Source organism: Lissotriton vulgaris, chromosome 3_1 (genome assembly GCF_964263255.1).
Source record: "Lissotriton vulgaris chromosome 3_1, aLisVul1.2, whole genome shotgun sequence".
Lineage (NCBI taxonomy): Eukaryota > Metazoa > Chordata > Amphibia > Caudata > Salamandridae > Lissotriton > Lissotriton vulgaris.
This window is the reverse complement of record NC_141689.1, coordinates 1,867,761,361-1,867,833,449: the sequence shown is the minus strand read 5'-3', so window position 1 is coordinate 1,867,833,449 and position 72,089 is coordinate 1,867,761,361.

Below are 72,089 nucleotides of genomic sequence, written 5' to 3'. Positions count from 1 at the left end.
AGTAAATTAACCAAAGAATAGCTAAATAAAATATATATATTTGTAGAGGAGGAAACTCTGCCAGATTTATCCTGCAAAAGAGAAGCCTTCAACATATACAACCATGCATCCACTTCTTCAAGTAAATAACAATTATATACTTAACCTCATCCGTGCGGTGCAGATTTACCGCTGGTGCTGGGCCCTAATAAAAATGGGTGTGGTCATGACGGAACGTTTCCGTCATGAGCACAGCTCGACCGATGCTCATGACGGAACAGTTCCGTCATGAGCATCGAAGGGGTTAAAATAGGAAGTTAAACAATTATTAACACAGTTTTTAACATTTATCCTTTTCTACAGATTATTCACCCTTCAGTAAGTTTATCTTAAAAAACTGCTTTAAATGTACTAAAATAGCAACAGTCAAAACTTCAAATAGCCTAAGGTGTGGTCATGACGGAACGTTTCCGTCATGAGCACAGCTCGACCGATGCTCATGACGGAACAGTTCCGTCATGAGCATCGAAGGGGTTAAAATAGGAAGTTAAACAATTATTAACACAGTTTTTAACATTTATCCTTTTCTACAGATTATTCACCCTTCAGTAAGTTTATCTTAAAAAACTGCTTTAAATGTACTAAAATAGCAACAGTCAAAACTTCAAATAGCCTAAAGTCCTTAAACATCAAAAAAATAATGTAAGAATAATGTGTGCAATAAAGAAAACTTCTTCTCTTCCAGCAGAAAAAAACCACTTGTTTCAAGAAGAAGCTTTGAACGCAACAGTTTCCAAAAAGACAAAACTTTGCAAGTCAGTTTTTTAAAAAAATGAAAAATTCTATTTAACTGAATGTTAATGAAAAACATTTATTAATAACTATTTTTCTATATTCATGTTATTACAGTAAATAAAGAATAATAACAGAAGAAGGTGCAAACTTGATAACCTCACAGAAGAGGATACCTTTACTGGGCTTCATGGGATACATGTACGTAAATAAAATGCTTATGCAGAACATATTAATGGAAATGTACTAATATTATTCTAATTCACATTGTAGGAGGGCAATGCCAGAGAAACTGTAGTAATTAGTGTAAAAGAGCATAATCACTCGCCCAATGTAACAGAAATAGCAGTGAGAGAAGTATTAAAAGTTCCCAAGAACCCATAGCACAAACACTTAAATATATACTACTCCACATACTAGAACCTATAACAGGCCAGTCACCATCAATATCCACCTTAAAAATATTACCTGAATTAAAAGAGCCACCAGTGACACCCAAACTTCACCTAAAACATTCAGAGATATAGACATCCCACCACAGCTTACTATGACTCACAGAAAGGAACAATTCCTATTACATGGCAATACAAATCATGATAAACATATACTTATATTTGCTACCCCTAGAAGCGTATTGGAACTAGGCCAATGTCAAACATGGATGATGGATGGCATATTTAAAATATGTCCCAAACCATTCCATTAGATATACACCATTAATGGTGAATTTCAAAAAACGAATATATCTTTTGTGTATGCATTTCGCACAAACAAACAAGGCAGTCCCTACACGGAAATGCCAAACCACAATAAGCAGCAACCAACTACTATCCCCCCAAAATTCTTATTGACATTGTGCAAGCTATAATTTATTTATATTATTTATTTCAGATGTGTAATGCCCATGGCTACCTCAGCGACGAGGCGTTTCAGCACAACCAGAGACCAAAGACGCGAGCCTGAAGGTGCAGCAGAATGATTATACAGCAGAAGTAGGGAAAAGCCAGGTCTTTAAGGCTTTTCGAAATGCCAGATGGTTGGGAATAGCTCTAATAGGGACCGGGAGCGAGTTCTAAAGTTTTGCTGCCAGAGAGCGGAACGAACTCCCCCTGGCCTTAGCTCTCCAGACTCAAGGAGCGCAGACCAGCGCTAAGTCGGCATATCTCAATGGACGCCCAGGCACATAGGGCTCCAACAAGTGAGATAGCCCTAATGGAGCCTAGCGAGTCAAGATCTTATGAGATATGCACAGCACCTTGAACTGAATGGGCTGTGCGACAGGCAACCAGTGGAGTTGCGGAAGCACATGCGCCACTGTGCAACTAGAATCCGGGCTGCCGTGTTTTGGACCCTCTGCAGGCGCTTAATGCTGGCCTTATTGACGCCCAAGTAGAGGGAATTACCACAGTCCAATCTATAATAAAAAATATACCCCCATATATCCATTCAGGGTTCTTACTATCATTTTAGTCAAAGTACATGGCATCATCTACAGAAATTACCACCTAGGGACTGATTCTGAGAGCAACGGTCCCAAGACCTCTGCACCCTTGGTGGCAGTCTGAACGCTGCCTCCTCGTTGGTCTGATTACCAGATTATGACAATGGCAGTCGGACTGACAGAAGACTGCATCCACTGCCAGGATCCAAAATCTTGTGGCGGTGGCGGAAGAGGTGGGGAAGGGAGGCCATGCTGATTCCAATTTGCTTCTCTGCCAACCTTTTTATGGTGGGGACTCCGCCATGAAAAGGTCAGCGGAAAGGCAGGGACCAGTTGTTTTAGGCCATTGAGCATTGTGGCTGGGGACACATGTCGTGCCCACCTATGCCTGCACTATTGTGCCTGCACTGTGTACCATGTACCACATGGTGCATGGCAACAGTGTGTGCATGACAGTGCAGGAGTTGCAGTGTGGTGGCACTGCCTTCAGGCTCACTCTGTAAGCCGATGAATGCCACTGCCGGAAGACCGCCACAAGCCAGACACAGGGCTAGCAGTTAACTCAAAATGTGGCGGCCAGATTCCGCCGGCTTCACAGCTTTCTCCAGACCACCAATGCTGCGGCCTGGTGGTCTTGTTGTAAATTGGCAGAAATGGGTTAGCGTTGGCAGAAGCCATCTTGCATTTAGAACCTATCTTATCAGCTTTTTAGAAGCCATTTTAGTTTCTGGAGGCCATCTTGTCTACCATGTGCTCACTATGTACTTTGTCCTACCTTCCTTTTAGCTGCGCCTGAAGTCTGCCTAGTAACGGGATATATTTAGCCTCCTCCCCTTTCACGCATGCTCAGAAATGCCTGGTAGAGTCTGCAGCTGTTACTGATTAGTTTTACATAGGAATGTGTTCACTACGTTCTGAAACTGGTAGCTCCTCCCACTTGGCTGAACAAAGAGAACTTATATGTCCATATTAGGTATTTTTGTGTGCTCACAGGGGCCAGGACTGCCCCTTTCATTTATGCTTACTGTGTAAGTCTGAAATGTATTTAAGGCGCCAGCCTTCTGAATTCCTCGGACTGTCTCATTCATTTGCCATGGCTTTTGGGCGACGCAGCCTCACCTCATATGAGTGTAATAAACTGTCCTTTGATATTTCAGAGTTCTGTGTCAGCCTCTTACTGCTTTATAGACTACGTATCAGTGACACCCCTGAGAGGCAGGAATTTTAAATTACAACAGTTGGCGCCCACGAAGGGACTCATCAGAGAGGTGAATATCTGAAGGAGTGATCACCTTGCCAGGAGACAGAAAACTACTGAGCAGCATGGGACTGGTTTCTGCAAAGCAGGTATGCTGTGCACGGCACTTCTGGTGATTCCTTGTGTCTGCAGGTCGGTGTGTTTCTGTCCTTCCTGATTTTTGATCCTCCCCATGATGTTACCCGTGACTGAGAACACTTTTGGCGTGAGTATTAAAATGTAACATAAAAAGATAGACTGTTAGATCATTTAGAACTTGGCAGTTAGAATTTGGACAGCTTATGTTTGGTAAAAGTAATTTTGTGGCGCCTGTTCTAAGTTGTGGATGCCTTTGTATGGTAAGGTAGTCTTAGGAATGCATACTGTGGCATATTTGTATTTGAGATAGACTTGTCTACTTTGGATTTTGTTTGACCTTTGAAGAATATGATATGAATATGATTTGATATGATTTGATTTGATATGTATGTGTTGCAACTCATATAGGCAGGTCATGCGAGGATATTTCCTCAACTTTTGATAGTAGTGTATATTTTGCACTATTTTTGGCATGCCTGTTGTCTTTGGTTAAGCTCACATGTTAAAATGTGTTGCTTTTTTGAAAGGTACCATAATGTGATTTGAAGTAAAGGAGCCGGCTTCCCTTAGAAGGGATGCCTAAATAGGTTTAGGTGTGAAAACATATTTCTTCCTTGGTGATTTTGTATCCCTAGGGAATTAAAATATGGACATAATACATATAAGGATCCTTTTTTCTGTGCACTTTTATGAATAGGGAATGCAGAGCGATTTTTGGAGCTCTGCCAGTCAAAACTTGTGAATTGAAACACCATTGCCAAACGTTCCTTGTAAATATGACGTACAACTAGCATTTACAATTGGTTTGGTTTGAGTTCCGTTTGTGGGTGTCTTTTTTGCTTCAGTCCTATGTGTTGATCTGTGGGTTCAATGTGTGTTTAAATGTGGGGTTTTTTCCTGTTAGTGTAACTTCTGTTTGTGAATAGCGTTGGCGCGAATTTATGAAACACATGCCTTAAGCGCTGTATTGTGTGTCCTGCATGTTTGAAATGTTTCTGTTTCTGTGTGAAATGAGCTCAATGCGTGATTGTGGATTTCTTGATGTTTTCAGTCTGTTAAGAAAAATGTTGGATTAATTGATATTAGGTGGAAATTAAATAAGAATGCAGTAATTTGCCATGTTACCTGCTAAAATCGCTATATGTTGCTTTTTAATTTATAGACTAAGCAAAGGCACACATGTGCAAAATGTTAAATGCTTAAAATAGATAAAGTTAAAATTTGCATTCACTAGTACCATGAAAGGCCTCAAAAATAAATTGTGTGTTCTGTAGGGAAAACGAATTTGTAGCCGTTTTTACTTACATGGATTTTCATACATGTAAAATGCTAAAACTTCAGCTAAAGTGAATTTCGCTACGTTTAAATGCATCTTGTGGCACACACATTTCTGAAAATGTCTGTTTTCAGTAAGACTGAAAGTTCTGGGTTTCAGCTTTGTGCAGGCCCTTTCCTGCCTTGAGAACGGCAGATGTTGTTTTTGAAAGACCATAAATGACATTGGAATGTTTATTCAGCCAGAGCCTAGCCGTTAGTTCATCACGGTCTGAATTTAGCATTTCAGAATAAGTGTTTTAGAGGGTTACAAAAGTAAGGTTTATTATTTTGTATCACAGAAAGACATTTCAATTGGGGTTTTCCTCTCTTTTTAAACACAGTAAAAAGAAAAAGGGGTATATTTCTAGTTTTGTTGCTCAATGTCCTTTTAAAATTCTGGCGCGAAAATCTGTCTTGTTTTCAGTAAGGCTTTTGCGCATAGGCTCATACATGACTGCGTCTAAAAATAATAGGCAAAGGATGCAGTTTGTTTTTATATGGGGATTTCATATTTCAGATTGGGTTTAGACACAAAAAAAATTATTAATCATGGAAAAATTATTTGAAAAAAAAATAAGTGCTTTTTAAAATCGTTTTGAGATATTCACAAAGCTTAACACTCATACTATGACCTCCTAAAATTAAAATTTGATTTAAGTAATGTGTGACTGCATAATTAGGACATTTGCATGTTGGGTTTTTACTTGGCGCAGGCGTAACAGCTCATTTTTCTAAGGCATTACATGCCTATGCCTTATGTTCGCTCTTTGCAACAGGTAAAACACATTCTGAGGATGATTAATATGTAATACAATTGTAGGATTTTTATTTTTAAGTGCCTCAAAGTCAAAAGTCGAAATTGAGTAAAAGTGGACTTTTTAACACAGTATTTCTTGTCATTTACCATAGCTTTGCAGTGTTTCTGGCTTTCAGAAAATGCATATTTGTGTATATTACAAACTTGTGGGTTGTTATTAGTCGAGGTTGTTCTTCATAGCTCAGTGAACAACTGTGCCCGGTGCAGAGGTTTATGTTTAATATCAGAGTTGAAGATTCTACCTTTGGCAGGGCTCATTTTGTCTTTTATCTTTGTAGGGTTGATAAATGAGTACCATTGCATAGGGTGGTAGCAAACAATTCATTCACTGCTGGTATGCTATGTTATTATGTTCTGCAAATTGTTCACAGTAAATGTTTTATAATGTAGGACTAAATGGATGTTATCCCTAAAAGAAGTCATTTATATAATATGTGTTGTTTAACAGGGTTGATTTTTGTAGTTTAGAATGAGTGGGGAAGGGTTTCTGGCTTTGTCAGTTTGAGTGAGGGAATAGGAACTGGGGTCTGAAGGAGCGCACGGTTCGCCTGGCAGAGTTTGACCTTAAGGTCAGGGAGATGGGGGTTTAGCAGTAAGTGAAGACAGATGGAGCAATGACTGCTTGGTATAAGCTTCTCTGACTAGCAGAAACTCAAGCTTGCACATTAGATGGCTTGCGCGAGGCTTTTACGTCCACATCTGCAGCTCATTACATTAGGGCTTTGTCTCCGAGAAGTGCATTCCTGACCAGCCTTGGAGAGAGGAAGCAGAAGCAGGGCCTAAAGGCCCCCCAGGGCCTCGAGGGCCAAGGGTCTCAAAGGGTCTCAAGGATGGACTGGTGCACGGGACGCAGTGCATGTCTGTGAAAGTACTTTATATTTGGATAGTCAATATTAAAGTGGGTTAGCATGTTGTAAAAGAAAAATGGTTGGTTAACAGTTGAGATTTAATCTGTTATGTGCTGTGTCAGCAGTATGTTGAAAAGAGATGGGTTTTTATTAGGACTTTTTTGACAAGAAATGTTTGTGTGTTTTTTCATGATTTCACATTTTTTCCCTTATGAATGGTTCTTGCTGAGCCTATGTGTCACAAGCGACACTGTAAGTTGTATTTGCCAGTTTGATAACCAGCAACTGGTGATCACCTGTCAAAAGCGGGGTGTGAGTAAATGAAAGCGTAATTTTGGTGTAATTTTGATTTTGACAAATTAAGCAGGTCTGGATTTTGGGTTTTGGGTTGCATGAATGCATGCATCACTGCTTGGTTTCATGTGCCATTGTGATTTGTCCATGCTTTTTGTGCTTGCTATATTGCATGTATATCTGATGGTTTGATATGTTGTTTTGTTATATGTTGCTGCTTTTTGATATTATTACAAATTTGCCTGTGTTGTGAAGAGACATGTATGACGGTATGTGTCACCGAACACCACGAGTTTAATATTTGCGTTGATACTAAATTTCACAGACATAATGTTACATGAAAATACATCACCTCACCAGTGAATGTTAGAATTTGGCTATAATAGTATTGAAGTAAAATAAAAGAGATATACAGGAAGCCATAATACTGCCCTTCTCCCTTAAGGAACAGGCAGGCCTAGATTTATATACATATCCTTGATTGGACCTACGGATGAAATTATAGATTTGTGGCTCTTGTTAAAAGGTGACCTAATTTTTCATTTTTTTCCCTTGAAGAAGGAACTGGACCATTAGCTGAGATTACCGTATATGGTGTAGCGCTTCTCCCCAGATGTTGCATTGTGCCCAGACTGCAGAGATGTAATAGGAACAACCACATTATGCATAATTCCCTTTTGTATGACCTGACCAGACTGTTTCTTTCTCTTAAGACTTTTCTTTAGGCCTATATTTTGATGCTTTCCAGTCTGACTGTCAGCTTCGTAATAGACTGGTTAACTGACTTAATAGTATAGTAAGAAAAGTTTCCCATCTCAATAAGAGACACTGTATGTTCATTCTTGAAATGTGAAAAATGTAATGCCCATTCTAATTAGGTTCTCAGTTCTTTTTTTCTGCTGTTTTAATATTTGATAGACCACATGTGTTTTAATAATGGAAACACTAGGAGTTTTGTAGCTCGTGTTTTTTCTCTGTTTTCCCCATTTTGATAAATTAGCCTTTGTCTGAATGCCCCTGATCATCTGTTTTATGTGATTTCGCTTTTGAGCTGTTCTAGATGAGGGCTTTTTAGAACACTTAGACTTAATCATTGAGGAAAATGTTTGCCCCATTAGACAATGCCACTATATGTAAGGACATCCATTCAGATAGAATGTTTATGTAATTATTTACCCTTATATGGCAGAGGATATGCTCTCATATGGATACCCAATTGAAGAGGCTAGAGTCATTGTTTTGCTTTTTATGGGAATGATAGTGTATCTTAGATCATGATAGTCTCATGGCGTGTGACCACACTTTTGAAGATTGCAGGCCACCTGTTTGCAGTCCCCTTGTTAAATATTGAATTGTTTTTGTGCTAAATTGAAAGGAAGTAACAATTGTGTCACATTTCCTACATAACTAGGTTCTGCAGGTTCTTCCAGAGTTAAAGGGAGAGTGACATCCTGCAGACCGAATGACCAAGACAAATTCTAACTCCTATCCTTGACAGCCATAGATGAAAGCAGGAAGTTTTGGTCTATAGTCCCAGCACCCAGTAAGGAATCTGCACGCCATCAATGGTATTTCCAAGTTCTTTGTTTGCTTTATCAGCCAGCGTTCCACGACAGAAGAAAAGGAGTCTCTTTGATTTTGCAACAGAATGAAAAGTTTCAGAAAAGGGCAAAAAGCTACCTGTTATGTACTGGCAACCTCTGACAGTGTGCTGCCCCTCGAGCCCTTTGGCCTGAGTCTTAGCCTGAGTCTTGGCCTGAACCTTTTCCTGAGTTGGCCACACCGTTCCCTTTTTCCCCTTTTGCTCCAAGAGAAGAGCAGTGAAATGGAGAATTCGAGATTGGCAAGAGGCACTACATTCTGGTGCCCATGAAAGAGCAGCTTGAGCGTCCCCTGACACTGAATAAGGAGTGTTGGAGTCTGAAAGTGCTGCTGATCTTGCTAAGTTGTTTCTCAATAGTGTTTGGATCTGCACGAGATGCTTAGTGCCCTTGATCAATGAAGAGCACATCATTTGTAGTGTCTGCCGTAGTGTCTGCCGCAGATAAGAGACACTGTTGCACTGCCTTGAGACATTGAGACTTTCGACTGAACTATGAGTGTTTGCCAAAAGGGCACTCCAACGGATGCTGAGACACATTTCCATGGAAGGCCTGAAATGAAGAGGCCCATGCGGTGATGGAAGAAGAATTCCATGAACAATAAAAGTCTGCCAGAGAGACTTGGAATTGGACTCTGGGCATAGGTCGTGATCATATAAGCGATTCCTGAACAGTTAATTACTGGGTGTTGTGGAATTAATTTTTATTGTCTTGCTTGCAGTATTTTAGAATAGTATTCTGTTTAGTACAGGTAGAATAGAAGTTCATTCTCTGTGGAAGAGTATCCCTATCCAACTTGAGAGCATTGAAGGATGCTACTGTTTCGCCTGAGTGTATAGTATTTTTCTGAAAGATTTTAGGATTTGCTATTGCTTCGGGTTGTGAAAATGCTAATTTTCTCTGTAATAGTGGTCATTACTTTCCCCTACTGTTTGTATGTATGTTTATGACATAATGTCCTGTTCTTTAGTATTCTTGGTCATACCCTTGCTGAAATGTTTAGAATGGAAATGCTTATCTAGCAATGAATTAGAAAATTGATGTAATTATGTGAAAATTAATGAGCACCTGTTTTCTATGTTCCCACTGGATCATACGAATGTCTTCAGCCAACGCTAAAACGGGAGACTGTTGTAAATTTCCAGAAATGGGTTAGCGTTGGCGGAAGCCGTCTTGCATTTAGAACCTATCTTATCCGCTTTTTAGAAGCCATTTTAGTTTCTGGAGGCCATCTTGTCTACCATGTGCTGCCATGTGCTCACTATGTGCTTTGTCCTACCTTCCTTTTAGCTGCGCCTGAAGTCTGCCTAGTAACAGGATATATTTAGCCTCCTCCCCTTTCACGCATGCTCAGAAATGCCTGGCAGAGTCTGCAGCTGTTACTGATTAGTTTTACATAGGAATGTGTTCACTAAGTTCTGAAACTGGTAGCTCCTCCCACTTGGCTGAACAAAGAGAACTTATATGTCCATATTAGGTATTTTTGTGTGCTCACAGGGGCCAGGACTGCCCCTTTCATTTATGCTTACAGTGTAAGTCTGAAATGTATTTAAGGCGCCAGCCTTCTGAATTCCTCAGACTGTCTCATTCATTTGCCATGGCTTTTGGGCGACGCAGCCTCACCTCATATGAGTGTAATAAACTGTCCTTTGATATTTCAGAGTTCTGTGTCAGTCTCTTACTGCTTTATGGACTACGTATCAGTGACACCCCTGAGAGGCAGGATTTTTAAATTACAACAGTCTGACTGCCAAGATAGTAATCAGGCCCTAAGTGTGGGATACGCCACCAACAGCCAATTTACCTTTGAAGTTAAAAAAATTATTGCACTAGCCTATTTCCCTGTAACAGAGTTATCGAACCATAACAACATCCTATTACAAAGTCCCTATTACCAAAATATTGAAGACAAACTTGCTCCCCTAATGGAATCCTTCGAGGACACCTGGGAAGGTAGACTACATAGGTTAGGACATAGATGCCAGCCAACATTTCAGATACCATTATGGAATGTCTATGACAGCACCTTGGCACAATAGACAAAAACAAACAAAGCAGTGGAAGGACGGCATCATTCCTTGCAATACACAGTAGGTAGACGTCAACCTACGCTACACAAATTACTAGCAGACTTACAAAAAGAGCAAAGCTACCAAGAACTTAAAATAGAGCAATCTGTTACAGAAATCTATGGTAAAGTAACCTAACAAACGAGAACAATTCATGAAATGCTACAAGTCAAAGTAAAAATATTTATAAACAACAAAGGACAAGGCTAATTGGAAGTAATAGCCAAATATATTGTCTAAACCACATATAAAATATACCGGGCATCTAAGAAATTACAACATAATGCACCAAAATAATATAAACATATTTTTTAAAACTAGTAAAATAATATTATATCAGTGAAAAAATAATTAAAAACTTTGCATTACTCAGTAAGATAATTAGAAAAGGTAATATTATTATTTAAAAAATACATCACATAGTTTTAACAAAACAACATAATAAATATTTCAACATTACATATTTATAAAATTATAACATTTCCTGTCCAAAGTAAATTAATACAATTAACTTACAATTTTGTTGCTGTGGATCTCTCACCAAATCCCTATGCTTCCAAAAAGTTATCCACCAAAAAGTTATTAAAATAATAGTAAAAAGCCCCAAAAATACCACTCCCTCGAGGCAATCCACAGTCTTTAGATTCCATAACAAACCCAAAAAATTGTTTTAAAAAAAGAACCGCTCCAGTAAACCCAAAAAAACAAGGAAATCTATTTTTGAAAATTAGTTTATAAAAAAAAGAGTTCCTTAAAATAATAAAATAGGACATTTGACTTCCCTTAGAAACGTCCAGGAAAATGAAATATGTAACAAATAGAAAAAATACCCTCTGCACAAAACACTACAAGGCTGATTACGACTTCAGCAGTCTTGGAACTTTGGTCTTTCGTGGCCCAACCGCCACCTCCTCCATGGCAGTCCAACTGCCCAATTATGATTTGTGCAGTTGTACAACCTCAAGACCGCTGCAACTGCCGAAATTTGAGCTACTGCAGTAGTAGGGACAGCAGCGGTCAATGGTGTCAGTGCAAGCATAGGCACTGGTATGTGTGTTATGACCTGCCTTACTTCCAACCTTTTCATGGCAGGGGCACCACAATGTAAAGGTCAGTGGAAAGGCAGGTAAAGACCCACAGAAAGGACCCCTGTGTGATGTAGCCCATGTGCATTGTGACATGGGCCCGTGTTTTGCTCCCTATTCCAGCAATGTTGGCGCAAGAACTGTTTGCCATACACAACATGATGCATGGAAACAGTGCACCCGATTTACTGGAGGCGCAGCCCTGCAGCCAGCATTGGATTTGAGGCTCTCTCCTAGAGCCAAAGCATGCTGTGTTTTATTCTTCAAAATAAAAATAACAAAAGATTATAGGCCTTAGTATTATGTGGCCCGGAAAGGCACAGACCTTCAGTCGGAGACTTTCTGGGCCGCATCTCGGTTAAATTTCTGAACGCCGCATTACAATGCTGGCGGTCAGAAATTAAACAGGCTGCCTACCGACGTGCTTCAGGAGCCAATCAGCCAGTTGGAGGTCAGCCCGTATTCCCAAAGGATCCTTGGAATTACGATACACAGTCTCTGGCAGGCTTTCCATGTCGGGCTTTCTGACATGGAAAGCCTGTCGTAGAGCGGGCCACCTAGCGTCTGCCGCCTCCTGTTCATCCCTGCACCATGTGGCAGGCAACCTGAGGTGCCTGCCACACGGTGCAGGGATGAACACAGACTCCAATTCCTTTATGGGAACTTGGAGTACGGCTGGTTTATGGCCGTAACACGAGATGCCATAGGGAAATCAGAGTTTGCGACCGAGCAGTGTCTGGTCTCAGCGTGATTAGGTGGTCAGGCCCACCGAACTGAGGTCGGGCAGTCCCATTTCCATGTCAGTGTCGGGCTGATATAAAGTCGCTTGACATCATAATCATCCCGTATATGTATATTGTGTTCTTCTAAAACGTAATAATGTTAAAATAATAATGAATTGCAAACGCTAGGCTTTTTTTACCATATCAATGCAAATACTTTTCCAAATTGTTTAATACCACAAATATATGACATACTACTCCCACTTTACTTCAAAAAAAGTAAATACATTTCTATAACACTAAATACGTAAAACTCTCTATCCCCATATCCCCACTGTAATACAACTTACCTCAAAGAAGGTTTTGGACACTAAAAGGGTTAAATATACTATTCCCACTCCAAGATAAAATAACTCAGGGAAGGTGTTGGAAATGAAAGGTGGAAAATTTACTTTTGCCATTGCAATCTAACTTAACTCAGGAAAGGTGGTGGACACTAAAGAAACTACATTATCCATTCCAACAGCAATAAAAAGTTTTAGACACTGAAAGTGTTAAAGAAACTATTCCCACTCCAAGATAAATGATGTCAGGGAAGGTCAGGGAAGGTGTTGGACACTAACGGGGCAATATTTACTATTCTCACACCAATATAACTTAACTCAGGGAAGGTGCTGGAACTAAAGAGTCAACATTGTCCATTCCCACTGAAATTGGATGTATCTCAGGGAAGGATTTTGACATTAAAAGGGTTAAATATACTATTCCCACTCAAAGGAAAATTGTCAGGGGTGGTGTTGGACACTAAATGTGCAACATTTACTTATGACACTCCAATCTAACTTAAGTTAGAGAAGGGGCTGGACACGAAAGGAGCAGCATTGACCTTTTACACTTCAAAAAACCATCTCAGGGAAGGATTTGGAAACTAAAAGGGTTCAATAGATTATTCCCACTGCACAATAAATTAAGTCAGAAAAGGTGTTGGACACTGTAAGGACAACAATTACTATTCCCAATCCAATCTACTTTAACTCAGGGTAGATGCTGGACACTAAAGAGGAAACATCAACCATTTCCAATACAATAAAACTTATCTCAGGGAAGGAGGTGTTGGACACTAAAAGGGCTAAACAATTACAGGATAACATGATTGCTGGAAGGTGTTGGACACTAAAGTGGTAACATTTACTTTTCACTTTCCAATACAACAATGAAGGGAAGGTGCTGGACACTAAAGATGCAAAATCAACCATCTCCACTGAAATACAACCTATCTCAAGGAAGGTTTTAGACACTGAAAGGGTTAAATATACTATTCACACTCAAAGATAAAATAAGTCAGGGAAGGTGTTAGACACTACGGACTACTATGTATCAAGGTACCCATTTGCGATTCTGAATTTGCGATTTTTTGCGAATCTCAGAATCAGAATCGCAAATCGGTATGTATGTAACAACTCGCAAATATATAGCGGTACAAATTGCTATTTATTTGCGGGAACCCCAAAAGCTATTCCTTAAACTCAAGAAATCACAATTTTGCGATTTCTTAACAGGAAAAATCGCAAATTTGCGAATTTCGCTAATCAGCCAATCAGAAACTCTGTAGCAGCTTGATGACATCACTACCAGGAAGTGACTGACTACCCATGCTGCACCTGAGTTGCTGAGTCAGAATCAGAGAGTGAAGGAGTGTTGGAGAGTGAACTGTGCTTCTCAATCAACATGGCTGTAACTGGAGACATGCCCAGGCATGAAACACAGCGGTACAAAAGGGGGTGGTGATGGACGGAGCATCTGAACCAATCAAACACTCACACCCAGTCAACAGATCTGGGTTTAATCCATCACCGTACTTTAACCCACTCTGCCACCCCAGTTCAGACATGGCCATATGCAAATAAGTCTGACCCTGTGCCTCATGGAACCGTCCAGGCCCAACTGCCAAGCCATGCCTTCCCTGGACCGGATTCAAGCTTCCTAGGACCTGTTTCTGGCATTACAGCCATCTTCAGCCAGGCTTGCTTGAATCCAGTGGCAAAGTGAGCAAGGGACTCACGTCTTAGCATACCCTGCCAACTTATGGCGAACAAAGCGGTACAAAAGGGGGTGGTGATGGACGGAGCATATGAACCAGTCAAACACTCACACCTAGTCAACAGATCTGGCATGAAACACAGCAGCAGCAGCAGCAGGAGGGAGAATGTGCAAGAAAGAGGAAACAAAAACAATCTGAGGCTGAACTGGAGGCATTAATCCAGGAAATGGTGCCAAATCATGAGTTACTTTTTGGCATGAAATCCCTGAAGATGCCAGAGACCCGCAAAAGGTGAATTTGGGATGACATACAGCATAAAGTGAATGCACTGGGGGTGACACACCGGAGTGTCGATGAACTACGAAAGCGCTGGTATGACCTGCGCCAGCGCTCCAAAGAGAAGTTAGCCACCAGGCTGGAGCAGTCCAGGCACACCGGTGGAGGGACCTCAACAGTGTCGGACTCAACACCTCTGGAGGAACTGGTAGAGGGTACCCTGCTACCAGAAAGTGTGATGGGCGTGTCTGACCTAGACAGCTCCGATCAACCAGCATCTGGACCAGGTAAGAAGCATGCCATCACACCCCTAACACCTCCCAAACACCCCCCAGCAGCGGCCTAGGGGGAGGAAAAAAGATTTGTAGGCCAGAGCAGGTACACAGGCAGACACAGCAATGCATCATGGGCGATGTAGTCACATTTAATTAAAAGTAGTGCTTTTTCAGCCAAGCTAGTCAAAAATTGCATGTGCAGGTCAGGAAAGGGAAATAATTAAGTACTGCAATCCCAAACGGTGAAATTGTTTTATTTTCACAGTGCAAGTGAGTACAGTTAATACCTGTGTGCTGTTCTGTCCACAGCACCATCTACAACACAGCCTACAGGCAGTGGAACAGTGAATGAACGTCCAAACTCAGGAGACGCAGGGCAGGAGGAACACACAGATTGGGAGGACAGCCCTGTAAACCCTCGAAAAAAACAAAGGAGACACATAGTAAGACCACTACCACCAATGGAGGACGAGGCAGAGGACAGCAACGAAAATTTGCACAGCCAGGCGCAGACATCGCACAACCAGCAATTATGAAGATCGGGGTGAGGAATCTGTGTTTGCCGGCCTGGAAATGAATATTTTGCAGGTGCAGTGCCTGCAAGCGAAAAACATAAAAGCATTACATCGAGAGGTGAGGGCAGGCTTCAGAGGAATACAAAGTGAACTGAGGGGTGCCATGCATGCAATTTGTGAAGAACTGCACGCAGACCGTGCTGCTAGGCACCGAGACCAGCAGCGCATGGATCAATATACACGGGCCATTAACTGCTTGGCCTCTGCCACAAACATCCAGTCCAGGCGCAGCATAGTGATGCAACAGGAGTTTGCCCATGGTTGCCAAGATATAGCTACTGCACTTGTGCAGGTAACATCTGCTGTTGGCGAGCTGCGGGCAGCTCGTACTAAAGGGCCTGTAGTATTAACTCACAGTGAAGTGGATGCACAGTCAGGGTGGTGCAGCAACACCCCACCACCCATCATGGAGAGGTACCGTAGTGGCAGAAACAATAGGCCTACAACGTCCAATTAGGATGACGCGGTGCAACAACCATCAAGAGCCTTAGCTAGGCTATGCCGCATATGAGGTGTTTACTGTGATCCAATTGGGAAAGGTGATCTACAGACTTGACTTTACACTCACTCCTGTTTTCGATGTAGCACTGTGAGTAGTAAAAATGTGCATGACAAATGGAGTGTGACTAGTTTGCATAAAGGACGTGCAACATTATTTCTCCTGCAACTAAGGAATAAAAACACTGTCACACACATAAGATATGTCATTGTGTCATTTTTTCTTACCTAGAAGTAGTTGCGCGTAATCTCATCACGCCTATGGCGCCCAGCTGCTGCACCAGCTACACCAGCTGCCGTAGGTCCTAGTCCATGCCCCTCCTTGCAGAGGATTCTGATTCACTCAGCTCCAGTAGTGTGCCTTTCCTGGTGGCGATGTTGTGCAGCATGGCACATGCTACCACTATGTTGCAACATGTTTGTGGGCTTGATTGGAGCGCACCTCCACTTTTATGGAGGCAGTGGAATCTGCTCTTCAGTATCCCGAATGTCCGTTCAATGGTGCCTCTGGTTGCTATGTGTGCTCTGTAGTATCGCCGCTCCCAAGCATTGGCAGGATTCAGGTAGGATGTCATGATGAAATCTCGGACTGCATAAGCACTGTCACCTGTGGGTTGAAATGTCAATGGTTAGTCACTGAATTGCACATGGTAGTACAAATGTGCCCTATGTTTATATGCATTTATCTAGTAGGTATCCCTCGCCAAAATCCCCTCTTGAGAGTCTACGGTATAGTCCACTGTGACGGAAGATGAAAGTGTTAGGTGTGCTGCCTGGATACTTTGCTACTATGTCAGTGATGATGTGTTTGGCATCACACACCACATGTATGTTTAGTGAATGGTAGCATTTCCGATTCCTGTACATGTAGGGGGGGATATTGCAACATGTGTCCCATCTATGCATCCAATCATGTGGGGGAATTGGGCAATTTGGTAAAAGTCCTGCTTGGTCTGGTCTAGTGCCTGTGGGATGCTGGGAAAGTAAATGTGGTGTGCCATCCTCTGTACCATGGCATCAAGGAACGCATGAAAAAAGCGCGAAAGGGCACTTTGTGACACCCCTCCTGCTGTGGCTATCACCCCCTGAAAATTATCTGAGGCCAACAGGTGTAGTGAACACAGGGCCTGGATGTGAGTGGGGATGGCTTGCGTGTGGGGTGTTCAAGGAAGGGTCAGAGTTCTTCAATTAAACCAAGAATACTGTCTTCATTCAGTCTGTAGTGGGTGTAGATGTCCTCCTCAGTGCGCTGGTAGATGGTGGTTCGCGCACGGAATATCCTTTCCTGGCGTCTCCTCCTCTGTGCAACAGCTCTGAGTCGCATCTTCCTGGCTATCAAGTAAAGCCCCGCCATTGTTGGAAAAAGTCTGTTGCATTCTGGTACTCCTTAAATAGTTTGCCTCTGGTTACCACCTGCTCCTCTGCTCCTACTTGGTGTTAATTGCGATTCTGTAATTTGCGAATTTCCCAAAATCTCTATTTGCGATTTTTTCATACATTCCATTGCGATTTCTTGTTTTGCAAAGTACCGTTTGTGAATTTCGCACACTAAGAAATCGCAAAAATAGGTAATCGCTGTAAATTTGCACTCTTTTCTATCTTGCAAATTAAGGAATCGCATTTTTAGCGATTCCTTCTTTTGCACAATATTTTCCTACATACATTTTCCTACATACATGCCTTTTAGCAAATTCGCATTCGCAAACGCCGAAATTCTTCAAATTTCAGCGTTTGCGACTGCGAATTTGCTTGATACATATGGCCCTAGAGGGGCAACAAATACTATTCAATTCCAATGTAACTTAACTTAATTCAGGAAAGGTGCTGGACACTAAAGAGGCCACATTCACTATTCCAATACCAATATTACGATAAAGACGTTGGACACTACACCCTTATTAAGAGTATGGCGATCCTCAGGAGCACCATACTCATGGTGGTGGTCTGACCACAGCCACACTGCTGATCTGCCGGCAGTATTCTGAATGCTGTGGTTCGACTGCCATGAGACTGCCGGCTGTGCCTGGATCAAGCATTGCGCTGGACCAGCTGTCTGCAACCGGCCTGAATATGCTAGGTACCACTGCCAGCTCCACTGAGCGTATTACGAGTTGCCTTTTTACCACCTTTATTATGGCTATGAACCTGCCATAAAAGGGTGGGGGAGAGGCAATTCTAATGGATCAAGGCCTATGGGAGCACGCAAAGGGAACATATGTTGTGCTCCCTGTAATTGCATGCATGCCACACAGCGCAGGAACGTGCTCCAGACGCTGTCACGGCAGCGGTCTGCATGTTAGTCTGTCCTATGAGCCTGACAGCCCACCGTCATAAGAACCAAGCAGCACTACTCACCCTCCATGGATTCAGCTCTGAATCTGGGGGGCGGGTGCACACCTGCAGATGGAGCAGTGGCAGTGCTGGAGGAGGACCACCAAAGTCGTAATAAGACCCTAAATAGACGAAAATGTCAATACCCCCACTACTACAAAAGAAGAAAGACAAAATTTAGCACACTATAAAGTTAACCTTCAATGTAACCACCACAATATCAACGAGCTGAACAAACATTTATGTAAACATCTTAAATAAAATCAGATGTATTCCAAAATAAATGAATGCTGATAATTTTAAATGCTTATTATCCATGCAACTTTTGAAATATGTCATACAAAATTGCATAAAATATTTATACATGAACATATTTAACACAGTACAATATTTGAAAACATAATCAAATTATAACATATTGTTTTTAATTTTTTACATTTACATAAAAAATAACAATGGGTAAATAATATTTTAAATATTTTTCCTATTTCTCAAATATTTAAAAATATTTACTTATTTTTCTACCTAATGCAGTTTATTCAAATGTACTGTAATATTAACATTTTCTAATAACTGTTTCCATTTTTACATTATAAAAACGTATTGTAAGTTATAAAAAATACATGTATTTGAATTATAAATTTCATTTCTTTAAAAAGTTATATTAATAATTTCACTGCAAATATTACATAACACTATTGATTTGAAAATACATTTATTTTCTTTTTCTTTTATAATTTACAATAATTTATCAATTTTTATAATCCAAATTCTGGCTCCTAAAATTCTTATTTTGCAAAATACTACCCACCCTTATCCCCTATAAACCCAACATACCCCTCCACATTATTTTTTATGCAAAAATGTTTTATAAACTTTACAATATATACACTAGTACATTTTTTTCCAAAGCTTTTTATTGAGTTTTTGCATATATGAAGGTTTACATAAGGTCAACTCAAACAGATAATCCTAAACAATGTATATATAAATTATGTATATAAACAAAAGTGCATATAAAGAAATCTAAGGGGTAGGACATTTTAGGGAAAGGGAGTCGAGAGTGTAGATACAGGATTGTGTAAACTGACTGTCATGAATTGGTTGTCTTACTGACACTTTAAATTGCTTTTCAGGTAATAGATAGGTTAACAGATAAGCATATTTTACACGTTGAGTACCTGGGTGTAGGATCACCTTGATGGACCAAAGATGTTGCTCTGTGGGTCTAATGAGCCAGTTTATGGTCCCCCGTTGGGGTTAAGAGTATATCTGCGGGGCAACTATTTAAGTAGATTGTGGTAATCTGGTAAATAGTAGTGATGTTTGTTGAATGCGAGAGAGGTGAGACACAACTGTGATATTCTGGAAAATGGCTGTGGGTGAATGTTCACAGGTTCTGTTTCTGAGACAGGACTATCCATAGGGATATCTAAGGGGGTTTGTTGGTGGTGAAGTTGTCCAGCTTATCCCAGATGGGTTTAGAGGGAGCCTTCCATGGTAAGTGCTGGAGGGAGATATTGTCTGCGCCTCTAAGTGAAATCCAATTGATCCAGTCATTAAAAGCGGCTTTGTGTGTGCTTTTCCAGTCAGTACGGACTATTTTAGTTGCTGACGTTACTAGTAAATCTAACAGGGCACTGTCAGCTGGGTGATCGGGGTTTGTGTTGAGGAATCCTGTAATCAGGGATGGAATTTCTTTGTTGAGATGGCAGATTAAAAATGTTTTGAGAGGAAGGAGAAGACCTTATTCCAGAAGTTGGTTAGGGATTTGCAATGAAGAATGAGATGAGTGAGATCCCCTGCTTCTTCTTTAAAGTTTGAACAAGTGAGATCATCTAAGATTTCCTTTTCGTGTAAGTGAGCTGGGGTCCAAAATGTTTTGTTTATAAGCCAGAATTTAGTTTGCAAGAGTACAGGGGAGATTTTCTGAGCTGTAACTGATTTCCAGATTGGGGACCAGTCAGAGTCTGTTATGGGCTTAGAGGAGTGTTTTTCCCCAAACAATGTCATGTTCTTGTTTAGTTGCAAAGTTTTGGGGCGTAGGAGTTTGTATAGATAAGAAAATTGGTGGCCTGAGTTATTAATTTTCAATATAAGGTTTGGTAGGGTTGGTGTGTTTTTATGGTATTTGGATTTCGAAATGGTGGCCTTGATTTTAAGGAAGTTGTAGAATTTAATTTGATCAAGTTAGTATTCTTTTTATAGCTCACAGAACATTCTGTGATGAGATGTGGGGCCTAGCTGCTGCGGGAAGAATATGCCTGTGTCTATCCATGTTTGGTAATATATGGGTTTGCCATTATATATAATGTTCAGATTGTTCCATAGTGAAGTAAGGTTAGAGAGTTTTTTACCTGAAAAAAGTTTGAAACCTGAGTGCTCCGAGTAGAGTTCTATGGTGGACATGAGGCCTTATATGGAGGGTAAGGATGTCATCCGCGTATACGGCTAGTTTAGTGTGTTTGTCTTTGAAACTGATTCCGTTCATCTCGTGGTTTTGTTTTATATGCAGCAGGAGGGTTTCTAGAGCTAGGAGAAATAAGGATGGGGAAAGAGGGCACCCCTGCCTCATGCCTCGCTGAAGGTTAAGTGTTTGAGATAGTAAGCCATTAATCGAGATGCTTGTAGATGGATTTTTATATAGAGCCATGCCCATTTTAATAAAAGTATCACCAAGGTCAAAAGATTCCATACAGTGTGTTAAAAAAAACAAGATACTCTATCAAACACTTTTTCAGCATCTAGTATTTTGGCGACTGCTGATGAGGAAGATTTTGCATTATCAAGGATATGACCGAGGAGATGTGTGTTAACGTTTGACATATGAGTTTTGAGAAAACCCACTTGGAAATTGCTTATTAACTTTGGTAGCTGTTCATTATGTCTTGTGGCCAAGATCTTTGCATACATTTTGCAATCTAGTTTTATCAGAGAGATCGGCCTGTATTTTTTTGGTAGTGATGAGTCTTTACTGTCCTTGGGAATCACAATATTGCTGGCTACAGCCATTGTTTCTGTTTTTTTCTTGATTTAGCAATGCTATTGAATAGAGCTATCATGGTTGGTTATAGCATGTCAGAAAAGGTTGTATCAACTTTGGCTGTAAAGCTGTTTGACCCAGGAGCTTTATTCTCTTTTAGCGTTTTAATAGCTTTTGACACTGCAGTGGACGATATTGGTTTACTGAACGCCAGTTTATCAGTTTCTGATAGTTGTGGGATTTAATTTTTTTCCAGGTAGTTTTTGCATTTGTGCGCATTGAAGGTTTGGTTGTTTCGATATAGGGATTCATAAAAGCTCTTGAAGGTGTCTAGTATCTTGACTGGGTTAGAATGGGTTAGGTTTTTGTTTGAAGTGGTTCTGTTTTAGTTTTGTTTATTTTTGAGGTAAGAAGCCAGCATCTTTCCCGCTCTGTTAGCTTCGCATAATTTGAGACCTTTGAAGTAATTTATCCACACTTCTCCTTCACTCAGGATTTTGTTATATTCACATTGCATCTGTGTGAGCTGGGAGAGTGTATTCTTGTCCAGGGAGTTGGTATGTGACCATTCTAATTGTTTTATTTCTTGTACTAACAATAAGAATTTAGCAGTGTTTGCTTCGTTGAGTTTAGTACTGATTTATTTTCTATAGGACTACTCTCAGGTTTGATTAAGGGTGTCCCAGAGGGTATGTAAATTAGTTTAACTTGGAGGTCATTGTCTTTAAAGTCGTTCGTTATTGTTTCTTTAATTTTTTTCCTGTCTTCTGGGTTTGTTATTACTTCATTGTTAAAGCGCCAAAATTTTGTGGATGGTTTTCATGGCTTCCTGCTAAGAGAGTACTGATGTATGAGTGATCCGAGACAAATTCAATTTGCAAATTCAAATTAACTTTATTCAGCACACAGCTATAAAAGTTTCAGCCAAAAAGACAGTCCAAGTTTAAAATACATTCTTTTGTCCTTTAAAAATGTAATAAAAGAGATAAACGTTCAAATGCAAGCTAAAAACATGATTGTACATAGATGAAGTAATGACCGTCGAGTTTAGTTCCTATTTAACATGATTCATTTCCTCATTCCCATTTAATTACTGTACTTCATATCGTTTCCTAATGCCCATTGCTGATTTGATCAAATTTAATACCGCAGTGCAAATAACAGGATTAGTCAATGATTGCAGATGTCTGAAGCCCTCTAAATATGTACATGGGCAAAAGTTCTTTAACAAGGGTACCAAGAATCTGCTCCTTTGATCTTTGTAAATTGCACAAAAAAGAATAAAGCGCAAAGTACTGTGGGTTGTACTATTGTCGCATGGGCAAAGAGTAAGGTTGTCTGTCCACCCGGATTGTTTAGTGAACCCTACCAGAAAGTGCCATGTGCTAAGACGGAATCTTAGGCAACTGGCTGTTTGTAGTAAAGGAAAGGTAATACTGTTGTTTATGCATGAAAGGGCAACTGGGGCCAGGTCCCTCCAATTGTAAATGGCGCATTTTTGCCCAGACACCATACTCTTCTTTAATTCTGCCCTTCACATTAGTGGGGATACTTGACGGGGTATCAAAGTACTCGCCCAACCCGATCTGGAATACCCTATCCCTCACAAACCAAAGCCAAGGGATCCTCAAAGACTTGCCAAGTTAATACAGTCTTCGATGATCTTCCTTGAAAACTGCAACTCATCTGAGGCCCAGATTTTGGCCCACAGAAGCAAGGGGGCAGCGCCAATGTGATCTTCTATATATTCCATCCATACTTCTTGATAAGAAAATGAGGTGGCAGCACTGCTAGGAATCATCAACAGGCGTTTTCTAAATTTGTTCTCCACCACTTGCAACGGGCGGCTTCTTTGGTAACCACACCCCCCGCCCCATACAGTGCAACTGACATGCATTTTGCCTTATATTAGGTAACAAGCTCAGGCACTGGCTTGTGTCCTAACTTACAAGGAAAACTAAAAAGCCCCTCTATACTCTACTTTTTTGCTCTAGCCGTGATCAGTGAATCCCATTTCATATCCTTACTAAACGTGTTACCCAGATATGTAAACTGTCCCACCCTTTCAATAAGCTTACCCCTTGCGTTAAAATGTCAAGTTTTAGTCTTTTTTGGGCCGCAAACCATTATGTAAGACTTTCAGAAATGAACCCTCAAGTCTAGTGCTGTCATGAAGTTTGTAAAGGCGTCCAGGGCGGTTTGGAGGCTGTTAGCCTTCAAGGCCATGAGTACAGTTTTGTCACCTTGCGAAAGTAGCCGAACTGGCTGTCCTTTGATGCGTGGGAAATCAATTTTTATTACCTAATAAAAAGGCTTCGAGGCCATTCGTATATATTAAAAAAAGAAAAGGGGGTAAACTGCACCCCTGCCGGACTCCTTCTGTTGAGGCAATGGGCCTCATCTTTTTCCCTTGTGAACAAAATCTTATGGAAACAGATGTGTTGATATGTAACCTTTTGAGGAGCAGGATTAGAACACTTTCAAAGCCCATGTCTGTCATTAGTGCCCATAATGTACCCCTGTTCACATAATCAAATGCACAGGACAAGTCCATAAAGGCAAGATTGATAGAACCACTCTTTGCCCTCATGTACTTGCCCATGATCAGGGATAAATTTGCTCTTTAGTTCCAAGTCCCCTCCATAACCCATACTGTGTTTTTTAAATGAACCCCCTGATAGTGGCCCAGGTCTCCGGGCGGGCAAGGATTACCCTACCTAATACTTTGGTGCTGGAATCAATTCGGGAAATGGGCCTATTGCAGGCAGGATCATTTCTGTTCCCTTTTTTGAACACGGGTACAACTATGGCCTCTTGCCAGGATACTGGAATTAGGCCAGTCACTACTGATTTAAATCCTGAGTAAGCAGAGGTGCCCAAAGATTGATGTTTAGCCTTCCTACTTATCCCCTTCACAAGTGCCTCCTCCACCTCTGTTACTGTGAGTGAGACACTAAGCTCTATTGCCTGCATCATTTCGGCCGGGAGATCCTTTTTATACTTCGATGACTCTCTAACTTTTGGATTAAAAATGGGCGCAAAGTGTGATTCCCAGGAATCAACTAGGTTGACAGTCTCCATTTTTCCCACTTCATTCAGTGAGTTGGGGACGGTTGATAATGTCTCAGAAACGTTTGCTATCTCTAAGAGCACTTGCTCTTTCCAAATCATCCCACGCTATGTGCCTCAACTCCTCTTTCAATGCGTTGATAGTGGTTTTATATAGATGTGATGCATGTTTTATTTGTTCTATATTTTGGGGGTGTGATTGTAGAGCAATTTCCAATATTTTGTGGGCTCTAGAGAATTCTAAATTAAACCAATGTGCCTCACGGTGCTGCTTAGGCCTGGCTGGACAGAGTAATCTTTCAGCTACATTAGCACAGAGCCGTTCGTAGTACTGAACAATTATGGATGAGGAAGAATCCTGTTCCAAGCAAGCCATAATCAGGTCTAAATTAGAACGGACTGTTTCTTCCTCAAAAAGTGTTGGATTTATTTTCCCCCAATTTACTCTTACGCCTTTATTACGATTGTAATCAATCGAGCGACCATCAACCCCCTTGGGGTTCTTGCTAATACTTTAAGCGGGACAATTAATGGGTTGTGGTCACTTGCTATTTTCTGAGCCACATGGAAATCGAACACCACAGAGGATCATTCCATAGAAATAAGCATAAAATCAATCAAACTTTCCCTACCCCAACCAACAAAAGTAGGGCACTGGACTGGAAGGCTATTATTCAGGCTGACCAGGTTATTCTTGATGATGATAGTATTCAGCGCCTCTCCCTGTGGCGTGTGAATGAAATGCACCAAGGGCTGGTCGTCGTTGTCCAAGAAACCACAAACTCTTTTGTTACTAAATTCACAATTAAAATCTCCCACCCATAAAACACATAAAGGTTGCCACTTCCCAGAAACATTAGCAATTTCCATTTGCAGGGCTTCTTTAACATCACAATTCCTTGGGACAAAAATGTTATATTACCATGTTACAAGAAGGATTCTCATCTGCAGCATATTCGTGATGATAATCAATTGGAACCCCTGAGAGGATCCTACACAAGAGACTTCTAGGGAGCCGAATATAACTGAGATTAGGGTTACCAACCCTCTTTTTGCCCTCCCCGACAATGATGCTGTAGCGGGCACCTGAAAGACCTGGTAACCAACCATCTCAATGATTTCTTTGGCCCACGTCTCCTGACATCAAAAGCCTTGATATATTCCATCCAAACTGTGTCTGTTAACTTAGAATTAATACCTGCAATGTTCCAGGAGATTAACTTAACTCAGAGTATAGAGTGGCCCAGATCCATATCTGGCGGTAAGACTGAAGGAACCAGGGGACTAACCACGTGGGTCTGGGACGACTCCACCCCTGGGCCCAGTTCTGTATCTGGTGGTAACACTGAAGCAACCAGGGGACTAACCACGTGTGTCTGGGACGACCCCCGCCCCCTGGGAACCTATTTTCAGGGGTTATATTTACCAGGTACCACTTTAATCCCAGCTCCCCCTGTGTCAGCGTATGGGTGGCCCTTTGACTCATTGTCCATGTGCCCTCCTGATTGTCTAGTTAGTCAATCAACCTCAGTTAGGTCTGAGAGAACCTCATACATTTTTGAATGGAAGGAGGAGGGGCACATGGGGAGTGGGACATCAATGACACGCCTGGGCTGAGTGGGCTGCAGGCCATGGGAAATCATCTAACTAGTAGGGTAAAAAAAAAAAGGGTCTGGCCATTAAACACATTTAGCGTTGCTGAAATTAAGTTTGACACAATCCCCTCCAATACTTTTCCTGGTGCCACTGACCCAACTCCCCGCCTTTCCATGATAATGTACTCAACCAGTTAAAAAGAGGGGGAACTTTCCTAGAGCACCAATGAACCGCTTTATTTATAAGGTTCTGACAATTTTCTTTTTGGCTTGGTGATAACACTCTGGACCCCCGTTAAAATCAAGATATAAGGGGGACTTTCTGGTGTAGGTGTAGCTCTTAATTCTGAGAAGTTCCCCGTACGGGATGCTCCTCACCAGATTAGTAGGATGACTGCTTGGAGCTTGTAAAACTGAATTCCCGGCCGTCGCCTTGCGATACAATCTAACCTTGAGCTGCCCTTCTTCAACATAAATGTTAAGGTCCAAATAGTTCACAGACATACTACTGACCTTCCCTAAAAATTCAAGGTTAACCCTATTCTCGTTAAGGACCTTCACACACTCTCTGGCACTTTCAGCTGACCCATTCCACACGATGAATAAATCATCGATGAAACGGTACCATCTGATGTTGTGATTGGTCCATTCCTGGTTAGCCCCGCCTCAGGCCACCTGCTCCTCCCACCAGCCAACGAACAAGTTCGCATAGCTGGGGGTGAAGCAGGTGCCCATGGCCGTACCGGGGGTCTGTCTATACAGTTGGGTATGGAACAAAAAATGTTATTCACCAAAACAAACTCAGCAAATTCCAATACCAATGAGTTATTTACAGTATACTTCAATGGACATTTCTCTAAAAAGTGTTTCATTGCAACAAGATCATCTTCATGGTCTATAGAAGTATACAAGCTGGTGATATCAAGACCATCATGGTATACCCCTCCTCCCACTGCAAGGACTCCAATTTTGCTCAACAGATCTTTAGTGTCGCTAATGTATGACTGTAAGACCCTTACATGAGGTAAAAGAAAAAAGTCAACATAGATGGACATATGTTCAGCTAGACTGCACTGAGATGCCACAATCGGTCTCCCAGGCAGAGTATTCCTGTCCTTGTGCACCTTGGGCAGGTGATAAAAGGTGGGAATGGTGGGGTTCAGTCATCTCAAAAATAAAAATTCATCCATCTCCAGTAGTCCTTTCTTATTCCATTTGGAAATCAAGGAATGATAATCTCCAATGCTTTTGTGATATTCATCTACTTTGATCACAATTTAGGTCTTGTTGTTGCCAAGTAATGCTTCTTTCTCATAGTTTTTCTTGGTTTGCAGAACAATGTTTCCGCCATTATCAGAAGGCTTTAACACTACATCTCCATCCATACTCAAATTCTTGAGGGCCTGCTTTTGTTTGAATGAAAAATTGTCATTAGTAGTGTTCGTATCTCTTTGAAATTTATGTTTGCGGCATTGTTTGTTCAAATCCTCTCTAACTGATTCTGCAAAAATGTATATGGCATCAAATGTCATTTGAGGAAGGAATTGTAAGGCAGGTTTAAAAGGGGTAAGACCACCACTTTCTTTGATCTATACCTGTAACTGCCAGTTGCTGAGTTTGGCTGGCTGATGTAAATGCATCTTTTGGTGCTTCTGTTCTCAATTCCTCCAATGCCATGATCATACGCTGATCGTTACCAACTAAAGCATCCGTTACAGTCTCAATACCTCCTTTCCTCATACTATTCAAGGTCTTAGGTTTTGTCTTGAAACATTTATGTAATTTGAGCTTTTGTGTAAATTTAAACAAATCAATCCGAGTCTGTGTAAACTCCATGCCCCTTTGAGGGCAAAAGGTAAGTCCCACCTTAAGAACTGACTCCTCAGTCTCTGCAAGATGTTTATCAGTCAGGTTAATTATAGTGAGATCTTCTACTGTTACTGCCGTTTCCTGTTGTACACTTTCTTGCTCCGGGTAGCCGGGGGTGAAAGGTCGCTCCTTGCGGCCCCCCTGCCCCCTCCTTGTTTTCCTCTTCCGGCCCACTCCGGGGGCTTGCCTCTGCTTCCCCTCTGCCATGATTGGTGCATAAGTTTGAACTCCTCGCGAAAAGGAGTGCAAATCAAACCTGATCTTAGGGTACTTCTGGCAACTTCATCCGAGGACTCCGTTATCTTTGACTCTGAAGTAACTGCTGGTTCTGTCAGAGGCTGACTAGTTGTTTAACCACTACTCAGAAGTTCTTTTCTTGGATTGTCATATTTCTTTGAAAATGTTAATACCCTCCCTTGGGCATAATCATTTTCATCACGATCAAATTTACTCTGCTTGCGTAGCTTGATTTTCTCTTCATACGCTTTTAAGCGTTTTTTCATTTGTTCCTTGAAATCCGTAATTCTCGATTGATCTTCATCTTTTTTCAACATTTCCTCCATTTCTTCAATATTGTGTAGTGCCTTATCTCTGTCACTCCAAGCAAATTTAAACAATATTTGCAACATTCCTTTGCATGATTCCGCCGTATGTGCAGCCCACTCATCTAATAATAGTGGATCTGGGGATTCTTAAGCTAGTATGGTGTAGATTCTAAGGCCCCTTGGGACCCTGTTCACCTCAATGTAATTCTGTAGTGAGGTCTCTTGCCACCACTTTCTTATTTCGCACTCGTACAGCCGTTTGAGCGCTGTGCATTTCGCAGTAAGACTTGTTTTATCGGGACCCCCTCGTTCCTGATACTGATCCCCTCTTTCTGCTTTGTTTTTAAAAATGTTAGAGGCTGCCTCCTGGCGCTCTGACTCACAGAATATTGTGTTCTTTTCTTGTTGCTTATATGCAGTTCATCAAGTGCATCCAGCCCCTTCGCGGTACTCAAGCCGATAACAAGCAATAACAGCAAAAACACCAGCCGGCGTCTTACCCGGACTACCCCGCTCCTTCTCCTTGCAGCGGGTGCACACTGGTCGCGATGCGCAGTTGTCCGTGATAATCCTCACTTTTCGGCTTGACCGGTGCTCCGCTTTCAAATACTCGCTCCGTAGCACCAGTTACACCGTGCACTCGCCGGCGGGTGCTTCACATACAGGGGTGCTCCCGTATTCCAATTACCATTTAACTCTCCTCCATAAGACTCCCGCCAGGAAGGAAGAAGCACTCACGTGGGCTGTTCACTGATTTATTTACAGCAAACTTGCACGAACAAAACAAACAGACGCGTTTCGGTATAGACCTTCTTCTTTGTCCAAATACCAAAGACAATTTATTTTCCACATGGGGAGCTGCATCTTCGCAGCTGCCCATGTGGAAAAGCAATGCCGGCTCCCGCAGGACGCAGGTGGTCGTCGGGACCGTGGGGGGATTGGAGGCCCCCCACTGTCCCCAACGGAAAGGGCCAGCCCAGGGGAATGGGGTCCCCGGGGCTATTAGTGACCCGGGAGGGGGGGCCACGTTGCCCTCCTCCTTTTTTAATAAAAATATATATATAAGAAAAAAAAAGGCGGGCCCCAGGGGATGGGGTCCCCAGGGCCAATAATGGCCTTAGGAGGGGCCATGCAGCCCCCCTCCAAAAGAAAATTTTAAAAACAGCCCATGCCCCGGGAGATGGGGTCCCCGGGGCCTGGAATAGGGCATGGGAAGGAGGCCCACGCGGCCCCCTTCCGGTTAATATTTATAACTTTTTTACATTGGGGGTCAGGTCCTGGGGATTGGGTCCCAAGGGCCCAAAAAAAGAAAAAAGAAGGGGGGCCCCCATTCCAAAAAAATAAAAATAAAAATGATACACGATCATGCCTAGGCCCCGGCCCCTCATGGAACCACTCTGCAAACGAGCCCTGTGGAGCGTTTTAAATTGGGGAATTAATTGCTCTTCAATCCTGAGGGTCCCGGGGGGCCAACTAGCCCACCAGGAGCTGTGTTGCAGAGATATGTTCTGAGGCTATGCCCCTTTTTACACCTCTCTGCAATGCAGCTCTGTGGCGCTTAATGGAGGTACCTGGTGGGTTAGTTGCACCCCAAGTACCCTCAGGATTCAAGGGGAGTTAATCCCCCAACTTAAAGCGTGCCACGGGGCGCCTTTGCACAGTGGTGAAGGGAGGGGGCGAGTCCTGAGGTGACATGTGTGCAAACACACCCTGTGGCGCATTTTAAGTTGGAGAATTAATTGCTCTTTAATCCTGAGGGTCCCTTGGGCCCAACTAGCCCACCATGTACCCCCAGTAAGCGCCAAAGAGCAGCTCTCTGGTGCATACTGAAGGTACCTGTTGGGCTAGTTGGCCCCCAGGGACCCTAAGGATTGAAGAGGAATTAATTCCCCAAATTAAAAAGTACCACTATGCACTAAGTAGTACCCCAACTAACCACACAGACACTCATATACCCATACTGATACTCAAAGAACCAACTAATAACCCATATGTGGTAAATAGTAATTTACCGTCGGAATTTCTATGCGGTAAAGTTCAAGAAAAATAACTCAATCGAAAATAAAGAGAGACAAAGTCCGTGGCAGCTGAGTTTCAAAATGGGTTTTATTCCATAAAATGGAATGGTTCGAACCAGGATATCATGTTCCTTTCACCATAAAGGATCAGGAAGGGTTAGAGCATACTTTATTGACAGAACAGAACTTTTATAGTTAATGCACATAATGGCGAGCAATACAGAAGGCGTAACAGCTGAGAGAAACGAGATAAGAACACAAGTGCGTAGCAATACGTAATCAGAAGGTGTGCACTAGGGCGTACACAGAGGTGTGTGCTGAAAACGTCACATGAAATTGTCACAAGTGGGTGGATACATAGTGGAATCTTGCAGTGTCAGCAGAAATCTGTGGCAAAGATGCGCGCGCAGCAGCATGACGTGTAACTGACGTTAGGCTGGAGGGTGCAGGGGACTTGACATTTAACACTAGAGGAAAGAGACAGAAGTCTGGCATGTCAGATCAACTCGTTCCTAAATCATATCTGATATCTCGTGTTTGGGGAACTATATTATCTAGAAGGAAAGGTCTCTCGGGCAGAGGCTACTCTATACTGACTATTAATGCGTGCATATGTGACTACGTGTCTGCGTGTAATGCGAGGGGCCATGGGCCTACCATGGTAACAGGAGCAATGAATTACTTGCATGGAGACAGAGAGTCCAGGCCCTTTGCTCTGCAGCCGGGGAAATGTTTATCTATTCTGCTAGACTGGAATGTGTTTTCGAGGAGCTGAACTCGGCTATACTGATAACTAGAAGGTAAAATACTGTCTTTGGCAGGCAAGCAGGCCGAGCCGGGCACCGCTCGCCGCGCAGGGAGTAGGACAGAGGTCAGGGAGACATCCCACGTTGCAGCTTTCAGGAGACAGAGAACAGAAAGGGCTCGATGGCAGAAATCAGGGCCTAGCTTTGCAGGGCCAGGGAAAACGTGGAAGTGCACCTTGAAAAGACGTTGGCAAGGCATACTTGGGAACTGAATTATCGATCCATTCATGGTGGATCTGAAAGAGGACATGTTAACGTTGGACGCAAATGTATTTGCGTCTTCATAGCAAGTCGAGAAGGGAAGTTACATGCACTTTAAGCTCGTACATGGAGACGGTGGGGTTCACGTTAGGGGACACAATTGACTATAATAATTTATATTACCTCATTCCCTCCTTGTCCCCTACGGACCCTTCATGATATATCTATCCTCATTAGTCCATCTACTTGTTCATATAACATCATTTGTTCTTCCTTTTTCAGACGGGATTTAGAACGTGGACTTGAATGAGGAAAACAGGATGTGGCGCACAAGCCGCAAATCGCCGGCCCACATTGTAAACATAGGCAACAACTGAATACTATGAGAAGGGCTATTCCGAGGAAGGATAGGACTTTCCATCCCCAGGCTGACAACACGCTCCAGAACCAACCGGACCAAGTCCAAGTACCTGGATTCTGGTGTATCTGACTTGCAATCTTATGGAGACATGTAATGGCCTTATATACTGACGGTGCATTATTAGGAATGAAAACACAGCAGCTCGATCCGAGGACTTTACAGGCCCCGCCCCTATCGGCCAGGATGACGTCAAGGACGAGACGATTTTGAAGAACGACAAGTCTCATAGCAGACTGTTCCTCGGTCAAGTTACCCAGGGCGGAATTAGTTTCATTTACTACTGCTTCGAGGGTTCTGGTTAAGTGACGTATAGATTTACTATTAAAGACAGCACCTAAATAGGGAAAGAAACCTTTATTGAAATCTGTGTATCGTTCCCATGCCGTTTCAGTATAGTCGACAAGCGGAAGATCTCTTTTGGGTCTATGAACTAGATGGGAGTTTCTATGATAATCAGGTGGAGCTAGAAAAACAGGTGGCAGAAGGAATGCAATATAACTTGTCCCATCCCAATCTAGTGGCAAACGTATATAGGCTGCATGACCACAAATGAAATAGGAATGACGTGTAGCTTTGAATGTAGACTTGCCTTTATCACTGAATTCGATCACAGTAGTACATTTACTATGACCCAGAGGTACTGAACCATTCTTTCTAACACATAATTCGCCTTTAATGGGTAATACTGACATGGAGGGCAAGTCTGGGCCTGTATCAGACTGAACATTTAGAATCATGAGGTTGAGTGTATAATTACCTAATCCATATACTTCATTTTCTAGATTGGTCCCTGTCCTTTGTGGAAGACCCTCCTTGTTAGGGTAACATGCTTTATGCAGAACTGTATTCAGATTTCCCCATATCCAACTACCTTTGTAGACTACGGACGCAGAGTCCAAAGAATTTATTAAACTAAACCAGGCACCACAGGAACCATTATGTGTGAATGGGTACGGGAAGAGGGGCAAGACTCCCTTGTACTTCTGATAGGGAGGAAGTCGGCCACATATCCAACAATTGGTAGCATTGCTGGTCTGATGAGAATGATGTAACATACTGATAAAAGTATTGTTGCGCAGCGCAAGTCGGTAAGACAACTCATGCGGGGGCAGTTCACTGAAGGTATGCTCGACAGTGCTGTTTGAAAAGAAATGTGCTTGTATGGAAAGAGGGAAATACATGTGGAGCAGAACACTTGCAGCAATAATCGTAAGACTCAGAAAAAACAAAATCAATAATGTCACAATACAGTGACTACGAAGAGATTTACAATATTCTCGTTTCTTGAGCTGTTTCTGTCTATCCCTCTCTCTATTGGGGTCTAACAGGTACATGTCAGAAACTGTCTAACCGATTCACCTAGGGGAGGACTTAAACAATTAAACTATCTGACTTGCTAGACCTCAGCTTTAATTTATACTCTTGTTGAGGAGTTTTCTCTACCAGGGGGAGTTTAGAGTCACTGAAATCTGGGCAGTCCTTAGAGGGGGAGGAAGAGTCAGTCTCTGGCGGTGATCCGTAAAGTTTTTTCACATGACTCATGTGGACCCATCCCTTGCGGCCCTCAAGCTTTACTGCCGTCCTTGTTGTCAATAAGACGAGCTTCGGCTCCTGCCAGCGGGGCTCCAGCGGACTTCTCCTGTCGAAATTGCGCACAAAAACGAAGGTTCCCGGTGTAATCTCGTGTGGCTTCACCTCGGTGTTGTCGGGAAAGGCTGCAGCTACCTGTGAACGACATGATTGTAGTGCAGACATCAAGGAGGCAAGGTAATCTGTCAACATATTACTATCAACATCAGTAATTTTCCTTGGTATAGGCGTCCCCCACATATTCGGTGGCCTACCAAAGACCACCTCATACGGGGATAGCCCTGTTCTAGAGTGTGCAACCATTCTCATATAAAACAATGCGACTGGTAAGGCGACTATCCAGTCGACCCCTTTCTCGGCACAGATTTTAGCAAGGCGTGTTTTCAATGTCTGATTGTGGCGTTCCACGAGACCTGCTGCCTCGGGATGTCGGACGCAGTGGAACCTCCACTGATATCCTAGCAGGAGTGAAACCTGCTTCATTAATTCGGATGAGAATGGTTGGCCGTTATCTGAATACACGACACGAGGCAAACCGTACCGTGGGAAGAATTCACGAACCAGCTGCTTGGCAGTGGTCGGAGCAGTGTAATCTGGGACTGGATATGCTTCTGTCCAACGGGAAAGTGCACAAACAACTACGAGGACATATTTGAATCCTCGACATCGTTCCATCTGGATATAATCCATCTGGAGGACTTCAAAAGGGTAATCAGGAGGATTGAATCCACCTTGCTCTACGGGGATGCTTTTACCTGGATTGAACTGACAACAGATCATGCAAGTACGCACTTTCTGTTTTGCTGCTGCTCGTAAATGCTTGTTGTACCAGAGATTTTGTAAACTGTCTAACATGGCTTTTTCTCCCAGGTGTGCTGGACTATGTGCAGTGTTGATCATAACTTGAACCATAGAGTCGGGGAGAAACCATGTGGCTTTTCCCTTCGTCATCCATCCCTGATCTGTCTGGACCCCTCCTAGTTCAGTCCATTTCTTTATTTCATCTGAAGTAGCATGTGTCTGTATGTCAATTACATCTAGTGCGGAATCCTTAACTGTCATGCAATGTGTCGGTGTTGGAACTATTGTCTTTGTCATGTCAGCTGCATGTATATGAGTCAGAGCTGTGTGTTTTGCTGTTCGATCTGCCAGGTCGTTACCCTGGGAAATGGTATCGGTAACTTTAGTATGTGCTTTACACTTCATGATGGCTATGGCTGAAGGCAGATGGATTACTTCCAATAATGCTTGAATGAGGGGACCATGTTTTATTTTGGCTCCGTGAGAGGTCAGGAAACCTCTTTCCTGCCAGAGGACACCGAAGTCGTGTACGACTCCAAAGGCATAACGTGAATCTGTGTATATGTTAACATTCCTGTTTTTGGCTATTATACAGGCTCGGGTCAGAGCAATAAGCTCTGCAGCTTGAGCAGACAATGTATCAATACGGTGTGTTTCTTTGACTTCAATTTCAGTGGTCACGGCATATGCGGCCACTAGTTCGCCTGTGCTTGTTCTCATACATGAACCATCCACATAAAGTGTCAGGTCTGGGTTCGTTAGTGCAACATCTGTCAAGTCTCGTCGGGGTTTTGTTACTGCATTAATGATCTCTATACAGTCATGTGGAACTGGATCTGTAATGTTCGAAGGTAACAATGTGGCAGGATTGAGTATGTTACAGCGTCTGATTTCTATGTGTGGTTGGAACAATGTCAAATCATAACCTGTCAGCCGAGCTATGGTCAAGTGTTGAGTCTGTGTCCTGTTTAAAAGAACTTCCACAGAGTGTGGAACTTGTACTGTCAGGGGGTGTCCTAACACTATGGAATCACTTTGTCGGATTGCTAGGGCTGTTGCTGCAACTGATCTTAAGCACGCAGCAGAGCCTGGGCTACTGGATCTAATGTACTTGAAAAATAAGCACAAGGCTTATGTGAACCTGCTTGGTCTTGTGTGAGGACAGACAATGCTGTACCATCACGTTCTGTAACAAAGAGTGTAAAGGGTTTGCTGTAACAAGGTGTTGCTAAAACTGGTGCTTGACATAATGCTTTCTTTAATTCATCAAAAGCCTGTGTGTGTTCCTGAGTCCAAGGGAGGACAGTCGAAGTCGCTGCCTCCTGCGTTGTCAACTGTATAAGTGGCTTGGCTAGAAATGCGTACTGGGGAATCCATTGCCTGCAGTAAGAGGTGAGGCCAATGAAAGCCCGCACTTCTTTTTGTGTCTTAGGTTGCGGTAAGTGTGCAATTAACTCGATGCGGTCAGGTGTTAGCTGTCTCCCCCTCTTGGACAGCAAGTGCCCAAGGTACACCACTTGCTGAACACAGAATTGTAACTTGGAAGGGGAAACCTTGTGTCCTTTGTCAGCCAGAAAATGTAAGACTGTCAGTGATGCGTGTTCACATTCAGGTTCGCTACGAGCGGTGATCAGCAGATCATCGACGTACTGCAGCAGGGCAGTGTTAACTGGCATTTGAATACTGTCAAGTTGTCTTTTCAATGCTTGGCTGTAGATGCTGGGGCTTTCTGTGAATCCTTGAGGTGCGCGTGCAAATTTGAAGCTTCGTCCATTTAAACAGAATCCGAAGAGATATTGGCTTTCCGGATCAATGGGCACACTGAAGAAGGCGTTCTTGAGGTCAATTACAGTAAAGAACGTCGCCTCTGAATCAATAGCAGTCAATAAGGATGAGATGTCGGGGACCACAGGGTACTGTGGCACAATACATTTGTTTAATTCTCGCAGATCAATCACCAACCGGTAAACGGGTGGTGCATTTGGGTCAGTACGTTTAAGAATCGGAATGATAGGGGAATTACATAGATTGGAGTCGGTTTCTACAACCACTCCCTGTGCAATGAGCTCTTCAATGATTTCCAGTAAAGCCACTACAGCATCGAGTGGTAACTTGTATTGTCTGATTCAGGGCAGTACAACTCCTGGCTTGAGTGTAACACGATATGGTGTAATGTGCATACAACCTACATCAGTTGGGCCTTTCGCCCACAAATGTTCTGGTACATTTTTCAATCTGTCATCAAAATTTCGTAGCACATAGTGACCTTTAAAGTCACGCAGAAATAGTCTAACTCCTTCCGGAGAGCAACATATCACGGCTCCTAGAGCCTTCAGTGTCTTGATACCTAACAAGTTTTCCGGGCATGACTTCGTGAGTAGTAAGTCTGTAGTGCGTGACAATGGACCAACTGCTAGGGGAACGGGTTTTGATACTTCATTAACAATAGGCTGTCCTGAAAAACCAAGGGAAACATTCTGTGAGCCTGAGAGGGGTGCCCCTGGAACCTCATTGTGACTTATTGTTGTTCGACTTGCCCCTGTGTCAATCAGAAACTTTCTATCCTTTCCTAATACTTGACTATGTACATAAGGACCCTCTTGATCTACAGGAATTTCAATAAGAGGCAAGCCAACCTCCCTCTCTAGGCTGTTTCATGTGTACCGCTGATAATCGGGGTAATCAGATTGTGCATACTGGTACATCTGTTGTGAAACTTGCTGTGTCGCGGCAATAGGCTGTGGCTGTGGTACCGCTACTGTCTGTACTGTCTGTTGGGGAGCATGCATTGGCTGGGTGTTCTGTGGGACATGTTGCTGGACCTGATGTTGGATCTGGTCCTGTCTAGGTTGACGGGGTCTCTCTTTAGTTTTACCTGTGGCTATGTTGTGTTTCAGGACTGTACATTCATTTACATAGTGACCTGGCTGTTTACAGTAGTTGCATGTCCCTTTAACGGGAGCCGCCGAATTATTAGACTGTGTCATACCCCTTTTCTGACCGTCAGCTGGGACTGACTGAGCAACTAGCATTTTCATTTTCGTGTCTTTCATACATCTTTGTTCGTGATCTTGTTCTTCTCTAATTCTATTCTGGTGGTACTGTAACATTTGTAACATTTGGGATGGCGTATTTGCTTGCCATGTACTTTCGACCTTGTATACACGGTTCTTAACCTGGGGCAGGGAATTCTCGACTAATTTGGTTACAAAAAGGTGCGGGTATGACTCGCTGCTTGGTTTCAGGCCGCTATTAATAATAAAACATTTCTCGAATCTAGAATAATAATCACAAGTGTCTTCATCGTGTTTCTGCTTACAGGCTGAAATTGCATCCCAGTCTTCCTTTTTTGTTGTCAATAATCTTGGCAGAACCTGTACAATTAATCCTGGTAATGCTTTTGCTTTTTCCCCAAGGCCTAACCCTGGAGTACGACCATTTTCCTCGTCTTCTATTTCAGTCCAATTAATCTTTTTATCTCCCACCTCCCATTCTTTCTCTTTGAGTTTCTCGTAAATGCCAGCTGGCAACAGTACTTTTAACATTTTCATGATATCTGAGTACGTGTAGTCACCCATGAGTAGCATATCTTTAATTTCTCGGTGAAAACCTGCAGGGTCTTTATCGTGACAGGGTACTAGTTTCTTCATTTCTAGCAATTCTATTTTAGTGAGGGGTGTATATACATATACACGTTCTAGTGTGTCATCTTCTTTTCTTACTGGATGTACTTCTCGTAAGGGATTCTGTCTGTCGAAGTAATACATTTTTCTTTCTGGGTGTGGTGGAGCTGACATAAACTGAGGTTTCAGAAAAGTATTGTACTTGAGTCTATGTTCTAGTATTTCTTTAATCAAATCGGTACCTATGCCTCTCCATCTATTAGAGAGCAGTTCTACCAATATGTCCGTTAAGGGACCTGGATCAGAATGTTGGCTTTTAAACAACGTAATGAGATGCTGAATCATGTATACACCAGCTAGTTTTTGTTCATCAGGAGAAAGGCTCAGAAACGTCTGAGCTACTGCATCATCATTATACGTACTAGAATTGACAGCCCATTGTACGGCGGACCGGGCTAGTTCTTGTTCGTCCATGGAATTGAGTACATGGTACCCCATTCGATCTTGAAGTATTTTATCGGTAGCCTGAAACAAATGTTCAGGAGTCCTCGGATTTGACATGGCTGCTTGAAAAAGTCTCTTACTTTCTGGACGTACCGGACGTATTGTATTATTAAAGGGTCTTCCCTTACCTACGTATGCTATCGTTTCTCTAACTGGTAATTGCAATGTTTGTGCTGTGGTCTCTGGTTGTTCCTCCTCCTCCGAGGATTCATTCTTGTCTGTATCTATTTCTCTTTCAGGCTGTCTTCGTTCGTGTATTTTTACTACAGCTTTTCGAATCCTTCGGTACATGTTTTCTATACAACTCTGTTTATCATGTTTTCCGTCTGCTATATTCTGACCCCATTTGTTGAGTGCGTTCATTTCTTCCTTGTCTACACCAGGCCTATCTTGATCTCTTATCAAGCAGTTTATGAAGAAGCGTAATATCATACTCTGAGTGTCAACTTTCTGGTATGCCATGGCCTCGCCGATACTTTCAGGACCTTCCCCCGTTTGGACAAAATGGTATATTCTGTCTAGATGATCAATCATTCCGGGTTGTAACATTAAATAGTTTGCGACTCGTCGTAGACGTACTGATGCTAGCATCATTCTGTCTTCTTTACCGGGTACTGGATCATATCTACAGTCTGTGAGAGGCTCTTTAAGTATGTCGTAACTCGCTGTTTGAGGCGTACGTTGATTTGCTAGATCCCTATAAGTCAGTCTATGTGTTTGTGGCGGTGTTTGGAAACCTCCTGTCGCACCTCCTGAGGTGCCAGGTCCAAAAGGATTTAGTGAATGAATGCCAGGAATAATAGGTGCAGGAAGGGCTGGGAGAACAGGCGCAGGATGTGGAACGGGAGGAGGAGTTTGTTGTTGCGGAAGCGGGTGTAGATTATCTCGAGGTGGGGTGCCGTCAGCAGGTGGGGCCTGGACACGTGGATTTGTATATGCGGGAGCTACGTCGTCTAAATAGGAAGAAAGGAATATGTCCTTTGCGGTCTTGTGGCGTAATTTAGTCGGAACTAATGGAGGGGGCAAATCTTTTGGTACTTCCGGGGTGGCCTTAGGTAAACCCTCGGCCAAAAGAGGATACATACCACTCGCAAGAGTATTTTGCTGTCGGTCTACTTGTTCTGCTTTGACTCGTATACCTTCCTCAACTAGTTCATTTTCTCGGGCTTTTTCTGAGTCTTCCCTATGTTTCTCCGCTTTTCAGAATACCTTTTCTGTTCGTTTATGTGATTCTTTACGCCACAATTCTATGGCATCTTTCTGAGATTGTCTGGCTTTCTTTTTCCATAGTGCTTCTTCTACTCTCATGATGCAAACTGCATCCCATGTCCCTGTAATCAGAAGGCGTGCACTAGGGCGTACACAGAGGTGTGTGCTGGAAACGTCACATGAAATTGTCACAAGTGGGTGGATACATAGTGGAATCTTGCAGTGTCAGCAGAAATCTGTGGCAAAGATGCGCGCGCAGCAGCATGACGTGTAACTGACGTGAGGCTGGAGGGTGCAGGGGACTTGACATTTAACACTAGAGGAAAGAGACAGAGTCTGGCATGTCAGATCAACTCGTTCCTAAATCATATCTGATATCTCGTGTTTGGGGAACTATATTATCTAGAAGGAAAGGTCTCTCGGGCAGAGGCTACTCTATACTGACTATTAATGCGTGCATATGTGACTACGTGTCTGCGTGTAATGCGAGGGGCCATGGGCCTACCATGGTAACAGGAGCAATGAATTACTTGCATGGAGACAGAGAGGCCAGGCCCTTTGCTCTGCAGCCGGGGAAATGTTTATCTATTCTGCTAGACTGGAATGTGTTTTCGAAGAGCTGAACTCGGCTATACTGATAACTAGAAGGTAAAATACTGTCTTTGGCAGGCAAGCAGGCCGAGCCGAGCACCGCTCGCCGCGCAGGGAGTAGGACAGAGGTCAGGGAGACATCCCACTTTGCAGCTTTCAGGAGACAGAGAACAGAAAGGGCTTGATGGCAGAAATCAGGGCCTAGCTTTGCAGGGCCAGGCAAAACGTGGAAGTGCACCGTGAAAAGACGTTGGCAAGGCATACTTGGGAACTGAATTATCGATCCATTCATGGTGGATCTGAAAGAGGACATGTTAACGTTGGACGCAAATGTATTTGCGTCTTCATAGCAAGTCGAGAAGGGAAGTTACATGCACTTTAAGCTCGTACATGGAGATGGTGGGGTTCACGTTAGGGGACACAATTGACTATAAAAATGTATATTACCTCACATATAGACACTCATGTAGCTACTCACCAACCCATGCCCCCACTTATACACAAAGTGAGAGACTGATACTGATATTTACATATTTAAACATTACTCGCTAACCCATGTATTCACTTAGATACACTTAATCAGTCAGTTACACAATCAATTTAAAAAAAAACATCCATTTAGACACTTATATACCCATTTATTCTTCCATCGACCTTGAGATATACATATATAAAACATATTTAATTTTCAGAAAAACACATTCACTGGATGATGTCATCAGTGATATCATTTGAGATGTCATCAGTGATGTCATGAGTTATGTCACTGACTATGTTATCAGTGATGTAATATGTGACGTCGTCAGCTGTGCATTGCGGGCGCGCGACTTATAGTTAGCAGAACTAACTATAACGGGGGAATTTCAATGGTTTTGTATGAGTGAAATGTCCAGCTAACTATAATGCCCCAGAAACCTATGGTTGTTTCAGTGAATATATATATATATATATATATATATATATATATATATATATATATATATATATATATATATATATATATATATATATATATATATATATATATATATATATATATATATATATATATATATATATATATATATATATGTATATATATATATATACACAAACAACTTTTGTCCGCACGTAGCCCGACCTCACCAAGGCGTTTGCAGTAACAGTTTACATGTAAGAGTCCTTCCAAGGTGTTTGTATATTGCTCATGACAGAGTGTTGCTGTTACAAAAGTTCCATTCATTAGCAGTACCTGTGCATCCTGAAATCATTGATTTTGCGGTGTGAACACATTATTTTATACGCCTTAGTGAAACTACTTTCGTTCCGGTAGCCTTAACATTTTGCTAGTCCCAGAAATTTTAGGAGTGATGTACACAGATGCACAGTGCGATATTAGACAAAAAAATATGAGACCATGCATTTTACCAAAACACATTTATTACTATAAAACGGTTAAGTAACTGTAGACATTACATGTATATAATTACTACATTTCAGTGAACAACCCTGACTCATTTTACAAATACATATGCAATTTACATTACGCCATTGCGTCAAAATCTTACTTTTGTGACACACTCCAGCAATGCATCACTTTTGCACCATACAAATACATCAGAAATACTGACGTATCTGTAACTCCTTGCGCAATGATGCTGTAAATATGAAGCACCATTTGTGTCGCAAGAAGGGCGCAATGAAAAGTGACGCATCGCTGTTTTCACGCAACGATGCGTCACTTTTCATAAATGAGTCCCTAAATGTATATTGACTACTCTACATCTGAAAAAGTGACTGCACACATTCTACATTTTTCAATACTGCACTTTATTGCACAAAGGTGACTCAATAAACAAGTTAAATTACCAAATGATTTTATCACAATAGTTATCCAAATGCAGAGAATACATTACTCTAACTAAAAACAAAATGAACCACGTACATTCTTATACAACTTATCAACTCACCTTTGAAATCGATTTCTATATTAAGAAGAATGCCACTCACACAGCAGATATTCTTATACAGAATCTCTCTAGTTCAGTGTTTGCAGCAGAACCAAGAAATGGTACATTTTCCCTCTCCATTTACACATATATACATGTAAATAACACATTAAAATCCTTCACACATTAATGCAAAACGAAACACACATTTCTATTGGTTTAACATTTCAAACCTTTCCAAATGACATAACTTTCAACCTTTCCCCCATTCTACATTCTGCCAGTTACCATAGAACAACTTCAGGGAACACCTAACTGAGCACACAGGTGAAAAGTTCATCATACATTGTTGCAAATTAAAACAGCAAGTGTCCTTGACTTGAGAATATACCGCTTTATCTTATGTAACATTATTTTCTATCAGTTTTTCTTAACCAATAAAAATCAGACTTTTAAAAAACAGAAACATGCATCCTAGTTTTGTGTAGAATATTGTCAAACAACCAATCATTTCTTTTCTTTTTTCAAAAATGCATATTGTCCACCATGTTAGAAAATCTTACTTTTCAAACTGCCATTTCATTTACAGAGACTTTCTGTGTGCATCCAGACCTCTCTTCAAGATGCTTAGAGTGTGGATTGTGGGACACAGCTATATTTTCTGGAGCCAAAGGTACGCAGAACAGAAAGGGATTCACAAAGACCTAGGCTTACCAAATGTAGACATTAAATGGATTGGACAGAAAGGATTAAAGTGGCACTAATTGATGGTATTGGTGAAATCCTTTTTACATCTCCAACACCCTGACCTCATAATTGTGCACTGTGGTGGCAATGACCTAGGCACTTTGGCAGGGGTAGGTCTGGAAATGCTTATGAAAGACACCTTTGGACAATTGATGACACTTTTCTCCAAAACTGCCTTTGTCTATTCTAATATATGCCAAAGGCAGAAATGAAACTGGTCCAACCACTATTGTCCACAGATTGAAAAAGCTAGGAAACGTGAATAAATCTGTTTCTGCCTTTCTCCGAGACTATACCACAACAATCTCTGTTTCAATATGCATGACATCTATAGAAGAGACGGTGTACATTTCACAGATGAGGGAAACAGAGTCGTCCTCTTGAACTTTAGACTCTGCATTGGTACTTACTTGTAGGTACTAAAATCCCCCAATAAACACAAGGGCAATTTTAGTCACAGAGAGCAGATTTTTTTTCAAAGATGATTTCAAGAGTTATACATTTTATGAAATAATATAGTACTGCACGCTAAGGTACAAAAGTCAGCACAATTATGATAGAATAGAAAATAGAGAAAAAAAATTAAATACTTTTACACTCAAGAAACTCATAAGCAGAGTACACAGTTTAAGTTAAAAGCACCATACAACAACTAGTTTTTGAAACGCATTGTACAATAAAATATATCACAAAATAGGCTACATACATGGTGACGGTATCGTAACATCACATTGAAAAAAGAAAGCCAATCAAAATTAGCATGAAGAACATAGACGGAAGTAGACAAAAACCAATCCAAATTTTTTCAAAATCTGCGGAAGGAAAGGGATTGGTCGCTAATACGTTTTCTTATAATCCTTCACAACCAATCAAAAACAGGTGTAAAAAGTTTTTGTTTTTAGCATACGAGTAAATCAGATATTTTGACATGTACATGAAGCTAGAGGGAATTATTAAAGATGACTTGCTTTCGCAAGACCCCGAAAGGCTTGATCCAAAAAAGTACGCACTTTACTGCCAGACCCCATTTAATGATTATCCAGACTCTTAACTTAAACACATCACAAATCACCTCTCATCACTTTGTCTTCTTTTTTAGTGTATTGTATGAGGTAAAGTGTGTGACCCTATGCCCAGAGCCTTCGAAGGTTCTAGAGAATGCCATGCCTCACGGCCAGCTCCTGCAGTGTCCCGGAGCCGCGTGGCCCCTCTCCCAACATTTAAAAGCCCCGTGGGGAGATTGTAAATTAATACTGAATACGTTAGTACGCGCCACTTTTACGCTACCAGGAAAACACAACAACAGTATAAGGCCCAAATTGTATTGTAGTGATTTCTTAGTTGCAGGTTTAGTTGTCATATCAACACACACACTCCCTCATGGCTAGTATACACCCACACCACACACATCCAGCACATTCGTCACTACACATGTGACCCTTTGTATAAAAAAGACAGACCGCACGTGTTGTACGCCTTATTAGAGTTGTTCCCAACGTACCAAACAAGGGGCCTACTACTACATGCATGGCCTCTTTGGTCACTGAGTTAGTGGTGCCCGAAGTACTGAGCGGGTGAAGAACCTGCGATGATGATGATGGGAGCAGGAGTATGTCGTTAGCCATAGAGATATCAAGACTCTATATATGAGACTTCTTTGTTGGAAATCGGAACTACATCTTGAAAAAGGTGTTTTTCCACGAAAAGGTGAGCAGTTAGACTTGAGTACGCATCGTTAGGAGTGACGGTTGTAGCAGACTAGATACGAAAACGCGACTTAGCTTTTTAGACGAAATCACTCCTATATAGTGTATTAATTTACATGTATACATTTTTTCCCAATAGCAGGACTGTTTTTATAATCGCTGAAATGTCCGGAAAATTACCAATACAAATAGTTCGTAGAAATGTGAGAAGGAAGGAACGTGTATAAAAGCGCAATGCTATCTAACTCCAAATTAATATAGTAACAATTACCAATCATAACATCTTTCTTTTATTATCTTTTTGATGTACAGCTTCAGGGTGCATTATGTCCGGCACGTGGTAAAAAACACCAGTGACAGAAAGGTGAGCTGTGAGTATTGTTTTTAGTCACTCCCTTATTTCTGCTCTTGTTTCATACATAAATTACACACAATGTTAACTACCTTTTTATCTTATAGGTTGTGTTTTACAAGTTGACGAAACCCCCGCAAAAAGAAACCTACAAAGCTCTATGTTTGTGTATTCTGCAATGATGCATGACCATTGTAACAAGGACTGAGAAGCCTGCTTCCACAACTGATGCACCCTCTTTGAATGATGGCAACGGCACAAGGTGAGCAAAGAAGCTTGTTTCCGAAAGAACAACAAGTTATCTGTTAAAGGAGAGAGAGCGTACCTCCGAACAGTGACAACCGATAGGTTACAACAGTCTGAGGAACATATCTATAAGCTTATAGCGCCACTTTTGTGACACTTTTAACATGTGAAAAGAGGCACAAGAAGCTTGTAAATCTGCATTTGACTTTTCAAGAAAAACTCTCAACTCCAGACTCTGCGAGTTAATGGGGTGCAATAGTGTAGGTACGCAATTTTAAGAAGTCACATTAAAATTCACTTGCCTTTGAGGAGTCTGTTTTTTGCAATCCCACCGTTGCTGTATTTCTGCATGTCCGGAGCCCACTCCTCGCCGCACCCGCTGCGCGGGTGCCGCATCGTCCGTTTGGGCCTGAGGAGGTGACTCTGTCCATTGAGGGGGAGCTTGTCAAGGCGGAGTGAACTGTGCAAGGACTCAGTGTCCCAGGAGCCCCCGCACGCATACACACCTGGGTTGACTCCATCGCCCGGCCCCGCCCTCCCGCACCCGCAACCTTGAAAAGACCTGTTGAACATTTGACTAGTGGGAACCTGCCTTTGAGGAGTCTGTTTTTTGCAATCCCATCGTTGCTGTATTTCTGCCTGTCCGGAGCCCACTCCTCGCCGCACCCGCTGCGCGGGTGATGCATCGTCCGTGTGGGCCTGAGGAGGTGACTCTGTCCATTGAGGGAGAGCTTGTCAAGGCGGAGTGAACTGTGCAAGGACTTAGTGTCCCAGGAGCCCCTGCATGCATACACACCTGGGCAGACTCCATCGCCCGGCCCCGCCCTCCTGCACCCGCGTGATTACTTAATAGATCTGACCGCGTTGCGGGGGAGCGCGCAGGAGTGCCCGGGGCGAAGCCCGGGCAAAGGGCGAGCCCTCTGCGGCCCTCAGAGGCCTGAGGAGTCTGGGCTGGGCAACGAACCCTGGCCAAATACTCAGGTCATTGTTTCCCCTTCATGTGTGTTAAGTCTGTTGTGTGTTCTGCCACTGTTAAAGATCTTGTTTAGGGTAACGGCGACGCATTGTCTGTTATTCAATCTTGGATAAGCATCTTGTCTCTGCATATTGCATAGAGTATGTCGAAACTGAAGGTTGACAAAATTTCATCTGGGGGGGCCACTATGGACAACTACTTGGTAAAAATAGTTAACAAAATAAATAACGAGCGGAGAGTCTCTCTAGGAAGAGATAGTCCTGTGGTAATAGATTTTCCTACCTCTCCTTCTCTCTCTCCTACCTCTATCGCCCCACCGCTGGTAACTTCTGTGGTGACACCATCTGCTACTTGTAAATCTATAGCAATTTCAGAAGGGGCCAAAGATGGCAGTGCACCTGTTGCAGTTGACAAGACCCTTGGCCTAGCAACTGTATCTACAGGGACTTCTGCTTCTGCTCGAGCTAGTGCCTCCATAACCCTGGCTGCAGATACAGAGAACCTACAGGTGCAACCAGCGGCAGTAGTAAAACTAAGAGTATGAGGGCTATCCATTAAAAGGAAAAGAGCTGTTAGTGGTGTAGGGGGTGGGAGTATAAAATCCACCAAGAAGCCCAAAAAATCGAGGGAAAGTCATAGAGTAGGGGGAGAAGTGAAGGATGTGGCAGTCAGTGTAGATAATATCCAAACACGTCATATGCCTGCCACTCTGGCTTCTGTAAGTCCTTGTGACGTTATCTCCCTTGGCCCCTCTACTCTTGAGCCTAACTTGATTTATTTAGAGAAACTCATGAAATCTCTGTTATCACCCATTATTGAGAGCTTGGAATGCTTAAAGGGAAGAGTTGATAGGCTCGAACAAACCTCCCTGGACAATTTCCACTCCTTAAAAACCTTAATAAAATTCCAGGCAAAAAACAGGGAGTTGGTAAATTTATCTGACAACAACTCGAGGGGAGCACTTGAGCCAGCAACCCAAGATTGGGGGAGTGCAAGCGAGGGGCCCTCGGCAGGGAAAGCCTTAACTAAGGCTTTCAATGATCTAGCCAAAAGTAGATGCTCCAAAAATGTAGCATCCCCCGTAGGAGGGAGCAACTCCCAGGCCCTGGCACAGACATTACACCCATATCGAATTTGGGTTCCAACTTTAATGGCATTAGTAGTAGGCCCTTGGCCCCTAATTGTCCTCCACCAGTTGCACCTGAAGATCCCATAGCTGAGGCAACCAAGGATATAGTTCATCTTAGTTTGCCCCCAGCATGTCTCCCCTATGTAGTGGTCCTAACGGGGGTCCCTAAACTTAAGGAGGGTAAATATGAATCTTACCAGGCACTGAAAAATAAAACCATGTTCTGGCTAAATACAAATAGGCCTATTTTAAAACACCATGATGGGAACATTTTAAATGTAAGAAGAGCAAGTTGGGTGGGCGACCGTAGGAAGGATATAAGTGGCGATTGTATTTTGGTTAATTTTGGCGACCCTAGGGCAGTTAGCCACATATGCAACCAGCAACCCAAACATGGAAGCACAGGGATTGGCTCTTTTGACCTAAGCTATTTCCATCAGCAAACTTTGCCCCCCTGCTTTGTGGGTTATGATCTTAGGGGAACTGAGCTTGGAGCGCTTTACCGTCCAGCTATTTTTCCTAATAGCCCTTGCTTTCCTCCATCTAGAGGCAGGGGTGTTCCAGGATGGCCTAGTGGCTATTGATATAATGAGATTTTGGGGCTAGCCCTGGGAATGCATGCTTCAGTAACATCAAATTGCGACAGAAGATCACGTATCCCTGTCTTAGGAGAACTGTTTTCGCACCTACCAAGTACTGACACCGTGAACGTGCCACCTGTTCTTCCTCTGATCTCCCCGAGTTGGCTTCCCCGGTTCCTCCATCCCGTAGGCCGAATCTTAAAATCATTAGCTGGAATCTGGCCGGGATTGGTAGGAAGCTCGATCTCCCAGATTGGAACTCAATTATTGGGTCATATAACATATGTATTTTTCAAGAAACATGGAGTCTTGTTCCCTGCCATAAAGTAGGTTACTCGACTTATCATGTTCCAGCAGTTGCTTCTTGTTCAGGGCGGGCCGCCCAGCAGGAGGACTACTCATCTGGGTGGATATTGCCCTAGGGCTCCGTGTTGCCCAAATTGAAACTAACTCCCCTGACTTACAAAAAGTGACTCTGTATGGACCTAGGAGAAGGGAATAATTAACAATTTTTAATATCTATGCCAGGGGGTCGAAGGGCAGTTCACCATCGCCCACTGTCACCAAGCTCGAGGAGGAGCTCAGGAATCAGACGCAAGGCTCACTAGTCATGGTGGCGGGCGATCTGAACTGTACTTTTGAGCCTCTTGCCTCCGAAGATTTTCTTAATATTATGGAAGAGGATGGTAGGAGGGGTATTCCGCAGCTGTCAATTCCCCCTGTTAAAAGGTGGTCATCCAGAGTAGTCCAACTCAATGCTCTGGCACTGGAATTTGATTTAAGAGCAATAAATGGAAGGACAGTTTCGGACATGGTGGGGGCGGATACTTACGTAAGAGTTGGTCATTCGTCGCGCATAGATTATATTCTCCTAGACTTCCAGTTATGGAAATGTGTGGAGGATATGGTGGTTGTATCCACGGTCCTTAGTGACCATAACCTGCTTTCCCTGACCCTGCATCACTTATGGATGAGCTCCCTATCGACTATGGCCCCCCTCGAATGTCGCTCCACGGCAGAGGTGTGCCCTTCAAATTGTGGCAGACGCCTCAATGGGCCCAGAGTTCTGCTTGATGAGGGAAAGGTCCAGCTTATTGGCTCCATTTTGGCTTCCTACCAAAGTAAAGTAGAACTTGGTGGCTCAAACCCGGCTATTATTTCATCTACATTTTGTGGTACAATTAAAGCCTTAGGAGATTTATTTTTGATTAAAGGCAATAATTCCAAGGGGCGCCATAAACGCAGAGACAAACCAGGCTGGTATTCTAAGAACTGCAGAGTAAATAAATCGTTACTCATCCAGGCAATTAAGGGTAAGCAGTTGTCTCTGATCAAAGTAGCAAGATATAATTATAATCTGGCCATTAAGAAAGCAAAGAGGGACTGGGACGATAAGTTTTGTCATGACCTCAAGAAGGCCAGTGCGGGGAAGGACGCACGAGGTTTCCGGGATCTAGTAAGATCAAGGAATAGACCGGATAGCTTCCTGATCACCTGTAACATCACTGGTGACAGTTGGTTTGCCCATTTTTCTTCCCTGTATACAGCTGACTCCCTCGGCGAACAAGTTCAGTCTTCGGATAGCCTTGAGCTGTCTAAGGAGGAGGCCATCGGATTCACGGCAAAAGAGGTTGAAGCGATTATTCGCTCCTTGGTCCCGCGTAAAGCAGCAGGCCCCAATGGGGTTCCAGGAGACCTGTTACACTTAAATTATTCAGAGTGGGGGAGGATTTTGGCAGGTCTCCTTAATGCCATCATGAAGGGTGCGCCAATCCCGGAGTCTTGGAGAGGGGCGGAGGTGGTCCCTATTTTTAAGAAGGGCTCTAGGGACGACCCCGCCAACTACCGCCCTATTAGCTTAATAGATTCCATGCAAAAGGTTATAGGGAAGGCAGTATTAGGTAGAATCCTCCAGTGGGTCGAAGACAACAAAATTCTGTCCGACTTACAGGCAGATTTCCTCTCTGGAATGGGAACAATTGAGCAAGCCTTCCGACTACATTTGTTGTACTGGAAGACAGTTGTTCTGGGCGGAGGCAGTCTTTACTTGGCTTTTATAGACCTGAAGACTGCCTTCAATCTAGTGCCGAGGCAGAGTTTATGGGGGGTTCTGCAGGACCTGGCTATGCCTACATACATTTTGAGTATCCTAATCAAGCTTCACGAGGGAAACTTCACCCAGGTGAGGTGGGGTAGTCAGGGCCAAAAAACATCTAGAATAGCTGTGAGTAGGGGCGTCCGCCAGGGTTGTGTGCTAGCTCCCACTCTATTTTCACTTTATGTTAATGGAGTGGTGGAGCATCTGCTAAGAACACCTGCAGATGCTCCCTCCCTGGGGGGCAAACGTATCCCGACCCTGCTATTTGCGGGCGACACCCTCCTCATCTCGAAGTCCCCAGTGGGCTTGCAGAAGCTACTCGATAGTTTCTATGTGTTCTGCACACTCAGGGGTCTGGTAATTAATACCGGCAAAACTAAATATTTAGTATAAAATCCGGCAAAAAAATGGGAATTCCGCCAAACTTGAACGGGGTGCAGCTGGATAGGGTGGCAGAATTCGATTATTTGGGCATTAGACTCTCCGATCGAATGCATTGGGGCCCTCACATTAACAAAATGGTCCTCTCTCTTAAAAGGGTAACAGGCGCACTTATTAAAGAACAGTGTAGTTCTACAACTAAACCTATTTCCCCCATTGTAGAGATCTACAACGCAAGAGCAGTTAGTGGGTCCCTGTATGGGGCAGAATTATGGGGTTCCTGTAACATTGACCAGCTCACCCAGTCAGAGAACAAATTATTTCGGTCGTTGCTGTCCCTTCCCCAAAGTACACCTATGATTCCGGTACTGTATGATCTGGGGAATCGCCCAATAAAGGACCAGGCCCAGTTCCGCCCATTGCTTTTGTGGTCACGCCTATGGCGAGTTCCGAAACTTGCTCATTATGCGGAGGGGCTGGCAGAAATTCTGTCTTTGTCTGGTTGGACAAAAATAAGTTGGCTGCGAAATGTAAAATCCTTACTTGTTGAGCTCGAGTTGGGGGAGGCATGGTCAACTAGATCTGCTGTGCCAAAATCCTAATTGAAGAAACAGGGGATTTTTACCTAAGCCTCTAAGGATTGATTCAAACACTGAATGTTATTTTGATAAACAAAACTTTATTTGTTTACCTCGACAATCGATTTTGTCTTTGGTTTTTTTGCTTTTTACCAATTTTTCTTATCATTTTAAACACAGAAAAAGAGCGCCATCAACCTCACATATAGCCATATGTGATATACAGTACAATTGTGTGAATATTTACAAGAAGTGAATGAAACACAGAAAATGTGAAAAGCATTTAAATCACAAAGGTGCTCATAATTATAACAAAAACATGGACAATAAAGTAACCATCAGAGTTCGAAAAAAACACTTCATTTATCAGTGTATAGGCTCAAGGGCAAGAACTTTTCACATCTAGCCCCTGGCCACTCAGACTGAACGAATCACACTGTTTAAAGAGAAAAGCCCATTTCAAGCATCAATCGCTTTGAACTCAAATGTCAATTGCAGAATAAATGCCAAGATGAAAAAGCCGACGCGTTTCGAATCCTGTTTGTGGATTTGCAGGATTCTAATCAGGGCAGTGTAATTCTAGTCCATGGACACTATTTACAAAACAAGAAAGGAAAATTCGTTTTAATCGAGAGGGGTCCTCAAGCCAATTGTCTATTAGAATTATTAACATCAATGAATGCAGCATACCTTGTGTAGATTTTGTCCAAGGTTGCGCTTCAATCATGAAAAACCGTCTAAGCTGTGGAACCGCGCTGCAACAGAACGGAGATTGGTATTGAGAGTGGTTTGATTATAATTGACAGACAAGGCAGACAGGCAGACAAGGGCGGAGCTGTGGTTCTATGGCCCCGCACGATGTATCTGGCTGAAGGCCAAACACACGTAACCAACCGTGAGTGGTACAGATCGTCCAAGGAAGATCCAATTCATGCCATTCAGGACAAAATAGCAAGAATTACTAAAACTGGACTGGATGAAGGCTATCTTGGCCCTAAAGAATTCGAATTTCTGAATAAAAAATCACCAAGAACGCCAGTTCTGTACTTCTTGCCCAAAATACACAAAAATGACACGACACCTCCGGGAAGACCTATAGTATCCGGTTGTGATTCTGTACTTGAGCCCATTTCTAAATATATTGATTTCTTCTTGAAACCCTTTATTGTAAAGGTCAAGTCATATCTAAGAGACACAACGGACTTCATCACCAAAACGGAGGGGTTGGCATTCAATGAAGAAACCCAATTTATGGCAACATTAGATGTCGCCTCGCTGTACACCCAAATCCCTCAAGACGAGGCACTTGAGGTAATTGAACTGTACCTAGATCAGCGAGAAAGACCCCACAGGGTACCCACTCCATTTATCGTGTCATTGGCAGAAATCACCTTACGGAACAATTATTTCAAGTTTGAAAATGATTTTTTCATTCAGATCAAAGGGACAGCCATGGGCTGTCCTTATGCGCCGGAGCTGGCCGTGCTATACATGGCTCAATATGAAGAAAAATTCATATTTAATGATAATCCCTTCTCATGCAACATTAACCAATGGCTGAGATACATCGATGACGTCTGGCTCCTGTGGCAGGGGAGCCAGTCAGATCTCGATGATTTCCATGTATGGCTGAATTCATGCCACCAAGATATCAAATTTACGCTCAATTCCAGCAAACAGAAAATGACCTTTCTTGACGTCACGGTAAGCACCAGTGAAGCAAAGCTGACAGCCTCCTTGCACAAAAAGGAAACTGATCGAAACACAATTCTCCACTACAATAGCTCACATCCTCAAAGTTTGAAGGAGAACTTACCGTACGGCCAGCTGCTGAGGATCAGACAAAACTGTACTAATGTGTCTGATTTTGAGTTCCATGCAACATCCTTTTGCAGCGAAATGGCAAAACGTGGGTATCCCAAAAAACTTTTAAAACATTCCAAAAACAGAGCCAGATTCACTCCGAGAGAGACTCTACTTAAGGTCAAAGAAAAATGCGAATCAGATAAATTAGTGTGTGTGACTACGTTTAGTCAACACACAAACCACTTCAAATGCATTATTCTAAAAAATTGGCACTTATTAGAAACATTGGAGTATCCCTTAGCCAAACCAATTTTTGCCATGCGTAAGAATACAAGCATAGGGCAACAGCTCATAAAAGCGGACAGCTATATTCCCCAACAAAAAAGTGACTTAAGAACACAGTGGAATCTGAAACCAATATGTGGGCACCATAAATGTGGTAATTGTGTTTCTTGTTCAACTACTCTTGAAGGCAGTGTGTTTACCCATAATGGTACTCAATGGAAACATCAAACTTTTACAAACTGCAAAACGAAAAATGTTGTCTATGCTGTGGTCTGTCCGTGTGACAGAATATATATTGGTAAAACGAGCCAAGCAGTTAATGTCAGAATAACGCAACACCATTCCCGAATCAAGAAAAGAGTGCTGTCCGCGCCAATGGTTGATCACTTCATGGACAAAAATCACAGTGAAAGTGATTTTAAGTGGACGGTACTGGCAAAAATAGAATCAAAACACCAGTCCGATGTCGACAACATGCTGTTACGTAAAGAGGCATACCTCATACTAAAATTTGACAGCGTCAATAGGGGTTTAAATTGTCTCAGTGAAATAAACATAACTTGAGGGGTAAGACTTTATTTGGGAACTACATTTCCCATAAGGCACTAGAACATGATCAAGGCCAACACGGCTGTGATTGGCTAACCAGAATCAAACCTCCAAGGTATTGATTCCAGTCACGGACACCTACATTCAGAGTGGGCCGTGCAGCAGTGTGAACCCGAGGAACCAGAACTCGAACAGCGCTGGTAAGCCTCAGCTCCGTAATATATTCACCCGTCTTTGAACACGCATGCACATGGTACAGTGCAGTGACCCTTCCTCTTTCTCTAACAGAAAGAATTTAAGAAACTTGGAGCGGAAATTTCACGCCGCCACAGATTCAGACAAGTAAGTCCCTCGAGTGCCTGTATAATACTTCGACACTACCAGCAGCCGAGACCCACGATCTCACTGCTTGTTTTAACTTAATCCCCCAGAAATGTAACTCGGATCCTGTAAAACATTTTCCGGACACAGTCAGCCTAGCAACCGGATTAAGAAGGCATCAGGTAATTTCATTCACTGCGCTAATATTCAGGCAACTAGGTCCTGCCCCTCTAAATTGCCAGTTATACCAATCTCCGTTCTGTTGCAGCGCGGTTCCACAGCTTACACGGTTTTTCATGATTGAAGCGCAACCTTGGACAAAATCTACACAAGGTATGCTGCATTCATTGATGTTAATAATTCTAATAGACAATTGGCTTGAGGACCCCTCTCGATTAAAACGAATTTTCCTTTCTTGTTTTGTAAATAGTGTCCATGGACTAGAATTACACTGCCCTGATGAGAATCCTGCAAATCCACAAACAGGATTCGAAACGCGTCGGCTTTTTCATCTTGGCATTTATTCTGCAATTGACATTTGAGTTCAAAGCGATTGATGCTTGAAATGGGCTTTTCTCTTTAAACAGTGTGATTCGTTCAGTCTGAGTGGCCAGGGGCTAGATGTGAAAAGTTCTTACCCTTGAGCCTATACACTGATAAATGAAGTGTTTTTTTCGAACTCTGATGGTTACTTTATTGTCCATGTTTTTGTTATAATTATGAGCACCTTTGTGATTTAAATGCTTTTTCACATTTTCTGTGTTTCATTCACTTCTTGTAAATATTCACACAATTGTACTGTATATCACATATGGCTATATGTGAGGTTGATGGCGCTCTTTTTCTGTGTTTAAAATGATAAGAAAAATTGGTAAAAAGCAAAAAAAACAAAGACAAAATCGATTGTCGAGGTAAACAAATAAAGTTTTGTTTATCAAAATAACATTCAGTGTTTGAATCAATCCTTAGAGGCTTAGGTAAAAATCCCCTGTTTCTTCATTATATTGGCCCAACCTACCCTCTTTCCCATAGGGCCAAACCACCCTTGTTGTTTGCAAAATCCCAATTGAAGCAGATTTACTGGAGCTGGGTGTATAATAAAAAATATTCAAACCCTAAAAATGGTAGGATCGTTTCTAACTATCTTCTTTTAAAGGATGTACCCTCGTTAGAGCCCTATTTTGATTTTATTACTAAACCGCGTGATCGCATGCTGTATTTTGAAATTTAGGATTGGCACCCTTCCTCTTGGCGAGTTTACAGCACGCTGGAGCGTGTCCCCAAGCACTCTTAGCTCATGCCCATTCTGTCCGCTGATCTTAGAAACAGTGCCCCATATCTTATTCGAGTGCACTGCCTATAAACTCCAGAGATCTAGGTGGCTAAAACCAGTGTGTATGAATATGGGTACTAGGTTTCATTCAATGGCCTTGCGAATCCTCATGTCAGATACTCGGTTAGTATATGTTTGTGCTATCTCTAAGTTCCTTAGCTGGGCATGGATTATTGGAGCAAGAATGCTTAAAGATAAATGATTATAATGTTTAATCAGTTCTTAACTTTAATGTGCTATCAAACTTTGTATTATTGGATGGTATACTGTTTATGATCATTCCTTTCTTGTTTTATCTTGTGGAATTTGTAATGTGAGATTGTTTTTATTGTGATGCTTTTTAAGATAAAATGTTATCGAAATAAAGCCTTCTACAAACAAAAATTCACTTTTGTCAGAAGTTTCGCAACTCAGTTTATGGTAATTAATCAAATGTTCTTTTCTTTGCCTTCACCAAACATTCTTTAGAAGCAATCACGACATATCGAGCAACAGCAATGGAATTGTCTGCAACGTATTGACTATACTTTGATGTATATAAGCAGAGTTGAATTCAAGTTGTGAATTCTGGTGGCCGCAGTGTTTATACAAGGTAAGCACAGCGGCCTAGATATACAATGCCTCCATTGCAATGCATTAGAAATAAATCGGCGTATTTATAATCCCGTTGTGCCACTTTTGTGTCAGTAACGCAGTAGGCACATATAGACACCACTTGAACGAACGCGGGACTATAACAGAAGTGAAATGCACTAGGCACACTGCACATGTAAAATAGTAGTGTTACCTTCACTTGTAATGCTTCACCTTATTTAAACACATCTACATAACTTTAAACTCTTTTTTCTTTTTTGTTTTGCAGATTACCTACCCAACATCTTTTAGAGTCCACATCACAATTTGTTTATAATACTGTTTTATTAAAGTTATTTTTCTAGTTGTTTATTATGTTATCTTTAAATTACATTTAAGGTTATTGTTGTTTTAATAAAAGTTAATAAAAAAATTGATATACTTCGGTTTTTTTTGGTGGGGGGGGACGGTCCACAACAAAAATAATATTTATCATTTGAAGTACTATAGTAACATGTTTGACAGTAGGGTTCAAAAGTACTGGCTGTACAATAAGTTATATTTTCTCTGGATGGACCACAACATAGAAAGGAAATCAAAGTAAAACAAAACAATGTTTACCACATTTACAAACCTCTTGCGACATTTTCGCTTGCAAACGTACCCCCCTACAAAATTAACTGTGTGCGCCTAAATGATGCCCCTCAAACCACAAAAATGACCACCCCCAGGAGATTTCTATATTGTGTGAGGAAGGCTGCCTGATGCCCTGGAATCCGACACTCCCAGACCTGGCTCCTGCAGTGTCCTGGGGGGGAAACATCCATTACAACGCAGTCATAACCACGCGTGACTGTCACCACAAATTCATTAGCACGCATATGGCTTTACCACGCATGCTTTTACAACTACTATACATTTACCACACATGATAAAGGAATAAGCACGGTAATGGCTTTGTGGTGACGATCACGCGTTGTAATGGCTTTGCCTTACGTGCTTCAAATTAGTTTTTAGGTATGTGTGTGACCAAGTCTGATAAGATCGGAAGCCAAGGACAAACACCGTGGTGTCTGTGGCAGGAAATCTCAGGGATCACAGGGGGGTAAATTGAAAGTAGCAAGTATAATAAAAATACGGAGGAAAAATACTAAAATGGCGGAGGACGGAGTATGTAATTAACGTTTGGCACCTCGGCAATACGTTTCAAATAAATATAGATAGAATATGATTATTAATATATTACAAAAGTATAGCCGCGGATGAGGCACACGACCCGGCGGAAGTAAGCAGCAAATTTAATACCTGAAATGAGGAAGGTTTGCTTGGCGAACTTGATGAAAAACAAAGAAGCGTGGGCTTGGAAATGAGGATGCGCATGCGTAGAGAGTACAACTGGTGCAAGAAAACCCCAGAAAGTTTTACATACTATCATAAAAATATAGCTCTGTTTTTTGGACCAGTAAAGTTAGTTCTGAAAAGAACTGTTTTTTATGAGCCCCAAAACCCCCACGGTCCCAGCCAGCTCCCTGCGTCTTCAGAAGCCGGCATTGCTTTTCGTCACCCCAGGCACTGCAGAAGGCAGCACTGTAGGCACCCCGGGACACAGCAGAAACCAGCCCTGAAAGGTGGTGGTCCCCAGGGCCATCAAAGGCTGCAGGAAAGGGGCCGCGTGGCCCCCCCTCCCAACATTCAAAAGCCCCGAGGGATGGTAGTCCCCAGGGCTGGCTGGTCCGTCCCCTCTATTTTCTATGTTAGAGCCCTGGAGAGGTGGTGGTCCCCGGGGCATGTGTGGGGGCCTTGAAACCCCCCACACAGTTTTTTTTAAAATCAAAAGAAGCCCCAGGGACTAGCGGTCCCCGGAGCTCCAGGGGGGCCATGAGCCCCCCGCATACATATAGTTAAAGCCCCGGGGGATGGCGATCCCCAAAGCAGAGGGACCCCTCTGAGCCCCCCATTATAAAAAAAAATTGACCCCGATATTTGGCCACCCGAGGGCTAATTAAGAATAAAAGGGACTTCTAGTTTTTTTTCCTTTTCCACCACGTACGAGTACCAAACGCATAAGCCGCAATTTTTTATTTTTAAAAAATATATTTTTTGGGGGCCTAAAAATCCATGTAGGACCCCCCTAAGCAAGCCTAGAGGGTCAGGGTGTTTCTACCCTGCCCCCTTTCCTTATTTTTCAACTTTGTTTTACTGTTTTCTTGTGACTCGGTTCTACCGAGACACAAAATGGCTGCCAACACTTCCTGGTTTGGAGTGTTGACAGACTCAGCTGCTTACGGAAGCTTTCCTCCCGTATGCAAACGGCACAGCTGCTTTTAATAAATGGATGAAGAAAATTACTTACCTGGAGGCTTCTTCCTTTGGGAGCTACCCTTTAAGTTGGATATTTAGCGGCTGAGCCCAACCGCGGAGGAAGCCCGCCGCAGTAGTGCAGACCCGAAATGACGCCACATGGGTGCCGTTTGCATACGGAAGGCAAGCTTCGGTAAGCAGCTGAGTGAGACATCAGGTGTTTCCAGCAGAAGTGAACATCGACCCACTGGGGTATCTTAAGCTGTTTTTAATTTTTGTGGTGACTGAAAAAGACAGACTCACTCGAGAATAACATTTGTGCACTACGAGAACCAGAAGGCTGTTGGTACGGCCACGCCCACTGGGGCAGGCTCTTTAAAGATAAAAGCACACGATGAAAAACTGACTTTGGTCCACAGAACGCCATTGATGAAGGGAAAGAATTCCTGAAACAGTTCTGGCTGATATATTTGAATGACAGTTATCTGCCTGTTCCCTGTATGCAGCTGTTTTTAATAAATGGATGAAGAAAATTACTTGCCTGGAGGCTTCTTCCTTTGGGGGCCACCCTTTAAGTTGGATATATATATATATATATATTCACTGAAAAAACCATAGGTTATAGACCATATATAGTTAGGAATTAGCATTTACAAAACCTTGAAAATACACTGAAAAAACCATAGGTTATAGACCATATATAGTTAGGAATTAGCATTTACAAAACCATATTTTACTCACACAAAACCATTGAAATTCGCATATATAGTTAGTTGCACTAACTATATATCGCGCACCCGCAATCCACTGCTGATCATGTCACATATTACATCATTCATGACATGGTCAGTGACATCACTGATGACATCACTGATGACATCTCAAATGACATCACTGATGACATCACTGATGACATCTCAAATGACATCACTGATGACATCACTGATGACATCTCAAATGACATCACTGATGACATCACTGATCAATCAATCAATCAAAGCATTTATATAGCGCACTACTCACCCAGAGGGTCTCAAGGCGCTAGGGGAGGGGGGTCCGCTACTGCTCGAACAGCCAGGTCTTGAGTTTCCTGAAGGCGAGGTGGTCCTGGGTCAGGCGGTGGTGGGTCGGGAGGGAGTTCCATGTCTTGGCGGCGAGGTAGGAGAAGGACCGTCCCCCTGTGGTGGCTCTTTGGATGCGGGGGACGGCGGCGAGGGCGTGGCCGGTCAATCGAAGCTGGCGTTTGGGAGCGTAGAAGTTGAGGCGGCTGTTGAGGTATCCTGGGCCTTGGTTGTGTAGGGCTTTGTGTGCGTGGGTGAGGAGTCAGAAGGTGATTCTCTTGTTGACCGGGAGCCAGTGCAATTCTCTCAGGTGTCAGGAGATGTGGCACCGACGGGGGATGTCCAGGATGAGTCGTGCTGAGGCGTTCTGGATCCGCTGGAGTCTCTTCTGGAGTTTGGCGGTGGTTCCGACGTAGAGGGAGTTGCCGTAGTCCAGACGGCTGGTGACGAGGGCCTGGGTGACCGTCTTCCTGGTCTCGGTGGGGATCCACCGGAAGATCTTACGTAGCATGCGCAGGATGTTGAAGCACAACGAGGAGACGGCGTTGACTTGTCTGGTCATGGAGAGGGAGGAGTCCAGGATGAAGCCCAGGTTGCGTGCATGGTCTGTTGGTTTGGGTGCGCTGCCTAGGGCGGGGGGCCAGCAGGAGTCGTCCCAGGCGGAGGGTGAGGATCCCAGGATGAGGACTTCCGTCTTGTCCGAGTTCAGTTTCAGGCGGCTGTTCTTCATCCATTCGGCTACCTCTTTCATCCCTTCGTGAAGGTTGGCTCTGGCGGTGGCGGGGTCGTTGGTGAGGGAGAGAATCAGCTGGGTGTCGTCGGCGTAGGAGATGATGTTGAGGTTGTGCTGGCGTGCGATGTCTGCGAGGGGGCTCATGTAGACGTTGAAGAGGGTTGGACTGAGCGAGGAGCCTTGAGGAACGCCGCAGATGACTTCGGTGGCTTCAGATCTGAATGGGGGGAGGCGGACTCTCTGTGTCCTTCCGGCGAGGAAGGAGATGATCCACTCCAGTGCCTTCTCCTGGATTCCGACGTTGCTGAGTCACTGCACTAGTGTACGGAGGCAGACAGTGTCGAAGGCCGCGGAGAGGTCTAGGAGGAGGAGGGCTGCTGTTTCTCCGTTGTCAAGCAGTGCTCGGATATCATCGGTGGCTGCGATCAGGGCGGTCTCGGTGCTGTGGTTGGCCCGGAAGCCAGACTGCGAGAGGTTGAGGGATCCGTTTGTCCTGAGGAAGGCGGATAGCTGCTTGTTGACGGTCTTCTTGATGACTTTTGCAGGAAACGGGAGCAGCGAGATGGGGCGGTAGTTCTTGAGGTCGGTGGGGTCGGCCGATGGCTTCTTTAGTAGAGCGCTGAGTTCGGCGTGCTTCCAGCTCTCCGGGAAGGTAGCGGTGTCGAAGGAGGTGTTGATGATGTCCCGCAGGTGGGGTGCGATGACAGCATCGGCTTTGTTGAAGATGTGGTGAGGGCAGGGGTCGGTAGGAGATCCGGAGTGGATGGAGTTCATTGTGCGGACGGTGTCTTCGGTGCTGATCGGGGTCCAGGCGCAGAGGGTGGTGGTGGGGGGCGGTGGTTCGGTCGTGGCGTGCGTCGGTTGAGTGCTGAAGCTGTTGTGTATGTCCGTGATCTTGTTGTGGAAGTAGGAGGCGAGGGAGTTGCAGAGGTCTTGTGAAGGGGTGATGTCGTTGTTTCCGGCGTTGGGGTTGGAGAGCTCTTTAACGATGTTGAAGAGTTCCTTGCTGTTGTGTGCATTGTTGTCCAGTCGTTCCTTGAATGCGGTTTTCTTGGTGGCGTGGATGAGTTGGTGGTGTTTTCGGGTGGCGAGCTTGAGGGCAGTCATGTTGTCCGGTGTTGGGTCTCTGCGCCAGGTTCTCTCAAGGGCTCTGCAGTTCTTCTTGGAGCTCTTGAGTTCGTCGGTGAACCATGGGGCTTTCTTGCTACCGGGTCTGCTAGGCGGGGTCTTCAGAGGGGCGAGGTCGTCTGCGCAGTTGCTGATCCACTTCACGAGGTTGGTGGCCGCATGGCTTGGGTTCGTTGCGCTGGTGGGAGGGTTCATGCTCAGGGAGGTCGCGAGCTGGTCGGCTGTGATCTTGTTCCAGCTTCTGCGTGCAACCTGTTGCTGGTGGTGGTGGATCGTGGTCCTTCTGAAGCTGAAGTGGACGCAGCTGTGGTCCGTCCAGTGGAGTCCGGTGGCGTTGCTGAAGGAGATGTCCTTGCTGGATGAGAAGACGGGGTTGAGTGTGTGTCCGGCTTAGTGGGTGGGAGTGGTGACCAGCTGCTTGAGTCCCAGGTTTTCGAGGTTGTCCAGCAGGGTGGTGGTGTTGCGGTCGTTTTTGTTCTCCAGGTGGAAGTTGAGGTCCCCGAGGAGGATGTAGTCAGCGGAGAGGAGGGTGTGCGGGCTGATGAAGTCGGCGAAGTCTTCGCTGAATTGTGTGCGTGGTCCCGGGGGTCGGTAGATGAGGGTGCCTCTGTGGGTGGTCTTGGGGTCGATGTGGACCTGGAAGTGCAGGTGCTCGGCGGGTGCGAGAGTGTCGTCGGTGTTGGTCGTGATGCGGATGGTGTTCCTGTGGATGATGGTGATGCCTCCTCCGGTCTGGTTGATGCGGTCCCTTTGGATGATCTTGTAGCCGTCTGGGATGGCGATGGCGATGTCGGGCGCTGAAGAGGCGTTCATCCAGGTTTCCGTGAGGAAGGCGACGTCTGGTGAAGTAGTGTCGAGCAGGTTCCAGAGCTCGACTGCGTGTCTGTGGACGGAGCGGGTGTTGAGCAGGATGCATCCCAGGTGGCTGCTGCTGTTGCTCGTCTTGGTCTTGGTTGGTGCTGGAGTAGTGCAGGTCCGGATGCAGGTGAACTTGCAGGAGTTGCAGCAGAAGGGTCCGTGGGTGCGTCTTGGGGTGGCTCGGTAGCATCCTGGGATTCGGCCGGCGTTGAGTGCAATGAGGGTGGCGGCGTCGTGCGTCCAGCGGGTGGGCTGGGGTCTGCGGAGGCCAGTGGTCCTGGTGCTGAGCGCAGTCCAGGCGCGGACGGGCGCAGACGGGCTTACCTTTGGCGCACCTTCGCCGCTCAATCGGTGCTCCCGCTGCGCGGTCGCTCTGGGGGCGTCATAAGAAGGAGCCGGAAGGGCAGGTCAGCTGGGTGGCGGGAGCGGGGCGGCCAATGGGCCGGAGGGGGCGGGGTTGACGGAGGACTGTGGCGGGAAGGGGGCCTGCGGCGGCTCGGCGGCAGGGAGCGGCACCTGAGGAAGGGGGAGGTGAGCAGAAGGGGGGAGCAGGGGGCAGAGGTGGCAAGGCTAAGCAGAAGGCAGGGCTACACACAGGGAAAGGCAGCACAGGGGGCAAAGGCTAAATAACAATACAGAGGCTAACATGGGGAAATCCACAGAAGGCAAACACGGGGACACACAGAGGCAGCACAGGGGGCAAAGGCTAAATACCAACACAGAGGCTAACACGAGGAAATACACAGAAGGCAATCACGGGGAAACACAGAGGCGGCACTAGAGCCAGCCACAAGGCAGCAGGGGGGTCAGTACCAGGAGGCGGCAGCAGAGCAGCAGGCAGGAGCAGCGGAGTGGGGGTGACCTCGTATGGAACAGGCGAGGTCAAAACATCTCATTTGACATTACTGATCACATCACTGATGACATCATTCATGTGATTATATGATGAACCTCTTCAGACTCTAATATAACCTTAGATACACTCAGTGTAAACAGACACTCACAGACTGTCACTCATCCATGGAGTTACTCACACACCTAGACAGTCATGCAAAGAATCAATCACACCTCCATTTCCTCAACTATACAGTTATACACACCTTACTTATTCAAACATATACTAACACATATTTACTCTCTTATACAATCCCTGATACAAGTTCACAATGATCCATACAGCCACTCACACATTCACTGGCTCTTATGCACAGTTATTTATATATGTCAACTCTCACATGTACTGTGTTTTACATATGTACTTACTTTGACATGTAGCACTGAGATATCCATTCACTCACCAATACACTCATGCACACAGTCAACCGCCCATACAGCTGTTTCCACATGCACGTTTGAACCCATGCATCTAGTGAATCAACTGCTCACACATCTATGCACAGAGTCACACACCTCCCAGACACCCACACACACGCACTCAGTCTCCCATACAAATACTTGGGCAACCAATCAATAAACCATATAGTTACTCATATAGCAAATGATCAACACAAGCAGCAGTTTACAGAACAACAGATATAATGATGCACAAATTAAGACAGTTTAGTCACTAACCCATGCACTCAGTGAGACACATTTAATCACTCTCTCATACAGTCAGTCATGCACCTACTAAATCCTTCATCAGACACTTATACATCCACTCATTCTTCAATATGTAAGACATATTTTACTTTAAAGAAAAATACAGTCACTGGATGATGTCATCAGTGATGTCATCAGTGATGTCACTGACCATGTCATGAATGATGTAATATGTGACATCATCAGCAGTGGATTGCAGGTGCGCGATATATAGTTAGTGCAACTAACTATATATGCGAATTTCATTGGTTTTGTGTGAGTAAAATAAGGTTTTGTAAATGCTAATCCCTAACTATATATGGTCTATAACCTTTGGTTTTTTCAGTGAATTTTCAAGGTTTTGTAAATGCTAATTCCTAACTACATATGGTCTATAACCTATGGTTTTTTCAGTGAATATATATATTGGATGGTGGCGTGAAGCGTTGTGGATATATATATATATCCACAACGCTTCACGCCACCAAACCATCCAAGGACGAGAAAGCAGACCCAAATTTTGTGCATAAACAGGTTTATTCCAGGACCGCCCGCACCTCCTCCATTATGCGTTTCAGCCTCCAACGAGCCCTTGATCACATGACACGTTTCTGAGACATTTTTTCTTATTTAAAGTGACAGTGTAAACAATCTCACATGGAAAGAATCATTGAAATAGAAGGTACATTTAATGTTGTCATAGCGCTCCAAATACCTTAAAACACTGGCAAAATTAATACTTAATTTAAGAATACAATAAATGTGTGCAAAGAGAGCAAAATTATAAATATTCATGATTGCATAAATAAAAGCATACACATATATGGGGTCCAATAGAATTGTTTATCCCATTAAAATTCTGTTGTGCAGAAAGAGCTAAAAACAATTGTGTAAAATGACATAAAAGATTATATATAAATATATAAAATCCTTATTTTTAGAGGTAATCAATATCTTTCTAAAAACTTGTCAAAATCACAAAATGTACGGTAGCTCATCTGCGAATGCTCGATGTCAGAGTACAATACTCATTGCTCTGGTTAAAGTCTATTCCTAAATTGCACAAATACTCAATTGCTTTAAGAACCTGGGGGCATATTACCAACAACTAGCGATAATTTTTGTCTCTAACTTGTTTAGAGACAAAAATTATCGCCGCACATCGGCGATTTTTATTGCAGTTAAACCTTGGGGCATATTATCAAGGGGGTTTATCTCCGCTTTTTTGGCTTTAAAAGCCAAGAAAGCGGAGATAAAATTATCTCCCTATTACCAAGCTGTCGCTAACACCAGTTAGTGACAGCTAAAAGGAGATAGCGACCATCTTGGGCCCCGCTTTGCATGTCAGTGATATTTATCACTAATGACATGCAAAGTGGGCGTGCCAAGATGTTGACGACTGGAAACAGTCCCTAACATCGCTATCTCCTATTACCAACTTTTGGAGATATTCCCGCTAAGCGCGAATATCTCCAAAAGCTAACACCTGCCCTGAGCAGTTCTTAGCCATGTTATCCAATGGGAGGTGGATAACATGGCTAAGAGCATTTGCTCGATAATGCATGAATATCGCTGACTTTTCAGCGATATTCATGCATTGCGGCCGTTTTTTATCGCATTTGCGATAAACCTTGCTAATAGCAAGGTTTATCTGCGATAAAAATCGCCGATGTGCGGCGATAATTTTTTGTCTCTAAACAAGTTAGAGACAAAAATTATCGCTAGTTGTTGGTAATATGCCCCCTTGCTATTAGCAAGGTTTATCGCAAATGCGATAAAAAACGGCCGCAATGCATGAATATCGCTGAAAAGTCAGCGATATTCATGCATTATCGAGCAAATGCTCTTAGCCATGTTATCCACCTCCCATTGGATAACATGGCTAAGAACTGCTCAGGGCAGGTGTTAGCTTTTGGAGATATTCGCGCTTAGCGCGAATATCTCCAAAAGTTGGTAATAGGAGATAGCGATGTTAGGGACTGTTTCCAGTCGCTAACATCTTGACACGCCCACTTTGCATGTCATTAGTGATAAATATCACTGACATGCAAAGCGGGGCCCAAGATGGTCGCTATCTCCTTTTAGCTGTCACTAACTGGTGTTAGCGACAGCTTGGTAATAGGGAGATAATTTTATCTCCGCTTTCTTGGCTTTTAAAGCCAAAAAAGCGGAGATAAACCCCCTTGATAATATGCCCCCTGGATTCTTGTGTATAAATTTATGTGTATGTGTATAAATATATATTTTCACAGAAAAAGTCAAAGGTTACAGGGACATTATAGCTAGGATCAGATTACACTCTGGCGTCATGTCATCATAAGGCACAGAACTTCTTTGACATCCATGTGCCCAAAACAGTAAAAAACTCTATTCATCAAACATGGCTGTTTGCCCACCATTTACTCCTGCTCTATAAATTAATATAGTGTGCTGGGCAATGTTCTATCAACACTGCAGTAGGAGATCTGGGAACAGCATCCAGTACAGTAAACATTTAAACTACAACATCATAAAATTAAAGTTGCCTTCCTGCTCTATGTGAAACAACTCCCCCTCGAACCTTGCACAGATGACTGACTCATCTGAGTTCTGTTTCCTCTATAATATTGCCAATGTCCCAGTAAAGAAAGCTGAATATAAATTTAGAGGTGTTTTAAGAGAAACTTGTGTCCGATGTATTCTTACCTACAATAATAAACACTTATTTAAAGGCTAATTGATGACTTGTTTAAAACTCCTTGAACATTTACTTGTTCATTCCAATAAATACATGTTAATCTTATCTGGAATTCAGGGCAACGTATATCTTTAGCTTGGCAGAGCACAAGCATAGTAAGCATGCATCCTCACTGTAGTGTTACTTGTCACGTGTAGGGTATTTATCTAATATTTAGCATGTTTCTGGGGAAAAGTTAAAATGTAATAGACTAGAGGATTGAAATGAAGTACCAGACTGGGGAAGTGTGTGAGAAAATGAAATTATAGTGAATATTTTACTGACTATATTTTAGACTCTATCTCTGATAATAAAGCAGTATTATTATTATACGCCGTAGTAACAAGGGCTAGTATGTCAAGGGCTTGATGCATGATTTGCAACTGTTCCTTCCTCAAATGAGAGTGCCAGAAATAAGGTGGGCTCCTTTCAGTAGTCACAGAGCGGTTACATGCAAAACATATACACTGGGCTGCTGGTAGCTAAGTCCCAACTTGAAGGAAAAAGTCACAAATGCAAAATCGCCTTGTGAAAGTTAATTTGATGGCCAGGCCTGGGTCTCTAAGGAAGGCTTGAAAACAATCCAGGCAGACAAAACTGCAGAGGGAAAAAACTGGATAAGAAAAACAAGGGCGCAAAAACACTCCAAATGCGTTGCATCATCATGCTTTTCATCCATCTAACAAAGTACTCATAATGGATTGGCCTAAGGTGAAAACCCTTCCAAACTTCCTATGTGCTCACATCTGGAAGGTTGCTCATTGCATTTACAGGACTTAGAACTAAGTGGGAGGTAAAGGTTTGCTCTTCTATATAAGTTTTGCCATGTGTTAGAAATTAGGTCTCTAGTTGGCAGCGGGTGGCACCCTGTCCATGTAGGATCTCTCCCTATAGTCAGGATAAGAAAGTCGTACAGCAAAGAAAACCCCTGCATACCCCCTTAGTAGCTTGGCATGAGCAGTCAGGCTTATCTCAGAGGCAATGTGCAAAGTATTTTACATACCCACACACACACACAGTAACACAGTGAAAACACTGCAAAATGACTTCACACCAATTTAGAAAAATGTCTACTATTTATCTGAATAAAACAAGGCAAAGATGACAAAAAATTAACATACACAAGTCAAAATATCACTTTCCAAAGGTTAAGCAAGTTTAATCCATAGAAAATAATGGATGCATTTCTTTTACCACAAAGTAGATTTTATGCATCAAAAATCAAAGATGATGCAGGCGCAGGGGAGGTGAGCCGCCGGAAAGGCAAAGTGATGCATTGATTCCTTACTACACAGGGGAGGTGAAGTTTCAGTTACTTACTGACAGGGGAGGTAATGTGACGATTCCTTACTGCTCGGCGGTGGAGGTGATTCGTTGGTTCCTTACTGGTAGGGGATGTGATTCGTTGGTTTCTTAATGGCAAGGGGAGGTGATGCGTCAATTTTCGTACACACTGCCTTTGTTCCTTTCTGCGATGCAGTGTAGATGAAGAATTGGTGCCATAGGAAGAAGCATTGAAAATCTAGACATGGTGCAACAATGCAACAGTGGCGTAGCAGGTGCTGTGTAGATTTTCCTGCCGTGGAGCAGGTGCTGCATCCATTTTACAGCTGCAAGCAGGTGCTGCATTGATCTTTTGCAGTGTTGCATCAATAAAACAGGTGCTGGGAGTCGATTTTCTCTTTAAGATCACCAAGCTACACTTCCAAGAGCTCAGGATTTGGATTTTACACCACCTGGCAAGTCAGGACTCCCAGCAGAAGGGCCCGGGCATTGTCAGGTGAAGTCTTTGATGGACCTGAGACTTCTTTAAATGAGGCAAATATGCACAAGCCCCTGCAGAACCTTGGAAGCAGAATGTAGAAGGCAAAGTCCAGTCCTTTCAGTCCCAGGACAGAAGCAGCAAGCAGCAGGCCAGCACAACACAGCAACATGCAGAGTAGCAGTCCCTCCTACAGCATCCAGCTCTTCTTCCTGGCAGAATGTACCCAGTCCAGAAGTGTTCTGATTTTAGAGTGTCAGAGTTACAATATGTATATCCCTTTCTGCCTTTGAAGTAGGCAAACTTCAAGGAAAAGTCTTTGCAGTGCACCAGACCATTCACCTGCCTGACCTGGCTGCAGGCACACTACAGAGGAGTGGAGACAGCTTTATGTGAGGACAGGAACAGCCCTATTCTGCTGTCAGTGGCAACTCCTTCCCTCGCTCTAGCTCAGTAAGGCCCATCAGACTGGTGATGCCCATCAGCTCCCTTTGTGTGACTGACTAGAGTGAATGCACAAGAGCCCAACTGTCAGTCAACCCAGATGTGAATTCTATAGGAGTTCAGAGACCCCAAACTGCTTCCTATGAGAAATTACACTTAAAAGATATTTCAAGGCAATCTTCATGTTAACCTATGGGAGAGATAGGCCTTGCAAAAGTGAAAAACAAAATGTGCAGTACTTCACTATGAGTACATGTAAAACACAAGGGGATAAGACACGCACCACAAAGGTGAAAAATGTTGTAAGTCTGTTGTGTGCTGGGGCTTCGCTCTCTGTACCAACAAGCGTGAAAGATAAAACTGTGTTGCAAATCCTGATAGGAGTTGTCCCCCTGCTCACCGCGTGGATAATACCCGGGTAGGGGTATAATAAAGTTAATCCAAACAAAAGGTTGAATCCATCATAAGCTTTTACTTCAAGTGTAACTTTTCATTGTCAAATTGTAATTTTCATTTGAACAAAGACGTGGATTTCCAAAATTCCAAAATGAAGCATATTTGGATGTATCTATGAATACATCCAAATATGCTTCATTACATATCCCTATGCATTTCGGGCCTACCATTAGCCCTTTGTCAGGGGAAGTCTCTGTGAACAAAGGAAATATTCGGGCTGATTATGGGGAGTATCTCTCCACGTCCTAAACAATAGTAGTGTGACCGTAATCACCAGTGGTCGTTAATACACTATGAAAAGTCTATGCATAAAACTTGAAAGTGTGAAAACCAAGTTTGTAAAACCATAAACAAAAGACGTGCACACAGTGAGAGAGAACTTCAGAAGGATCGATAGCCACCAATGTGTTGTAACTTTAACATCTCGTATTTTCTGCAGGATAAACGCTTGAGAGGTCTCTTTAAATCAAAAGCGGTTGTAACACTCTCAAACTGCACAATGCTGTCGAATGCCGGTAAGAGACAGAACGTGCTGCGCGTGTGAAAAGGAAACGTTCCAAAACCTTAAAGTCACGAAAGTAGCAAGGGAAAGTACAATGGGTGCATTACGCCGGTAAAAGCGCCCAGCTATCAAGAGACTACTAATCATTACGTTGTGAGGCGCTATATACCGAAGGAGCCTAATGGTTGTGGAAGGTGAAAATACTTACTGAAAGCATTTACAGGACCAAGTCGCTCGCTGCTTAACGCGTGTATGGGTGGCACAATCAGTGCTGCAGGCCCACTGTTAGCATTTGGATTACACCTGGTGCATTTTACTAGGGACCTATGAGTAAATCAAATATGCCAATCATGGATAAACCAATCACCAAAACAATTTAGACAGAGAGCATATGCACTTTAGCATTGGTTAGCAGTGGTAAAGTGCCACCAGGTGTGAAAAAATAGGAGGAAGAAGGCAAAAGCTTTTGGGACATGCCTGCAAAAAGGGCCCGGTCCACCGCATGATAACACACTTACAGGTGATAAGAGCAGAAGTGCACTTAACCAAATGTGTGAAGGGGTGAAAACTGCGGGTATGATATCTGAGGCAGGGCTTTTAAAAGTGCAGATGTTGCTGCAGAAACAGCGGCCTGAACCACACTGCCCGAGATTCGCATATATGCTCAATGGAACAGCATGGTGGTACTCACAAGCAAACGTCTGCAACAGATGCAGGCAAGCATGACATGCTATGACCAAGACTCGTCCTGTTAAGGTGAGTAAGCAGAAGGCCAAATTACTTGTCTCTACACCAGTTGTCTGCAATCTCTTGAGCTGTTCAGCTACTTTAAACTATTTTAACTTCACTAAAACTTTGAGCCAAGCTTCTTTGTTCCTACTCCACCATATACTGTGTGATATCATGATCACTTTAGAAAAGATTAATCAAAAAGTAGGAAACCTACACTCGTAGATTTACATCTACTTTCAAATGTAAACTTGCTACTTCTAGAATTCACAAAAAGTCTCATTAATCCACACGGAAAGCTGTGGCAGGTTAAGGATTCCATTCCTAGGAAAATCATGTGATTTTTCTGGCAAGATCCCGTTCCTGTTTTAAGTACACTTGCACACTTTTTAGTCTTCGGGAAAATGTTTTTACCCCGGAGAAACCTTTACCCTACACTCAGTCCAAATCTGAATCAAAAAATCTAACACTATCTAGGCTGGAAAGGGTAATGTGAGGAGTTTTGAATAACCACAAATGTGGGAGTTTGGGGGCATTCCCAAACTTCCAGGCTAGCAATACCTTGGAACACCCCAGAATGCATTGGAACACCCACTTTCCATCACCTTTGGTGGAATTTACTGTTGTGGAGACCTCCACACCTGTAAATAGGCTTGCGCTTGCCAGAAATCCCTTTGGGAATTCCTGGCAGGTGTAGGTATGGTAAATTTAGTCATAAACATATGTTTATGACTGAATTTCCCCTTGTCAATTGCCTACCCTATGTGGCGGAAGAAAATGTGCTGGTTGGAAATGCTGACTCCACTATTTCTTCTCCACATAAAAACTCTCTGGGTAGAATTCTGTGGCATGATTTTTTAGCTAGTGCATGATATTGCAGTTGGGGGTGATCATTATTTAGGCTTGGCATTCTCAAGTCAAGTCAAGTCAAATGATCTTTATTCGGATTGTAAAACATCCATAAAAGTACACATAAAATCCAGCAGTAATATAAAACACAGATTCCGTCCCACTTATTACAAACTCATAACGAAATACAATTTTATCATGTGCAAAAGTACAATTCTTAGTGCAAAATATACATTGTGCAATAGGCAAATGTGCAAAGGTGTGCATAGTGCAAATATTTCAATCAATTAGCAGAGAAGCACGTGATCGTACGGATGCTTTAAGAAAGCTGCTCACTCTGAAGATGGCCTCATCCGTCTTTAACACTAAAAAATCTTTAAAAGCTAGATTAAAATCGATCAAAGCGTTTTTCCTACAGTACGGCATTAGAAAGTGCAAAGTGTGCATTCTATAGAAACCGCAAAAGAAAATGAAATGGAGCAGACTTTGTGTACCACCTAGATTACAGGGACATTTTGAGTTTTCCACACATTTATTAAAACCTAACGGAAAACAAAGTAAGTTTATAATGCTTCCGTCCCTGAATCGGAATAGCAAACTCCTATTCTATCTGCCTAGTTTTAAGCGTAGATAACTCTGAGGCAGGGTAGATGGTTTCTCACTTAACTCCATAAAGGAGGTGTATCTAATTGAAGTAGATTTTGTCAAGTCACGCCTTAGCCTCTCCTTGCGGTAACATTCGAAGAGAGCCTTTTTTGTTAAATTCTTATGCGTGTAGTCAATCAGTTGTGGGGATGTAAAAAGATGACCCAGGCCCACACTTGATAAACTATTTTCTACAGCCCTAAACCAAGGTATACAGTTAGCCTTCTCACAATTTAGGCAATCCCTAATAATATCACGTGACAGGGAGGCAGCGGAATTACACCAGATTTTTATCCAAAACAGTGCGGGTCTGGATCTTATAAAATCTTCAATATAAAGGAGGTTTAATTCCCTATGGCAAATGTAAGTTGGTGCACTTATAACCCCCCCTAAAATCTTCCGACAAAACCTATTTTCTTCGGTTTGTAGTTGTGTGCTGTTGGAGTAACCCCATATCTCGGCACGGTAGGTGCCCACAGGTAGACATTGTGTTCTATACATTTGTAAAAGTGACACAATCACGTCTGCTTGTTTGGGTTGGCGAAGGGAGGTTAAAGAGTTTATGGCCTTGCTCATTTTATTCCTTCCCAATGCGACATGGGGTTGCCAAGAG